Raw genomic sequence first — 60,948 nt, 5'->3', positions numbered from 1 at the left:
GTGTGTGTGTGTGTGTGTATTATGTTTTGATTTGTTTTATGATTTATTCCATTTATTTTAGTTCATCTACACAGCATGAGTATAGTGAAAACGTATTCAATAGGAAAGTATATGTAGATCCATAGAATTGTATGGTATCTAGGGGAGGGAGGGGGGTGGTGGGGAGTAGGTGGGAGGGGAAATCTAAGTTTTTTGGTAATGATTGTAGAACATTAAAAATTAATTAATTAATTACTTTTTGAAAAAGAAAAAGAAATTATCAAGGAAAACTAGATATTCTAGAACCAGAGGGTAAAATAAATATTGAAAGAATCCACCAATCACCTCCTGAAAGAAATCTGAAAAAAGAAACTCCTAGAAATATTGTAGTCAAATTCCAGAGCTCCCAGCTCAAGGAGAAAATGTTGCAATCAGCCAGAAAGGAACAATTTAAGCACTGTAGAAATACAATTAGGATAACACAAGATCTAGGACCTTCTACATTAAGGGATCACAGGGCTTGGAATATGATATTCCAGAGGTCATAGGACCTCTGATTAAAACCAAGAATCACCTACTCAGAAAAAATGATTATAATATTTCAGGGGAAAAAATGGTCATTCAATGAAATAGAGAACTTTCAAGCATTCTTGATGAAAAGACCAGAGCTGAATAGAAAACTTGACTCTCAAGCACAAGAATTAAAGAGAAGCATGAAAAGGTAAACAGGAAAGAGAAATCTTAAGAGACAACTAAAGTTGAACTGTTTAAATTCCTACATGGAAAGATAATATTTATAGCTCTTGAGACTTTTCTCAATATTTGGGTAGTTGGAGGGATTATATACATATAGGCAGAAAGCACAGGGTGAATTGAATAGGAAGTGATGATACCTTAAAAAATAAAATTAAGGGATGAAAGAGGAATATATTGAGAGCAGAAAGCGAGAAATAGAATGAGACAAATTATCTCTCACATAAAAGAGGCAAAAAAAAAAGCTTTTTCAATGGAGTGGAAGGGGGGGAGGTGAGAGGGAAAAAGTGAAGCTTACTCTCATCACATTTGGCTTAAGGAGGGAATAACATGCATACTCAATTTGGTATGCAAATCTATCTTACAGTACAGGAAAGTAGAGGAGAAGGGGATAATCGGGATTTGGGGAGGGATGATAGAAGGGAGAGCAAATGGGAGGAGTGGGTAATTAGAAGTAAACACTTCTGAGGAGGGATAGGGTCAAAAGAGAAAAGAGAACAAATGGAGGGCAGGATCGGATGGAGAGAAATATAGTTAGTCTTTCACAACATGATTTTTATGGAAGTCTTCTACGCATGCATAACATATATTGAATTACTTACCTTCTCAGTGGGGATGCGTGAGGAGGGAGAAAGAGAGAGAAGTTAGAACTCAAAGTTTTAAAAACGAAAGTTAAAAATTGTTTTCACATGCAATTGGGAAATAAGATATATAGGTGGTGAGGTATGGAAATGTATCCCTAGAAGAAAATAGAGGAGTTGGAGATAAGGAAAGGGAGGGATGTGATAGAAGGGAGGGTAGATTAGGGGAAGGGGTAATCAGAATGCACCCAGTCTTGGGGTGGGCAGAGGGGAGAGATGGGGAGAAAATTTGGAACTCAAAATCTTATGGATATGAATGTTGAAAACAAAAAAATAAATAATAATTTAAAGAAAAAGAAAATGGTTTTGATATAACCTTGAATAAAAAAACTAAATTCAATCAATAAAAATTATCCTTTTTTCCTCTTCAGTCATCTAATTTTTGTGTTGTCTTGTCCTCAACAAGCATTTTCCCCCCATATTACTAAATAGTAGCTATTTCAGGGAAAAAATGGTCTTGCTGTTCTTCTAACTTCGAGAACCCTACTGAACATAGCAGAGGAGTCAAAAACAATCCCCTCCCCAGATGCAAGATTCCTCTGAAGGGAGCATTGAGGATTACATAGGTTATTTTGAAGTGATAGTTTTAGGAGGTTTTTTTTGTTTGTTTCTTAACCACAAGTTCCTTTCTTTGCTTTGATGACATCATTTCCTTATGGGCCTGAATGGTCCTTGAAATGCTTGATGTTCCCTTCCTAATAATTACTGCACTATCTCTAATGGATATTGAAGTGTGCTCTTAAAGAACAATAACTTTTAACTATTTAGAGTGATATCCATTTTTTATTCCATTTACCATTTATTTTTATATTGTAATATTCAGATGTCACATTATCTGCAATGATATTTTCATACTATGTGTGTGTGTGTATATATATATATATAAAACTTTAGGAATGGAATGCACTAGAAAAGAAATTGCAATTGCACCCAAATTACAAAGAACACAAACAGACCAAACAGCAGAAAACCTACTGCAGGCCTAACCTCAGGAAGGAGCAAATTAGAATCGTAATGAATCTCAGTATCGATATTTGTCACAGCATTAACTCTAGAAATGCCAAAGTATTTATTTAGAAAGCAGGACCAAATGGAGAATTTCAATATAATAGAGTCCAAAATATCCATTTACACAAACTACCACGTTGTTCTCTTTGCCCTCTCTGTTCTGCTTTCAGTTTTTGGTAAACACTGTAGAGATTTAAATCCTTAGAGTATGTCAGAATAATAATACATCTCAATTTATGGAGGTGGAATGGGGATAGTGTGTTTGCCTGCTACTACTCTCTTTCCAACAAGCTAATTGATTTTTGCAGCATTGACAAGAATAACTGGACATTGGAAGTCCTCTGCATTGGAGACTCAGTAAGGATCACCATGACAAAGTAGGAAACTCATTATGCTACCAGATAAATACCAGTTGGGCAAAAGTTGCAAGTTTTTTATGCCTAAGAAGAAGTAGCAGCAAAACCCAAGCATTCTTCTTCCCTTCAGTCTGAATCAAGCTCAATGGCTGCCTGTTCTCTGGTTTCAAATATTGTAGGTCATCAGACATAGTAAAAATTAGAGAGAACGTTTCCCTTACTAGTCTGTCCATGGTACATGAATGAGTAAGTACTATGTGTTTTGAGAAGTAGCATGGGAACAGTTGTATGCAGGATGATGACAGGAGATGCTCTCTAGTACGCAGCATTAAATAAAAGCCCCTTAGTTCTTCCTAAAAGATTTGCACACACTTAGGTTCTCTTCTTATTTGGAAGCCAAAAAAATCACAGCTTCATCTAGTCACACTCCTGGAGAGGTTTAAAGAAATCAGGTCCAGGAGACCCAAATAATTAGGGCATAATTAGGCTATTTACTACACTATTATGTACAAGTAGAAGCATCAATAACAGACAGATCCAATTCAGTCCATGCAGTCACTTTAACAAAGCATTGAAGATCTAGGTTTCTTGAATGGGGGATATTTTAAAGTCTATTATCAGTTTAAAGCATCAGGAGCAGTGGCATAATATTACCTATTCTTTGTTTTAATTACAGGGTAATGCAAAAACTCCAACACAAAGAGGGAAGGGGAAGGAAGAATATTTCACGGAGATGAAGTCAAAGCTATTGCTTTGCTGAGTCTGGAGGATAAAATTTGTTCAGGGCTCTTTGAGAGATTCTCTTCAATATGTTTTGGGGGGAAGATTCAAAGGAGCTGTCAGCCAGTGTCCAAAACCTCACAGACAATGTGGTTTTCATAAAGACTGAGCAATAAAATTCCTTTCAAACTTCTCCAAAATTTCATATAAATGAGATCTTCTGAGCTGAGAGCTTTGCCAATAACATTTCATGTACATCTTTACCGGTGATGCAATATGCATCAAGATGGTTAGACACATCTGCATGGTCTTTTCTGGTTTCCAATGACAAGACTTCATTAAATGAGGCAAGGAAGGAAAGTCACTAATGGGTGTGTAAATCTACTAGGCAACTGCTTGTCCGTATACATTTGGCTCAAGTTAGGGATGGGATGACGGATAGCATCATTGGGCATGGTGAGGATAGAGGATCTGAGTAAGTGAGCCATTTCCAACTTCCATAGAACCAGTTAGCTTATGTATTGTGGCTAAATCTGTATATGTGTAGCCTGGAAAGCTACCTCAACCAGGGAGGCTGCTAAAATCTCTTGATGAACTTCAGCATAAGAATTCATATTCATTAGAATGACCAGCTTTTCACACTCATAGGTCAGGAATTCTGCTGTTGTTAAAGACAGACAAGGAGTGATAATATATACAATGGGTGGGTCACTGGACAAGTTGAAAAAGAGAGAGACATTATCCACTGAGTTATTTTCTTCAAAGTCTGACTTGAATAACCAAACAGTTTTCATGTTTATACCCATAGCAGCAAATACAATTCCAATATTCTCCTTGGTGTAGTCCATAACATCTTTGGATTTCTTTACCAAACCAGACTGATGACAGATCTGAACTGTGCGTAAGCCAGTAGCAAAAGAGATGGGAATTTTCTGCCCTATAGCCATATTGTTAATATTATTTATCACTGAAATGTCTGTTTGAATCATTTCCTACGGATGGATTCAACAATGAGGGTTGATTGACTGTCCTGTAACATCAAGAAAGTCTTTAGCTAGGAAAACTAGGCCTCTGTCAATAGATCTCCCAGAACCATTGAAAATTCAACCAAGCATAGTCTTAGACATTGGTGTTTGAAGAATATCTCCATAAACTCAGTATGTCTTCTTGGTATCTATACCTGAAGTTCCTTCAAAAGACTGAACTACTGATTTGCTTCCAGTAACCACTATCTCTGTGTCATTACATGGTTAGGTCAAGTGAATAACTTCAGCATATCTGGGAAATTTAATATATCTAAGATTATCAAAGGACCCTTGACTCCCGATACTGTTTTTTATGTGAGGCAGGGCTCAGGGAGGGAGATTTGGTTGATGGCCAGCACCTGCTTCCCTGGTCCCATCACAGATCCCATGCCAAAATTGGGTGACTTGAACAGGTTGGGCATGGCCCCATTTATAATTCCCCTCTTATCTTCTCCATCCCCATGACCCCATGAGTCCCATTGTTCAGGTGCAGATATAGCCAGGAGGTCTCCACTCTGTTTTATCTTCCCAACCTGTTCCTGACTTCTTCCATTATATCTATTTTTTAAAACACACACACACACACACACACACACACACACACACACACACACAGCAATGTCTCGTACTCAATTGCCAGAGAACCAATTAAAGTTGGGAAAATCAGCTGGTCAAAATCTGAGTTAGACTAACGTCAAAAGAAGCACACACATGTGACTGTTGCTGTCACATAATGAAACCATATCAAAATGATTGCTTGTCCCCAGCAATTTGCAAGCCATTGTAGAAAATGTGTTATTCTCATTATTTTAGGACATTCAGGAAACTAAATACTTTTTTGAAAAGCAAAATTTCATCAATTAAAAAGAACCTTAAGGGGTCATAGGATTCATTTCCCTCTCCCAATTCCTCATGCAACCTGTGGGTTTCTAGTATCATCATTCCATTCAGGTGCAAAGTATATACCATGCCCTAAAATATGTCAAATTGTTCAGCAATTTTTTAAAAATAGAAACTGGATTTTTATGACCCCTAGTTCAGGAGGCTGTTCATGAGACCTAAATCTTGGATTAGACATTTTAATTGTGGGTTGACTGGAGTACTGAGGAATCTTGTGGTCTCTGGCTGATCTTCATTTATTGATATTAAATGGGCAACAGGTGGTCCTCTAATGAACCATTCATTACGCCCAAGTAGCTCAATATGCTACTGGAGAACATTCAGAAAGAGACGTAAGAACAATGCTTATTTCCTCCACATCTATCCCTTGTCACTCCTTTAGACATAATGGACTATTCATCAGCTGTTCACAAAGCAGCATAGACAGCATCCCTGGGCAGTCCCAGCGTGGTGTTTGAGCTGCAAAACTTCCTGAGTTTGTCTGAATGTTTGCTCTACTCATGAAGAAGAAAAACACAAACTTGGCCTTCATATTGAATGGATTGGTAGGCAATTTGTGTAATCGCGTGTAGGCAGGAAATACCAACTGCTGTTTCTCATTCTTTTATCTCATTTATTCTAATTAATTTTCTTCAATATGCATTTTCAAATTTGTTTGTCCGCTTCCTGGCTAAGTAACCAGATTACAACCCCTCTGCCAATTAATTGGCTGGATAAGCAAGCCAAGAAGTGGGCAAACATATTAATATTGAAGAACGTTATTTCACATCAGTTCTTCAAAAATGTGATTTGAGAGGCAGCATGGTAATAATGCACAGAGCCATTGGACTTGGATTCAGGAAGTCCAAATCTTTTCTTAAACACTTAACTGTTAGGCTCTGGGCAAATCATTTAATCTCCCTTTACTCCAATACCCTCATCTATATCAATTCAAAAATAGTTAGCAAGTACTTATTACTTGTCAGGCACTATAAAATGAGGATATTGTGCTTGATGTCTCTCCAGCTCTAAATCTATAATCCTTTGTTCAGTAGTACTGGGACTCCTTCCACTGGTGCAGATTGCAACCCCTCTACAACTTCATAGATTTTCTTTAGGATATTCTATAGATGAAAACTTCATTACCAGCCTGGGAAGTGCTACTTCTCATCAGATGGTCATTGAGCCCATACACTAAATTTTTCAGGCCAAAAATGGCCCAGTAGAGTTTGTACTCAGACAGCACAGCTTTTGAGAGCTTAGGGTCTGGTGAGTCATTGTAATAAAACTTCAGTAGAAATTTGAACAAAAAAAACACTAAAAAAAAAGAGTAATTTATCTAATGTTATTTAACACAACTCAATATTTTTTGTGGATATTGTATTTGAGTAGATATGATTAAAAAAATTCTTCTTGCTCTCTCTAGGATTCCTTGATCAGGATGACCATATATTCAGCTACACCAGAAGAACCATCCAATTTCAGAAATGTATATAGGAGAAAAACAAACCACCAAAAAACCCTATGCTTCAATGTATTCCGTAGGAGTCCCCCACAGAGTGGCAAAAAGCCTTTCCCCTTCTTTACCTCTATAACCATAGCTCTCTCTTGGAGACTTAGACTGCTACTTTTTATGTAGCATCTGTACATCCATACTTAGAAATAAAAATAACAGTAAGTGGGGTCATGGAGAATGTATGTCCAATGTGGATTCCACCAAAGGGACAAGTCACCAAAGAAGTTAGTGTTCCTGGGTTAAGCAATACCAAAGGCACCTAGAAAGGTTGGGATAGTGAGGCATATAAAACTATTACAGACTTTAATTGTGTTTGTCCTTCATTGCCTAAGAAGACCATGCCATCAGAGAAATGATGACATGACTTTAAAATGTTTTGATGGAGGAACACTGAGAATGATGTCAGAAGCACTAGGTCTTAAGTCATATTCTTATTTATACTTCCCAGCCCCTGGTATAGTGGCTTGCACATAATAGGCAATGAAATTCAACCTAACAAGCATTTATTAAGTGTTCCTAAGGGGAAGCCATTAAGTTTGTGACTAGGGATGCCACACAAAACAAATAGTTCTTGCTCTCAAGAAATTTACTTTTTACTGGAGGCATAAGATGTAAACAAAAGAGCTTCCCTTGGCAGTTTGAAGAGAAAGAGAGAACTAATAGTTACCAAGCACTTATTAAACACCTGCTGTGTGCCTTGTAGTGAGCCAAGTCAGTCAACAAACATTTATTAATCTCTAATTATGTTCCAAATGCTGGGGGATACAAAGAAAGACAAAAGTGAGCCCTGCTTTCAAGGGGGTATTATTTTAATGAAGAAGACAACATTACAACAGTTTTATATACACATAAGATCTATACAGGGTAAATTAGAGGTAATCTCAGAGAGGGAGCATTAATTAGCATTAAGGGCAGGATTCAGAAAGGCTTCCTGCAGATGGTGGAATTTTAGCTGAGTCTTGAAGGAGGACAGTAGGTGGGAGTGAGGAGAAGAGGAAAAAACATTCCAAAAATGGGGGACAGTCAGTGAGAGGGCACAGAGACAAGAGATGACTTATCTTATGAATGGATTATAGAATAAGAGGAGGAGAGTAATATATAAGAAGACTAGAAAGGGTAGGAAGAGGTCAGGTTATGAACGCCTTTAAAAGACAAACCAAAATGATTTCATATTTGGTTCTGGAATCAATAGGGAGCAACTGAAGTTTATTGAGAAGGGGAGATGACATGGTGAGACCTGAGCTTTAGTAAGATCATGTTGGCAGCTGAATGGAAGAAAGACTATAGTAGGAAAACACTTGTGGCAGGGAGACCAACCAACAGATACTGCAGTAGTTCAGGTGTGAGACAATGAGGGCCTGCATCGCACTGGTGTCAGTATCAGCAGAGCATAAGAAAAGGATTTTATAAAGGTAAGACATACAGGCCTTGGCAACAGATTGGGCATGAGGCATGAGAAAGGATGAGGAATCAAGGATGATACACACCTTGGTTGTGAGTCTGGGTGCCTAGAAGGATGGTAGTACCCTTGGTAGTGACAGGAAGTTAAGAAGGAAAGGTTTGGAGGGAAAAGGTTATGAGTTGAGTTTTTGATGTGTTGAGTTTAAGATGTCTCCAGGATATATATTTTGAGATGTCTTCTAGGCAGTAGGAGATGTGATAATAGGAGTCAGGAGAGAGATTAAGGCTGAATAAATAGATCCAAGAATCATTTGCATAGAGATGGTAATTGAATCCATGGCAGATTAGATCACCAAGCTAAAGAATGTATCAGAGGAAGAGAAGAGAGCTCAAGATAGATCCTTGGGAGACAGACATAATTAGGTGAAATGAATTGGATGAAGATCCAACAAAGGAGACAGGAAAAGAAAGGTTAAACAGTTAGAAGGATCATCAGAATAGATATAGGCTAGCTGTTGTGGATCTAAAGCAAAAAATGAGCCAGTTCCTGTTAGTAAGGAGTTTGTTTTCCATCAGAACCACCGCTAAATGTGTCTAGTGTCCAGCCTACAGTAGGAACTTAATAAATTCTTATCAACTGACCAACTGGGATGGGGGAGAGAGATAATCAAGAAGCATTTGCCTGTAGCAGTTGAAACAGGAACTTAGACTAGAACAAAGTTAGGATCCTAGAATGCAGAGGTGAGTAGGGAGTACTTTCCTGAATGTTTTAAACTAATGAGAATACCACATTTTCTACAATGGCTTGCAGATTGCTTGGGACAAGTAATCATTATGATACAGTTTTGTTATGTGACAGCAAGTCACATGTGTGTGCTTCTTTTGACATTTGCCTAACTCAAACTTTGACCAGCTGGTTTTCTCAACTTTAATTGGATCTCTGGCAATGATTTTTATTACTCTGGCAATTTTAAGAGTTCTAGACATAGCTTTGTATGTGCATGTGTGTTTTTAAAAATGGATATTACTGAGGAAGGGAGGAAGTTGGGAGAAGGCTGGGCAGACAAAACCAAGAGTGGGGAGCTCCTGGCTATATCTATGCCTACACAGTGGGACTCATGGAGATGGAAAAGATAAGATGGTGCCTCAAGAGACTGGAGAATTAAGAATGGGGCCATGCCCAGCCTGTCCAAGTCACCCAAGTCAGGCATAGGGTCTGTGATACGGTCCAGGGAGAAGGCAGGTATAAAGGAAGGAGATGATAAGTTGATCTCAGGAAAAAGCAAGCAGGCCATTGCTACTAGATCAAATATATGAAGGGGAGCAATCTGACAAATAAACCCCTTAGGTTATTAGTTTTTGTTGAATGTCCTAATTGGTTTTACTCTTCATTGGCTATCTATGTAACCATCTGCAAGTTGCTAAATGTTCTTGCTTGGGCCTCAGTTTCCTCATTTATAAAATGGGAGAGTTGGACTGGATAGATTGTAATGTCCCTTCCACTGTAGATCTATGATCTTAAATTGGACTGATTGATCATTAGAGCAATTAATTTTCAATTCTCTCTTTTTCTCTCTGTAGAGTTTGGGGGATAGGAGAGAGAGAGAGAGAAAGAGAGAGAGAGAGAGAGAGAGAGAGAGAGAGAAGATATTCCAGAAGTCTTAGGATACTTTTAAGTGTTAATAGCTTAAATAGCTTAAAAGTGCCTAAGACTTCTGGGACACATTGTATATCTCTCTAACTAGAAATTTATGGATATATGTATACATATTCATATATATTTCTCTACCTCTATCTCTGTATGTATAGATCAATATATGAGCCATATATATATATGTATATATATACATATACACACAAATATGTGCATGTATATGTATCTATAGACATATGTGTGTATATATAGCTATAGATATAGATATAAGAATCTAGGTGTCACAGTGGCCTGGAATGAGGAAGAATCATCTTCCAGAGTTCAAATCTGGTTTTAGACACTTACCAGCTGTGTGATTCTGGGCAAGTCACTTAACCCTGTTTGCTTCGCTTTCTCATCTACAAAAAAATTGGAGAAGAAAACAGCAAACCACTTCAGTATCTTTGCCAAAAAAAATCCAAATGAGTTCACAAAGAGTCAGAAACGACTGACAAAAAACTAAACAACGACAAAATATATACGTGTGTGTATGCGTGCATTTATGTGTGTATACACACATATGTAGAGATATCTACACATATAGATATCTATTTCTCTACTATGTTTGTATATATCTATATGTGTGTATGTATGTTTGTGAGCATGTATGTACACACACACACACACACACACCCCTCTATGTCAAAATCTGTGCCTCAATTAGATAAGGCAGAAAAAGGAAAGCCTCACTCCTTTCATGGGTAATAATAAGGCAAGAAACATTTTTTTCTCAGGTTAATAATCATTTAAGTACCTACTATGTGTCAGGTACTGTACCAAGTGCTGGTAATAACCACAATGTAACAAGGATAACATTTAAGAAACAACTCAAAGTTAACATTTTAACTTTTCTAAAACCTTTCTCTCTCATCGGTGTTTTCAAAGTTAAAATGTGAAATTTTAGATTTTTTTTTAAACGTATCATCTCAGGTTACATTACCCATGAGAAGAATGAAGCTTCCTTTGCTTTTTGACCATATTTGATCGGTGCTCTCAGGAAATAGATTTGCTTTTTCCCCCTCTGTATTTCACCACTTGTTTGAAGAGGAAAGAGCAGAGGTTTTGTAGTTTGAAGTGCAGTTTTGTTATTTGCAACCTGTGTGACCCATGGACTTATTATTTGTGTTGCTTTGGAAAAGTCACTGACATACCCTGGGACTTAGTTTGCTCATCTATCAAACTAGAAGGTTGGATTAGATGGTCCCTGAGGTCCCTTCCAGTTTGAATCTATAAGCCTATGATGGGGCAACTCACTTAACCTCTCACTGCCCCAGGCAACTCTCAGATTAGAAGTATCACTTAAAAAAAAAAAGACCAGAAAACTAGATTTTGTTGTATTTTGTATCAACATTTAGTTTCCAAAAATAATTTAAATTTAATTTCTAAATAAAATCATGGTCTTCCCTTAAGAGATGGACCAGATTCTTTGGTCATAATATCTTCTTGATAAATATAATCAGTGGAAGAGCCCAAATAGAACCTTTGCCCTGTCATCTTAAATTTGAAACATGAGTGGAACCCTTGTCCTTCCAGAGAAGTTGTATAATTTTCCTCATTGGCTCTGGCTCTCCATGACCTTTGTAACACTTGTCTTCTGAGGAATGATATAACATTGTTAACATTGATCTGTTCCTTAGCAAATGTTCCCAGAACTTTCCCTTGAGATCTCATCCTCTTTGAGTGCATTTGACAGGAAAATCTATAGATTGCCTACTATGTATAATAATTACTAAATGTTTTTCTTTATTTGACCATTCTATGTCCTGCACCATTAATCAATCACATAGACAAACAAAAAAGGACCATTTATTCTGGATTTTCTGGGTTTATTCTTCAAATCAGAGTGACAGAAAGGGGGATAAAAGTAAAGAACAGTGAAGAGTAGTAATTTTATTTGAAGATATGAGGGATGCTTGCTTCAGTAGATCAGAAGATACCTTCAATTCTTTTAACTCTGAGTGATCATTTCAGTACAATTCATAAGATGCTAATCTAAGAAACTCAGTACATTGCATCATCTTTAAGCCAATCATTCATCCTTCAAGTCAGTTTCTAGGATAATAACTTTCTAATGCAAGCCAGTGTCTTGTGATTCAAGTTATGACCATAGCTCATCTAGAATCTCCAGAAGTATTGAGTGTTTGATGCTTTAGGAACTTGCTAATTATCGCATGAATTGCTTACAACCACATTCATTTGTCCAAAGTCTAACCTTTTTACCTAGATTATGACATTAAGATCAGATTATTACTTGAAGAGTCTATGAGCTGACATGTGGTCAGGACCAATCAGAAGAACTCTGGTTAAGACAAGAAAATGAAGGTGAATAATTACCAATTTTTCTCAACAAGAAATTAAGTTGCTGAGAAAAAAATGTTCTGAAAAATTTGCATGCAGGGGGGAAGAGCCAAGATGGTTTCTATTCCAAGATGGAGTAGAAAGCCACACATACACTACCTCTTTCCCCACAGCCCATAAAATACCTGGGAAGAAAGACTCTCAACAAATTCTAGAGCAGAAGAAGCCACAGAACAATGGAGTGGAGGAGATTTCCAGCCCAGGGTGACCTGAAAGGCAGATGAGAAAGGTCTGTCACACATGATGCAGAGCAGAGCCCAGCCCAGCCTTGGTCACACTGCATGGTGCCCAGAAGAGGACCCAAGCAGCCCTCAGGGGTGGAATCCCCAGCTGCAGTAGCAGCATTTACAGATTTCTCAACCCACAGGTGCCAAAGGTTAGTGAGAGGGTTTTTTCGGCTGGCCAAGAAGAGAGCAGGGTCTTCCCATAGCTCAGGCATCAGGCAGCGGTGGCGGAGGCCACATCTGGCAGCAGCAGCTCCCACAGCAGGCTGCATCCATTGCTGCATTGTAAAACCCCTGGGGAAACTGAGCAGACGATCCTTACCTCAGCCTTGTGTGTCAGCTCTGCCCCCACCTAATGCTCCTCGGGGAATTGAGCAGCTTCTCTGAATCTCAACCCCCAGGGCTGACTTAATGGAACTGGAGGCCAGGTGGTTGTGGAAAGGAAACTGTACTACTCACAGACTCTGGGCGCAAAAGTTTCTTGTTGTTCCCAGACTAGTGTACATGCTTGATTGTGCCACCTTGGTGGAACTGAGATCTTACAGATCCCCAAAGTATACCCTACTCTTGACAAAGGACCCAAAAGTCAAGTAATTGGTTGGGAAAATGCCCCAAAAAAGGGAAAAAAATAAGACTATAGAAGGTTACTTTCTTGGTGAACAGATATCTTCTCCCATCCTTTCAGGGTGAGGAAGAACAATGCTTACCATCAGGGAAAGACATAAAAGTCAAGCTTTCTGTATCCCAAACATCCAAAATAAATATTCAATGGTCTCAGGCCATGGAAGACCTCAAAAAGGATTTTGAAAATCAAGTAAGAGAGGTGGAGGAAAAATTGGGAAGAGAGATGAGAAAGATGCAAGAAAATCATGAAAAGCAAGTCAACAACATGCTAAAGGAGCCTCAAAAAATGCTGAAGAAAATAACACCTAACAATTGGCAAAAGAGGTTCAAAAAGTCAAGGAGGAGAAGAATGCTTTAAAGCAGAATTAGCCAAATGGAAAAGGAGATTCAAAAGTTCACTGAAGAAAATAGTTCTTTAAAAATTAGAATGGAACAGATGGAGGGGAAAAGGGGGGAGGTGAGAGAGAAAACATGAAACTTACTCTGATCACATTTGACTCAAGAAAAGAATAAAATGCACACACATTTTGTTATGTTTTGTATTGTCCTCTTACAATACAGGAAAGTGGGGGAGAAAGGGTTAAGCAGGGTTGGAGGGGATGACGGAAGAGAGGGCAATGGGAAGAGGGAGCAATTAGAAGTCAACACTCTTGAGGAGGGACAAGGTCAAAAGAGAGAATAAAAGAAATGGGGGGCATGATAAGATGGAGGGAAATATAGTTAGTTTTATACAACATGACTATTGTGGAAGTCATTTGCAAAACTGCAAATATATAGCCTATACTGAATTGCTTGTCTTCCCAATGGGGATGGGTGGGGAGGGAGGAAAGAAGAGAAGTTGGAACTCAAAGTTTTAGGAAGAACTTTTGAGTATTGTTCTTGTATACAACTGGGAAATAAATACAGGTAATGGGGTACAGAAATTTATCTTGCAGGTGGAGCCAAGATGGCAGAGTAGGAAGATGCACATACACTAGCTCTTACCCCACAGCCCATAAAATACTATAAAGAAGAACTCTCAACAAATTCTAGAGCAGCAGAAGCCACAGAACAATAGAGTGGAGGATATTTCTAGCCCAGAGTGACCTGAAAGACCAATGGGAAAGGTCTGTTGCACCAGACATGGAGCAGAACCCAGCCCAGCCTTGGCCATGTGGCACCAAGAGGAGCAGATCTGAGCAGACTTCAGGGATAGAATCTCCAGCGCAGTGCAGGTCCTTCAACCCACAGGTGCTAAAGATCAGTGAGAGGGTCTTTTCGACTGGCTGAGAAGGGAGCAAGGTGTCCCCATAACTTGGGCCTCCTCAGATAGCAGCAGAGGAGGCAGCAGAGGACAGGGGCTCCCAAAGCAGGCAGAAGCCTGCAGCCATTGTTGAAGGTCTCATCTTAAACACCCTGAGAGAACTGAGCCCTGTGTGGTGGCCCTGCCCCCACTTGAGCAGTTGATCTTAATCTCACGCTGAATAGTGTCCCTGCCCCCCCTCAAAGCCCCTGAGGGTTTGGAGCAGCTCATTTGAATCTCAGTCCCCAATGCTGGCTTGGCAGAACTGAAGACAAGGTGGCTGTAGACAAGAAACTCAGAAGTCAAGTAACTGGCTGGGAAAATGCCCAAAAAAGGGAAAAAAATAAGACCATAGAAGGCTACTTGCTTGGGGAACAGGTGTCTCCCCCCATCCTTTCAGATGAGGAAGAACAAGGCATACCATCTGAGGAAGTCAAGACCTCTGCCTCCAGGGCCTCCAAAGGGAATTTGAACTGAGCTCAGGCAATAGAAGAGCTTAAAAAACAAGTTAGCAGCTTACTAAAGGAGAACCAAAAAAAAATGCTGAGGAAAATAACAGCTTTAAAAAGAGGCTAACTCAGTTGGAAAAAGAGGTCCAAAAAACCAACCAGGAGAAGGAGGCTTTAAAAAGCAAACTTAGCCGAATGGAGGAGAAGGTTCAAAAGCTCACCAAACAAAATAATTCGTTGAAAGAGAGAATTGAATTCAGGGAAATGAATGACTATGAGATAAACCAAGTAGTTAGTAAACAAAACCAAAAGTTTGAAAAAATAGAAGATAATGTGGAAACATCTCATTGGAAAAACAACTAACCTGGAAAATAGATCCAGGAGAAACAATTTAAAAATTATGGGACTACCTGAAAGCCAGGATCAAAAAAGAGCCTAGACATTATCTTCCATGAAATCATCAAGGAAAACTGCCCTGATGTTCTAGAATCAGAGGGAAAAATAAATATTGAAAGAATCCACCAATCACCTCCTGAAAAAGATCCAAAAAGAGAAACTCCTAGGAATATTGTGGCCAAATTTCAGAGTTCCCAAACCAAGGAGAAAATGCTTCAAGCAGCTAGAAAGAAACAATTTGAGTATTGTGGAAATACAATCAGGATAAAACAGAATCTGGCAGCTTCAACATTAAGGGATCGAAGGGATTCGAATGGAATATTCCAGAGGTCAAAGGAACTGAGATTGAAACCAAGAATCACCTACTCAGCAAATCTGAGTATAATACTTCAAGGGAATAAATGGTCATTCAATGATACAGAGGACTTTCAATCATTCATATTGAGGAAAAGACCAGATCTGTATAGAAAATCTGACTTTACAGTAAAAGAATCAAGAGAAGCATGAAAAGATAAAAAGAAAAGAAAAATCATAAAAGACTCTCTAAAGCTGAACTGTTTACATTACTACATGGAAAGAAAATATTTATAACTCTTGAATCCTTTCTCAGTTTTTGGGTAGATGGAGAGATTGTACATACACACACACACACACACACATAGACAGGGAGTACAGGGTGTGTTGAATCAGAAGAGATGATATCCACATGAAAAAAATAAAATAAAATAAAAAATTAAGGAGTGAGGGAGGAAAATACTGGGAAGAGAAAGGGAGAAATGGAATGGGGAGGGCTATAACTCATAAAAGAGATAAGAAAAATCTTGTTCAGTGGAGGAGAAAAGGAAGAAGGGGAGAGGGGAAAAATGAAACTACTCTCTCTACATGTGGCTGAAGGAGGGAATAGCATGCTCACTAAATTTGATATGAAAATTTATATCACACCACAGGAAAGTGTGGGGGAGGTGACAACTGGGGTGAGGAAAATAATAGAACGGAGGGCAAATGGAAGAAGGGAGTTACTAGAAATAAACACTTTCGAGAAGGGACAAGGTCAGTTATGGGGGGGGAATGAGAGGGGGATAGAGTAGGACAGAGGGCAATATAATTAGTATTGCTCAATATGATTACTATGGAAGTCTTTTGCAAAACGACACGTATTTAGTCTGTATTGAATTGCTTGCTTTTTCAGTGGGGTTTGGGGGGGAGGGAGAGAAGTTGGAATTCAAAGTATTAGCAATGAATGCTGAGGATTTTTATTGCATATACAGGGAATGGGATATAGAAATTCATCTTGCCCTACAAGAAAAGAGAGAAGATGGGGATAAGGGAAGTGTGGGGTGTGATAGAAGGGAGGGTACATTGAGGGAAGGGGTAATCAGAATGCAAGGTATTAGGAAGCAGGGGGGAGGGAGTGATGGGGAGAAAAATTGGACATGTTACAAAGTGAGGTAAAAGCAATTAGTATTAAAACAATTGACAATTAATTACTGAGAATAAATCAATGACATCTTTAGTGTGGGGAAAAGAATTTTAGTCTAAATTTCCTAGAGGAAGGTAACCTTGGGAAAAATTTGCCATTGATGGAAAAGTTAAGGTTTTAATGGTAAATTTGATTTTATGATTGCTATTTAATCAGGAACTAGAACACGTAAAGAAAGGCATGTAAGCCACTTAACACTTGCCTCAAAAGATGTTCCTTAGCCAAAGTGAAATTATAATCATATCTGAAACCTGGTTATTGGAACTTGCCATTTTTAGATGATATGGGACTATTAAGTGACTGTTCTTCTGAGTCTAAACTCCAGGTATGGACAGAAAGAAAGGCGGTCTGAGCCTCCAATCCATGATGCCAATAAGCTGGTGAGATGCTGGTATGAACTGTAAAAGTTGATCTCATGGGAAGGGTGGGAGAGCAGCTGTTCAGCCTGGGCTGAGGTAGGATTCTCCTGACTCAATCTCGCCACTGACACCTGGCAGACTTTAAGCCTGACTGAATGCAAGGGGACAATCTAATCCTGCCTGGAATTGACATGAAGTTGGGGTGATATTGTTTCCCTGCAATGTCCCTACTCTTGGTGGCAATTTCCTGTCAAAAGTCAAAAGGTTTGTAAGCTTAATACTAGATCTATTAAATTATAGATTATTGGTAGGGGAACATGCGAGGTTAAGTCTAAAATTAAGCTACTAGGCATAGGACTTTAGACCAACAACAATAAGTTAGGGTCCTTTAATTCTTAGTAATACTGTGGAGACAATTAGGTCAAGAGTTTGTGAAGTTAGCAACATAAATATTATTTGTGTCTCAGTTGGTTAATGTTTAAAAAAAAATTCTTTTGTGGTCCATATTGTAAATGCTTTAAAAAGAAGTATCACCTGACCAAAAGTTTGAACTGTTTCATCTGTTATAAACTGTGTTAAAAATGAAAAATAAAATTAAAAAAAAGAAATTTATCTTGCTCTACAGGACAAAAGAGAAGACAGGGATAAGGGAAGGGAAGAATATTAGAAGGGAGGGCAGATTGGTGGTAGGGGTAATTAGAATACTCAACACTTTGGGGTGGGGGGAGGGGAGAGATGGGGAGAAAATTTGGAACTCACAATTTTATGGAAATGAATGTTGAAAACTTAAAATAAATAAAAATTAGCAAAGTAAAAAAAAATTTACGTGACATTTTTCATAGTTTTCCTTACAAAGCATTAGCATAGTGTTAAGAGCAACAAGTATAATTCTTTTTTGCCCAGCAATCAGTCACTTCTGGTAGTATTGTCATTTTTATTATGTAGGCATGACCCAATCATGACCACTGAATATTATTCCAGCTATTTAAATTGTTCTTTATTTCCTTTAGGAGTGCTTTGTAATTCATCTCTGCAAGTATTAAATGTACTTTGTATATTGTTCCAAATATTGTGTGCATTTTGTAGTTATTTTAAAGACTTATCTTTTTATCTTTACCTCTTGGATATTGTTATTATCATATAAAATATTTTTCATTTTATGGTTTTATTTGGAGTGCATTATATTAATGGGTTTATTTTGAGTGCATTGTATGTGCCCAGCACACACTACAAGTAGGTGCTAGGAATACAAGTACAAAAGCTAGGCTCTTCTTGCCCTCTAGCAGCTTACATCATACTAGAGGAACATTTATGTTCAGTCATTTTCAGCTGTGTCCAAATCTTTGTGGCCCTATTTGGACTTATTTTGGCAAAGATACTGGCATGGTTGATCCATTCCTTCTCTAGATACTTTTACAGACTAGGAAATTGAGACAAACAAGGTTAAGTCACTTGTCTGGGATCACACAACTAATAAGTGTCTATGACTGGATATGAACTCAAGATTTCTTGACTTTTTCCACTGTGCCCTCTGGCTATCCTACTAGAGGAATAGAGCATAAGTAAATACAGGTTACATACGAAAGAATTATTCAATGATTTAAGGATGGGGAATCATAAAATGACTCTTGAATGAGGTGGTACTTGAGGTAAGCCATGGAGGGAGGAAAGGATTTCAAGAGACAGAGAAGAGAAAGAACTTCCCAGCATTAGGCACAACATCTTCAGAAGCATGGAGGTGGGGCATAAAATTTACAGAACAGCAAGGAGACCAAATTCAGCCAGGGCACAAAGTTCGTGACAGGGAATAAAGTGTCATAAACCTGAAAATAAAAGGTGGAGCTAGATTGTGACCCACTGTATAAGGACTTTTTACCTCCCATGAAAGACCTTGGATAAAGCACATGGGGAAGGCTACAGCTGCAAACTAGAAGAGTGTAGCCAATTCCTCACCTGTGGATGCAATTTGATGACTCCTACCTGTTCTGAAAATGTTCAGTTTGCCATCCTGCCACAAACTTACACACAGTAGGTGCTGAATAAGTATTTGCTGGCTTCTTATTGATTATATTTGTATCCAAATAAACATAGAAATAAGTATGGTCAAGGGCACCACTATCTTTCACATATTCCAAGCTTAAAATATAAGATCAGTTCTTCACTCTCTTTCCCCTCCCCTACCATGTCAAATATATTGCCAAGTCCTGCTGATTTTGACTTTACTTAGATGCATTCTGGGAAGATGGTGAAATAGGTCACAAATTTCTAGGCTGTCTAGATTTCCTCCACAAACAAGCAGAACATTGCCATGAAATGAGCGTAGAGCAGCAAAAATAAAGCAGCAAAGCAGTTGTCTTCCTAAGACAATATTCACAATCTCTCTTATATATACCCCCTTCTCTGTTCTGACACTATTACCACCCTGGTATAGGCCCTCATCATCTTCTACTCAAGTATAGCAATAACGTTCTGGTTATCCTATCTGACTCCACTCTTCTCCCATTCCAGTCCATCCTCCACTTAGCTGTCAAAGTGATTTTCCTAAAGTATAGATCTGCTCATGTCATCCTTCCCCCCACCCCCATCAGTAAATTCCAGTGACACCCAGTCACTGCAAGTCTCAAATACAAAATGCTTTTCTTGGCTTTTACCATCACAATTGCTTTCCTCCATGTACTCTATGATCCAATGACCTTCTTGATGCTCCTTACACAGATTTCGTCTTTTGGCCCAATGCCCCTTCACTGACTCTCCCCCATATCTTGAATAAGTCCATGTTTCAACTTCTTAACTTTCTTCTGGAAGGTCTCTCCTGGTATTTCTCAATGTTGGTACATTTCCTTTGAGAAAGCCTTTATATTTCTTGTACGTACATAGTTGTTTGAATGTTGTTTTCCCCATTAGACTATAAGTTTCTTGAGGAAAGGGACTATTTTTTCCTTTCTTTGTAATCCCAGCCGTTAGCACAGTATTTGCCACAGAGTATTTAATAAACACTTGCTGACTTGACTTGACAAAATGTGTTCCCAAAGCCAGAGATTTTTGAAATATGAGTGATGTGATACTATGAAAATAAAATCTCTCTCTCTTCCTCTCTTGTTCTCCCCCCTCTCTCTCTCCATATTATATATGTAAAATGAATTAATTTTTCCCTTTCTCTGAAGATATTAGTAAAACTATAGTAGAGACTACAGTAGTGTTCTCTAGATACCTTCTATTTTGGGGGGGGGAAGAGGGAGGCAATTGGAGTTAAGTTAACTGGACTTGCCCAGGGTCACACAGCTAGTAAGTGTCAGGTCAAATTTGAATTCAGGTCCCCCTGATTCCAGAGACAGTGGCCCTATCCACCTAGTGGCCCCCATTTCAGCCTATTGTTTTTTTCAAATCATTTTTACTGAGCCTGTGTCTGAGCGAATTCGAAAAAATAATGCATATGGTTTAAGAGCTGCTTTATTAAATACTTGGCTAAAATCAAAGTGTAGTACATCATCAAAGACTTTAATTCATTAATTGTGTGATGCAAAAAGAAACAAACATGAAATTTGTATCAATTGTTCTTTATGGTTTAGTGGTCCTAATTCTATCCCACTGGCACTTTTTTTCTTCAAGTAAGTCAGTTCTAATCCTGGTATTGGACCTGAGACCTATTGGATGCAGAGGGAGAGAACAGTGATTCTTGGATTATGTTGATATCCACTAGGATCTACTTTACAGGAGTGGGGCATTTGGGAGGGGACACATAACTTCATTAAGATCCTCTAAGTAGTGGGGTTGATATGGTGATGGTAAAGTAGGAACCATATTTGTTTGTTAGAGATTTTGTATTGTTTTGTACTGATGCCAGTTATAGCTCTTGAAACTACAGTTTCATCTTTCTGTCTCTATTTCTCTCCCTGTCTCTGTGTTTCGGTCTCAAGCTTTCTCTCTCTCTCTCTCTCTCTCTCTCTCTCTCTCTCTCTCTCTCTCTCTCTCTCTCTCTCTCTCTCTCTCACACACACACACACACACACACACACACACACACACACACACACACACACACAGTGATTTGAAATTTTTCTTCTCATTTATTATTCTCTCACATTTCAGTAGCACTTTAAATTTACAAAGCACTTTCCTAACTTCTGTTCTGAGGTAGGTATTGCATGTTTTACTGTCTCCATTTTACTGATAGGGAACTGAAACTCAAAGTGGATATGACTAGTTGTGTCACATAGTGCCAGAGAAGGGACTCAAGTCCTGTACTTCAGACCCCATGGCCAGGGTTCTCATATGCCCCTCACTGCCCCGAGGTGCACGCAGAACTCACCAGGGCACCTAGCAATATTGCTTTTTTTTTAACCTATCTATTTAATAAATGGAACCATTACGGATGTCTTTTGGCCTTGGGGCAAATGAAAAAATTACTGAGACACTAAAGGTCCCATGAACTTAGCAAGTTTGGGACACTACATTAGATGGTGTTCTCCATAATCCCTGTACCTTTAAGAAAATATGTCAACCTAAATATGACTAATCAGAGTTAGGTATAAATGCTAAGAAAGTAGAGCCTGATGGGATGGGGGTAGGAGGAAGAAACTCCTTGAGTAAACAATAGGATAATATTTTTGTTTATTAGTAGAACTTGCTTTGCTTCTCTAGTGAGCTTGTTCAAATTATTTTTTATGTTTGTATTAGGCTGATTAACATCAGTTGAAATACTTTTTAAAGGATTGATGTTTCTGCAAATGATCTGTTTGAAAATCTCTGACAAGCAGTTTGAGGTCCTTGCTTCTTTAGGAGGCAACTTTCTTTGGAAGTTTTCTGAACTCAGGGGAATAGGTTCTGATCTAAAGCCACATCTCTGTTTAGATTGGTGGTATTCTGACTTCATCTGTGACCAACAATTTCACTGAGCAGAAGTGGAACAGTGACATCTAGTGCCTGAAATATCACCTCAGTAGTTTTCTCCCAGATCTTTGATTTTCTGAGGTTGTAAATGTTTGAAGAAAAACGAGCCTACGCATAGTTTACTTTTGTTAGATTGGGGCCAAAAGATGTATCTTTTGTTAGTCATGTGATAAATGAAAACACAGAGAGACTGAGTTTGTGGTTAATTAATAATCAATTTATTATATTTATCAAATTGATGATCAGTGGTATCTCTTGTAACCAAAGACAAAACCATGGAGACACTGAATGCTTTAAATACCTTTGGGAAAAAGGGGGTGCCCTTGCCAGGTGAAAATCAACCCTGATTGATGAGCAATTAATGAGGGAGTAGACATTTAGATAAGGAGGTGGGCCAAAAGTCTTCAGCTTCTCCTACTGAGAACTTGACTTGATTATCAGACTCACCTACTTCCAGCAATCTGGACAGATGAATCCGTCTCCAGCCAGACCATTCTGATTGGTTTTCTCCTTCATGAGCTGGGTCACCCTAAACTCTAATGGAGGGGTGTAAGGATATGGGCTTATTCCCAAGAATTCACCTAGAGTAGATTCTGTTTATACTTCAGACTGAAATAAGATCTCCTCGTTGCATGGGGTCTTGTCCAAGACCTAGAAGCTCTTACCCTGAGAATTAAGGTTCTATCAGCCATGCCTTTCAGAGACTGGCTGACTAAGGTTCTATCAGCCATGCCTTTCAGAGACTTAGTGGCTAATTTACAGGTGCTGGTGTCTGAATGAAGAAACAAAAAACCTGGATCCTAATTAATAATGAGTTATTAATATAATAGAAAATAATCATTTCTCAGTTACCTTCAATCTTTCCAAATGCATTTAAGAACTTTATCCCTCTGTCCTTCCCTCTTCTTTCTTACCCAGAACAAACCCTAATACTTAGATTACTACAACGGCATCTCAGTTAATCTCCCAGATTTTTTGTTGTATGCTGAATTTGTCATATAGTCTTCCATCGTCCTTTGGGTCCTGCCGTTTTGATTCATCTGCGATCATGCTGTTTTGCGAGTTGCTGCCATGTAGCATCACATGGTAAATATTTATTGGATCATAATTGAGAACTGGAAAGGTCATATTACGTCATCTGGACCAATTCCCGCATTTTAGAGTTGAAAAAATTGAGACTCGTTTAGATAAAAAGTGATGTACACAACATCACAAGACAGAGTGGCAGAACCAGGACCTGACTTGATATTAAAGAGATGGATTTAGGTCTTTGCTAACAATTTGAGATGAGAGTCTATTATTACATACATATGTATTTTATGGAACAGTTCACTGTTGTTCTAAGAGTGATTAGTTTTATGACTCCAGCGAGGGAACGAGACCTTTTAGAGGGCAATATCAGCTACTCATTCTATCATCTATAGCACTGCCCAGTGTTTAACACTCATTGTTCATCAGTTATTTGATAATTTTGACTTTTAGCATTTAATAATATATTGAACTTGCTTGAGGATAAAAAAAGAATATTGTATAGATCTTCAATGCTAACCTGCAAATGTCTTTCCAGAAAAATAGGGAGGACCTGAAATCTTGTTTGGAAAATTTAAGAACATCAAAAGAAGATACACAGTCATCCACAAAAACAAACAACAAAAAAGGATAGGTATTTAAGGTAGATGAACTTGGGAAATAGTCTCACTGCCCCCTCCTCCAAGTAATAGAATGTTCTTTTCTATAGAAAAGCTATTTAGTTATTCATTCATTAACTCTTGAGATGCAAAATGTGAAAAGTCTTGGGTTGCTCTATCTTTATTCCCATATCCCTACCACCTTCTTGCCCAAGATCATTTGTCATGTATGCCCCTTCATATACAATAGTTGTTTCAGCATCTACTATCACTGTTTGCTTGTAGTTATTTATCCTTCTTATTTTCCCTGGGTTGGTAATAGTACATCATGCTGTTTAATCCTTTCTGCTGTGGTTTTCCAGAAACCTCCAAGATCAAGAGTCAGAAAAGATGGGCAAAGAAGCAGAAAGCCCCAGTGAGAAGTAGGTGCTTCAAGGTCATAATTGCAATATTCTTTGATCCTTAAGTTTGGCTGGGTAACAGGAAGTTTTAAAGCTGTCAGTTGCCTAGGAGAGCTGTCATTTCACAGTTCAAGGGTTCAGTAGCTTCAGTCTTTTAATAATGTATGGGCTGTACAATCATAAGGTTTAAGTATGAGCAAATCTTTGCTGTAATTAAAGTAGGAAGATGTTTCATCCCAGAGTGCTTCACAGTCATTAGGCAGGAATTGTAAAATGCTGACTTTTGGAGAAAGGGGAAATTTCATAAGGGGTTAGGGGGAGAGGTGCAATTGAATGATTGAACTTGACAGATTTAGGTAAAGGATGTATGGGTGGAGCAAGAAGGAAAATAAGAGAAATTGGAGAAAGAATTGGGGCACCAATTGGGCTCCTTAAGACTTCCTGGTTCTTTTCAGCTCCAATCAGTAAGCTCTACTGGGCTTCTGCCTTCAATCTTTGTAGTAAAACTTAGATTGGACAGTCAAGAAAGCCATTTTCAAGGAAATATATAAATTATTTTTAAAACTGTAGGCTTAAAACTCACTGAACATGCTGATCAGGATATGAAATTGTGATAGATTTTTCTATTGAAAATGGCAGGTAACTTTAAAGCTGCTTTTTAGAAACAAATGGATAGTATACAGTGGTTTTAAAGAAAGGAAAAAATGTCAAGACTAGTGAAATTCCACAAAGTTGTATGAGTTGCAGTGGATGTCCTACTAGTTTTAATTGTCTATGTACAGAAGCCATGCAACCTCACAAGAGTTCCTTCTAGAGTTTAGAGGACATGGAGGAAAATGATGTTGAAATATCCACTGGAGCAGGGTGTTAAACTCAAAAAGAATGGATCTCTGACTGCTGGATGATGCCTCTGCAACTAGAAAACAAAATGGAGAGATTTTTTTAAAGAATGTAGGGGTAAATTTTGTTTCATACTTGCCTGTGTATTCTCAAATATGGGGGAGATAGAATCATCAAATTCTAAAAAGTAAAAGGGACTTTGGAGTCCATCCAGACAAAGGGTTTTTGATCTGTGGCCCACTGATCCTCAAGAGGTCTGTGGATAAATTTCAGGGTAGGAGCGGGTCTAGGAACATAATGAGAAAACATATCTTTATTTCAATATAATTGATTTAATTTGTAATTCTATCTATTTTATGCATTTAAATCATTAATCTGACAAGGGATTCATAGCCATCACCAGGATGCCAAAGTCTATACCACAAAAAAGTTTCAAGAACCCTTGATCTAGAACACTGTGCTCATTAAACAGCTGAGGTTCAGAAAAGGAAAAATCTTGCTCAAGATCACTTAGCGACTTAGTAAAAGACCTGGAATTTGAATTCTCCAGTCATCATTCTTGGTCAGTTGACTTTTTAAAAAAAGTACAGCATAGGGAAGATATTGATGAATAACAATTATTTCAAAAATGGTCTGATAGTGGGGGTAGTTAGAGGGTCGAAAACTCAACATGAGTCAACTTTATGATATGGCAAGCAAAGAATCCAATGTCATTTTAGGCTGTATAAGTGAAACACAGTGAACAGAATTAGGCAAGTGACAGACAAACTAGTGTGTGCCCAGATAAAGGTGGCCAGTAAAGTAAGAGGATAGACTGGAGACCATGCTACCAGAAGTCTAGCTGAAGGACCTGGTGATGTTTATCCAGGTGTAGATAAGACATGTAGTAAGCAGGGCATGATAGCTCTCTTTAAGTGTTTGAAGGGCTGTCATGTGTCTTTCTGTTGAATTCAGCCCAATTTTCTAAACTGTAAAGACTTTTTGCATCCTGATGCCATTATGCATTTGTTAACTATCATTCCTAGCTTCATATCATCGGCAAATTTAATAAGTATGACATTTATGTCTTCATCCAAGTCATTATAAGTGTTGGAAAGCATGGGACCAAGGAGAGTGCCCTTCTACAGTCTACTGAACGCTCTCTTACAGGTTGACATTGCGCCAATCACCAGTCTTATTTGGGTCAAATCATTCATTGCTTTCTGAAGCCACATAGCCATGTCTCCTCCATGTTATACTTGGAATACAAATCATGCAGCTCAGACTTCAGGTATCCTCATAGAGGGAGAGATGTCTATGGATGGGAGAAAGTGGCATGGCCTTCCCTTTGGCTACAGAACTGGACTCCCTCAAGTACTGCAAGCTACAGGGGCTGACCAAGAGCTAGGACCTCCAGGCCAGCCTCCGGGAAATAAACTAAAATCATTGAAAGAACACTTTCATCATGAGCTCAAAAAAGAAAAGGAGAGTCAAAATGGCAAGAGTAACATCTCTGCTTCTTCTCATGGGGAGATAGAAATGCTTAAAGGCAATGAAGAAAAATCTGACCAGGAAGCTGGGGTTGTCTTCATCCCTGGGAACAGGTGAAAACAGCCCCCGGAAATAGTGGCTCCAAGCAGGATCAGTCAGAGATGATAAGAAGTGATCATCTTGGGTTACCCAGATAGGAAAAATATCAAAAGGAGAATCTCTTAGACATTGAAGTGTCCACAAAACCATCCAAAGATAACCAAAAGAGCAAGTGGATGATTTGCTCTGAAGAAAATGAAATGGAGGGTGATATACTTTTTAATATCTCTTCAGGAGGAAACGGCCCTCATCATAGGGATGGTTTGTCCAAACCTCAGAAACAGAAAACAATATTTACAACTCCAAATTTTAAGAAGATTCATGAAGTTTGTTTTAAGGGGAAATGGAATCTATTAATCAAACAGATGGAAGTCCTTAACAACTCGGTGAAGGCATTAAAGATATTAGCTAACCTAAAAGGTTAAACCTAAAACTAACCTAACTGGAACTTCCCACAGGAATTCCAAGAAATGGGTGAGCATGAGGACAATAAGCCCAGTTCCTCTTCTACATGGATGCTCTACACAGACATCTCTTGGGACCGCGAATCTTGTGTGAGAAACTGTTCAAACCATCTACCCTCTTAACTAGCAATGAATGTCAGGTTCTCAAAGGCTACTAAAGATAATGAGCATAAACGTTCACTGACCAAGACTCCAGCCAGAAAATCTCCATATATCAGCATGCTTGACACCCAGCCTAAACCAGGCTCCTAGTGAAGAATTAAGGAAAAGGAGGCAGCAAGCCAAGGGTGAACATACTCCAGCTGTTATCCTGTTCAGATTTACAGCTGAGGCAACACAGACTCCAGTCAAAAATAAGAAACTTTGATTTTACAGCCAGTCTTTCCCATCTACTTTGCTGTGAGCCATACAAAGAGAGGCTAAAGCCCTGGGGGGATTCTAAAGAACATATTGCTCTGAATGAGATAAATAATAGAATTGACTTCCACAAAACAAACAAACAACAAAAACCTTACAAACAGCCTCATCTCCAGAGCAGATGAAACACAGCCAAAAAAAAGAAAAGAGAAGAAAGATCGTGTCCTTGGTACTTGAAGAGGACTAGTCATGCTTGGGACTAAACAATCTGCCGAGCACTCGGGAGATATTCTTAATTATGAATATTTTATGCTTCATGTAAATATTTCCATATTGCTTTGTCCTTGTAAATTTCTTCCAATCTGTACTAACTCTGTCCTTATCCTTACTTACAATAGATGTATCTTTGGAACTATCATATTAACCTGCTACTAACTGCCATCAATGAAACAGTGATACTGTCAGCTTACAAATGCTCATTTATAAACTCTGGCAAATTACTTAAAATGGTCTTTCCCTTACTCCTTTTTGTTTAATTAAGTACAGCTTCTTAATCCTTGAACTAGATTTTTCATGTCACGTGTCCTCCTCTAGTCTTAGGGTTTCAAATAGTTTTCATGCATAATCTTTTTCACATTTTAAATGATAGGAGAAAAAAAAAGATAGAGTAGAAGACTCCTCTCCACCTCCAGAGAACTTACCAACTAAAATTACTGAACCCTGGGTAAGCATCCATATAAAAAAGTCAAGGTTCAATATTTTTTTAGACTTTTCCTTAGATAACTGTTCTCCATAAATACATATTCAATGATAGTTTGTTATTAGACTCCATTCTTCACATTTACACCCTGAATAAATTAAGATTAAAGCAAAAGAGATCATGCTCACGTCTTTTTTTAATGATTATTTCTTTAATTTAGTTTTCAAGATGGTTGTGCTCTGCAATCTAGTCTCTTATTCAAAGGATATAAAAGACTTAGAAATGCTTAGAAATATAACCTTCTCTGTTGACTTTCAGAATTTGATACTTGGCACAGTCTTTGTCCAATTAAAATACTGTACCTAAGCTAACCTGCTGAAAGTTTTCTATTTCTCTATAAGATTTTTATAAATCAAATTAAAACTGAATATTCCAAAACAAATCTCATGCAGCTCACATCTCTTTGTCCTAAAGAATGCCTTGAGATGCTTTTTCAGATACCTCGCTGAAATTTAGGTAATTCTGTAAGAGAAAAAAAGGAGGAAATAAGTTTAGTTTGGCATAAATACAGCTATTTATAAATGATCATCATTTGCCTTTTTAATTATTCAAAAGCCATTTTTTTAATATGTTCCAGATTTTTGCTAAGGATCAAAAGAGACAAGTAGTATAGTGAATGGACTCAGGAAGAGGAGTTATACCCTGCCCCAAACACTTACTAGTTATATATGATTCTGGGCAAATCACTTAACTTCTCAAACCTCAGGTTTTCCACCTATAAAATGGGGATAATAATAGCACCTACATCCCAGGGTTATGAGCATATAATGATTAAAATGTGTAAAGTGCTTGGCAAACTTTAAAGCGCTATGTAATGTTAGTTATTTAAAGCTCACTGGCTGCAGTTCAAAGAATCCACAAGCATCTCTTTAAAAAAAAGTATTTGCTTCCAGTTCTGGTACAATTTTCCATGATTTTTTGAGGGTTACTAACTTAGTAAATCATAGTTCCAAATTGTCCTCATATGCTGGGATGAAGTTCATCCAGACCTAGTGATCTGAAATTGACACTCTGTTCTTACAGTCTTCTCTGGATGCCAGGTGATGAAGTGGATAGAGCACCAGGCCTGGCGTTAGGAACACGAGTTCAAATCTGGCCTTAGACTCTTATTAGCTATATGACCCTGTGCAAGTCACTTAACACCTGTTTGTCTCAGTTTTCTCATCTGTAAGATAGGAATATTAATGGCACCTACCTCACAGGATTGTTGTGAGGATCAACTAAGAAAATGGTTGTAAAACACTTGGAACAGTAGCTGGCACATAACAAGCACTGTATAAATGTTAGTTTGTTATTATCATTATCAGTCTTTCTAATTTTTTTACAGTTTCCAAGCTCTAGTATCCAAATGCTATCTAGCTCTCTTCCTTTTTTTGATGTGTATTTTATCTCTTATGTAACTAAAATAATGCTTTATTGATTATTCTTTAGTATTCATTACAAGACCAATGTTGATTTACAGTTGAGAGTTTCCAACACTTTTCTCATAAAATTATCTAGTCTTTTTCATTTGTTTGCAGGTATCTATTATTTTATTTTCTCCATGTGTGTTTAAAACATCTGTGTTGATGAGTTTTTGATCTCTTTGTGCAGAATGAGAGAATCTAGTTCACACTGTAACTGAGTAAGAATTATCTATTACTAGGAACATTTTCTGTACATCAAGTTAAATTTGCTGAGTTTTGCAACTTCTCACCATTGCTCATCATTTTGCTCTCTGGATCTAAGCAGAAGAAATGAAGTAAATTCTCCTTGCTCCTCATGTCCTTGAAGACAGCTTTGGTGTTCCACCAAGTTCTTCTCTTCATTATACTAATCATGTGTGGTTCATTCAACTGACCCTATGTAGCACAATCTTCATCCTTCTGTTTGGGGTACCCTCTAGCTTATCAATACTTTTTTTTTAAATGCAACACATAAACTAAACACAACACTTCAAATGTATTTTGTCCAAACAGCCACACTATGAATCTCTTCATGAAGTCTAGAATTTTATTTGTCTTCATGACTGATATATTGCTTTAGTGCTATGGCACATAACTATTGGTCTTGCTGCCCACTAAAAACCCCAGATCTTCTTCAGATAAACTTCTGCCAAACCACACCTCATCTTCCTCATCTTATATGTGTAAGGTTGATTTTCTTTTTACCTAAGGGTAAGACTTAGTTTATTCCTATTAAATTTGACCTCATTAGATTCAGCCCAGTGTTCTAACCTGTCAATATTTTTAGATACTAATTCTATCATTCAATAAGTTATTTATACCTCTCATTTACATTGCTTGTGAACTGGAAGAATATACAAACACTACTTTTATCCAAGTTATTTTTTGTTAATGTTAAAAAGCACAGGACAAAATATAGGTCTCTGAGATACTCTCTTGGACTATACCTTCTAAATTCATATGAAAATCCTAACAATTAATTTTTTATATTGAAACATTCAGCTAGGTCTAGTTCTACCTAGGAGTAGCATTGCCAAGGCTTCATTTTGTTCCCAGGAGTAGCATGAGAGACTGTCAAATGCTTTTCTAAATTCAGGCTAGATGCACACACACACACACACACACACACACACACACACACATAATTCCCCTGAGAATACCAATCTAATAACTTTCTGAAGAAGGAAAGAAGTTTAGTCTGGCATTTCTTGAACAGATGATAGCTCTTTGAGATCACTGCTTCATTTTCTAGATATTTAATAACTATTTCTTTAATAATAAGGGTGTCTTCCTCCACCTCATTCCACTGTACACACACAATGATGATTAACATAATAATAAGTAGAATTTCTATAGCACTTACTTATGTGCCAGATAGTTTCAATATATAGGAACAGGACGCATCTATGCCCTTTAATTTGCTCTGATGAAAGAGCCACACTCACACGATGAATCTCCTCATGAAGTCTAGGATTTTATTAGCCTTCATGACTTTTATATCACTCTGATGATATGGCACATGACTATTGGTCTTGTTGCCCACTAAAACCACCAAATCTTTTCCAAATGGATTGCTGCCAAACTACACCCCATCTTCCTCATCTTATATGTGTGGAGTCAATTTTTTTATTTTTTAATAGTTTTATTTATTTTTAGATTTTGACATTCATTTCCACAAAATTTTGAGTTCCAATTTTTCTCTCCATCTCTCCCCTCCCTCCACCCCATAATATCTTGCATTCTGATTATCCCTTCCCTCAATGTGTCTTCCCTTCTATCACACCCCACCCTTCCTTTATCCCCATCTTCTCTCTTTTCTTGTAGGGCAAGACAAATTTTTATAACCTATTACCTGTATTTCTTATCTTCTAGTTATATGCAACAACAATTCTCAACATTCGTTTCTAATACTTTGAATTCTAACTTCTCTCCCACCTTCCCTCCCCACCCATCCCCACTGAGAAGGCAAGCAATTCAACACAGGCTATATATGTGTCGTTTTGCAAAAGATTTTCATAATAGTCATGTTGTGTAAGAGTAACTATATTGCCCTCCATCCTACCCTGTTCCCCCTTTTTTCTATTCTCTCATTTGACCTTGTCCCTTTCCAAAAGCGTTTACTTCTAGTTACTCCCTTCTGTCATTCTGCCTCCCTTCTATCATCCCTCTCACCCCACTTGTCCCCTTCTCCCCTACTTTTCAGTAGTGTAAGATGGAATTTTATACCAAATTTAGTGAGAATGCTATTCCCTTCTCAAGCAATATGTGAAGAGAGTAAGTTTCACTTTTCCCCCCTCACCTCCTCCCTTTTCTCCTCCATTGAAAAGATTTTTCTTATCTCTTTTATGAGTGATAGTCTGCCCCATTCCATTTCTCCCTTTCTCCTCCCAATATTTCCCTCTCTCACCACTTAATTTTATTTTATTTTTTATGGATATCATCTCTTCTGATTCAGCTCCATATGTACTCTCTGTCTATATGTCTGTGTGTGTGTGTGTGTGTGTGTGTGTGTGTGTGTGTGTGCATAATCCCTCCACCTACCCAAGAAAAGTCTCGAGCATTACAAATATTATCTTTCCATGTAGGAATGTAAATAGTTCAGCTTTAGAAAGTCCTTTGTGATTTCTCTTTCATGTTTACCTTTTCATGCTTCCCCTGATTCTTGTGTTTGAAAGTCAAATTTTCTATTTAGTTCTGATCTTTTCATCATAAATGTGTAAAAGTCCTCTATATCATTGAATGACCATTTTTTCCCTTGAAGTATTATACTCAGTTTTCCTGGGTAATTGATTCTTGGTTTTAATCCCAGTTCCTTTGACTTCTGGAATACCCTATTCTAAGCCCTTCAGTCCCTTAATGTAGCAGTTGAATATATGTTAAAACTGAATACAAACAATGCATATTTTTGGAGAATGCAATTCTCAAGGTTCACAATGCAGGAGAGATAAATGCATATGCATATGCCACTGGTAAATACATTGCTGTTCTGTTTACCTTGTATGCAGTGTGACAAACAAAATTATACCATGAAACAATCATGGAATGAAAGGTTATAAGCCAAGTTTTGGACTGAAAAACCAGAGTGTGACAATTATGTGGTGGTGACTATTATGTAGTGGAATATGGTATATCCCTAATATGGTGCCTGACATACAGCACTTAATAAATTCTTTCTTATTCATTCATTCTCTTAAGATGCAAGGTAATGTAGATAATAAGTTCTGTACTCATCCATAAAGTCAAAATAATAATACACACCTCACAGGATTATTGTGGGGATAAAACAAATGCTATTTAAATGTTAAAAGTAGTGGTAGTAAGTGAGTTGGGATTTGAGCTCTAGTTTTGTGACTCTAAAGTTAGTATTCTCTCCACTGTCCCATCATGTTCAATGGTATAAGAAGCTGTAATAAGGGCAAGAAAACCAAGAAAAGGTAGATAGAATTTAACAGTTAAAAGCTCATTGATAACTTTTGCAAGAGCAATATAGGAAGTGGAGGGGGGGTCAGAAGTCAGATTGCATTAGATCGACTGGTGAACAGTTGATAAAGATATGTTGGCAATAATTATAGAGTTATCCTTTTTGTTAAGGGCAAAAACTACATAGTTAAGCTGTCCAAACACAGCATTTCATGATTAAATGCTTCACTTATTTATATGAATTGCGCATACAAAGCATCCTTATGCATCCAAGAAAGAGACAACAAATGAGCAAAAGGGAAAAATCATTTGGAGATCATGACTGCATCTCTGTAGGGAGAAGAAGCTGTTACTGAACAAATTCCATTTGGTTTTATGGCTTGAGCTATCTAGAAAATAAGGAAACCATCAGAATGCCTTAATATCTTCTCTCTTTGTAGCTGCTGAGAGTTCTGCAGCTACAGTGGCAGCAGATGCTTTGACACTTTCTTCACTGGACTCCAGGAAATAATGTATTCAAAATCATGGATAGGTACAGAGGTTTGAGTGTTGACATTTCAGAAAAGGTGGTTTTATTTATACTCTAGGAATTTGGCAGTGATATATGAGAGAGATATAAAACAATAGCTTGAGGGGATGGCAGGGGCAAGAGAAAGTTTTCTTAAGAAGTCTTTCCTGGTCCCCCTTAATGGTAGTGCCTTCTCTCTGAGATGACCTCCAAGTTATCCAATACAATATATATCTTGCTGGTATATAATTGCTTCCATGTTGTGACTCTCTCTTTAGATTTTGAGCTCCTAGACCACAGGGACTTCTTTTTAAAATTTCTGTGTATCCCCAGCATTTAGTACAGAGCCTGGCACATAGTAAGTGCTTTGTAAATGTTTGTTCACTTTTTGGTGTAAGGAATGGAAGAGATCTTAGCATATCTGTAGTCTGTTGAGAAAAGTCAGTAGATAAGAGACTGAAAATGACAGAAAGAGACAGAATAATCAGGGAGGGAAAGTTTCCAGAGGAGATAGAAGATATATGTATATATGTATGTATGTATGTGTGTATATATACATACATTTGTATGTATACGTATATATGTATGTGTGTATATGTGTGTATGTATACAGATAGATAATCTATCAATCTATTTATCTCAGAGACTTAAGTAAAGACAGTCTACTTCTTCAGAAACTAGAGCAAAAAAAGAAAAGATGGAGGAAGATTAAGAAGGGTTTTAAGACATGGAGTAGGAGAGATAAAGAGCTTATAATGAACAAATGTCCTTAATTTTATACTCAGACGACCATAGGATCTAGATCTAGAGATGGAAGAGACTGAAGCAATCATCTATTCCTGACTCTTAATTTTAGAAATGAGTAAACTGAAGCCAAGGAAACTTAAGTGACTTGCTCAATGCCACATGTATGCATCAAAAGTAGCATTTGAGCTCAGCTCCTCTGAATTCCAGTGCTCTTACCACTTCACTGTGATGTCTCTGACACATCATTCATTAGAGCAAAACAAGATTTTCCCTGCTTGGAGGGTCCTGTTTCAGCTTCTATTGGAAGAGTATTATACCTTTTATGTAGGTCTAATGGTTTAGTCTTTCTTCCTTCCTTCCTTCCTTCCTTCCTTCCTTCCTTCCTTCCTTCCTTCCTTCCTTCCTTCCTTCCTTCCTTCCTTCTTTCCTTCCTTCTTTCCTTCCTTCCTTCCTTCCTTTCTTCCTTCCTTTAATATGTCATACTCTCCTATTCTTCAACACCTTAAGATAGGTTTCAATTATCTTTTGAATTAATGGGTTCTTTTTTTCTCTCATAGAGGTGAGCAGGAGTTAGCTCTTACTGACTTGGAAGAATTAGTTGTCCAAATTTCAGTGTGAGCCTTTATACCACAGAAATTGGCAAATGCCACAAATCAGGGATGAGTTTATTGTTTTGTTAATTGTCTAGACTTAAGAAAGTGATGGAGAGAAAGTTAAAAATGCAGATTAAACATGAAAGCCTATTGTGCATTTAGAGAGCCAGTCATTAAACATTTCCCAGCTATAAATCACTTCCTTCTTTTGAGGAAAACTTAGTTCTTTGGTATCTTCTGGAGAAGGCAGAAAAGCCCCTTCATTTTATCTAACAGTACATCAATCTGCATTCTGTAGATATGTTCTTGTTATGGCATAGGGCAACCACAATCTAGTCTCTGCAGGTCACTGGAATTATTCCTTACCCTTCATTCTTACTGCAGCTCCATAAGGGTCTCCCTTGTTGCTGCTGTTGTAACCACCTGCCTATTATGGGGATTTTTGAGCAAGGATTTTTCATGGTGGACTTTTTTTTTTTGTCCTTTTCTTGGGTTTCTCCTTTACTCTTAGTCTAGGCTCATTAAAGGTGTAATTGGTATGTTTCTGTCAATATGCCAGTGAAGACAGTAACTCTACTTAATTATTGTTGTAAAGGGATATATTGTGGAAAGCCTCCATATTTGGACTGAGAGGACCTTAGTTCAAATATTAACTCTGTCACTTAATTATCCAGAAGACTTTGGCCAAGTCACTTAATAGCTTGGTCCCATAGTTTTCTCATTGGTGTTGATTTAATAAACGTTTACTAAGTACCCACTACATACAAGGCTGTGTCCCTATTGATGGGGATACAAAGGCAAGAATGAAACTATCTGCCTTCAAGGAGAGTACATTTGATTAGGAGAACATACAATGCATGCAAATCCCCATGGCACAATGAAAACTAATAAGGGACAGAGTACTAACAACTGAGGAGACTCTGACTCCCTTAATTTTTATTTTGTCTATTTTTTTAGTTTGTACCTAGTTTTTCCATATTTTATGATCACTTTTGTTCTCCTCTCATTTTTTTGAAAGCTTCTTAGCAGCCCCAAATCCTCACCACTGACTTTTGGCTGTTTTGTAAGCTATTCTGAGTATTTTTCCAATGCCTAGATTTTTTTTTTTTAATTCTTGGCACACATTTATCTTGTGTTTCAAAGAATTTATTTTAGAAGTGGTTTTTACACCTCTTGTGAATTATTGATTTTTTTAAAAAAACACTCTTGTCTTTCAATTTTTCTCCTGGCTAATGCCTGCCATGTCATAGTTGCCTTTTTTTAACACATCCATAAATACGTGACAAGTTTCCTTAGGAATTCAATCTTTTATTAAGATGTGTAATGTTACTGTATTATAATTGTTATAGCAGAAAAATGATTTCTTTTTCATGAGATAATGTCTCTTTCTAATATTTAGGGGCAATGTCATAAAACTCCGTGTTTGAAGTCATGTCATATTTTCACAACTCTAGGCACATATGATTTATAATACAGTATATTCCAGTATACATTAAACCAATGATGTCAAACTCAAACAGAAAGAGATTCCTGAAAATCACAAATTGGCTTAGAAAACCACAAATTAACATTATACATGTTATATTATATTTGTATTTATTAAATTTTAATGAGTAATCTAAGAGATATTTTGGAATTTCCCTTCTCCTTTAGAGAATTTTTTAATAGCACACACACTGTATGAAGAATGATGAAGTGGAAAGCACTGAATTTGGAGTCAAAGGACCCAAGTTTGATCTCTATGACCTTGGGCAATTCCAACTCTCTGGATCTCAGTTTCTTCACCTATAAAATGATGAGGTTGGACTAAATGGTCTCATAGCTTTATATCTAGATTCTGTGTTCCATCATTGTTCTAAGTTCACCTAGTACAGTACAGTGCTATTCATCAGAATAGCTGAAGCTTCCTTCCAATTTATATATATATCGACTGCTATGCATTAGAACAGCTAGATAGTACAGTAGATACAGCACTAGGCTTCAACTCAAGAAGACTCATCTTCCTGAGTTCAAATCTAGCCTCAGACACTTGCTAACTGTGTGACTCTAAATAAGTCATTTAACCTTATTTGCCTCAGTTTCCTCATCTGTAAAATGAGCTGGAGAAGGAAACGGCAAACCACTCCAACATCTTTGCCAATAAGAGATAGACATGACTGAAATGACTGAACAACAACTGTTACATATAATACTGTTATATGTAAGTGTATAATATGGCATGGATCCATTCAGCCTGGAATCCTTCACTTCCTCAAACCAGCTCACAATTTCTACTCTTCTCTACCTGATCCTGAGAACATCTCAAATCAGGACAGGGAGCCCCAGAGACTTCTTGGTGGACAGGAGCCTATTTGAAAATCAGTTTCAATTTATCTTTGATTGTATAAGTACTACTATAATAATTAAGCATTGAATTACCTACTTCCACCATTGTTCAATGATTTTTTATAGACCGACCTTGTCTTTCCAGCTAGATTTCATGAAAGGGTGTGTTTTTTTCTTTCTTTTTCTTTTTTTTAAGACAAACACTTTATCTTATCTTTCTGTGTTCCTTTCCAACACACATACATACACAGACAGTAGTAAGTCCATAGCAAGTATCCCATGAATATAATCAGATCTTTCGTGAGGATTGGAAATTACTTTAGACAGCATGTAGCCCAAGTTCTTCAAATGTACGATGAGGAAACTGCTTGTTGAGGCATTAATTAGCTGTTCTTTCTCTAAGTTAGGTCACTTGTTTTCAGTGGCCTTTTCTCAGCCAATTTTGCTAATGGTGATAGTTTAGAAAATGCAGAGATTGTTTGGCTCACATAGCATATCACCATGACACCAGTGAGCTGGCTACGTTTTCAGGACACAGGTTAAACTGCCTGTCTTCTTTGAAATGCTGTTGAAGGCATTTATTTACATTGCAGATAATGATAACTATTTCCCAGGCCTTGCTTTTTAAAGAGATCAACCAGATAATGGAAATTATTCACCTTTTGCTTTAGAGCAAAACATTTTCCACACAAATTTCCTACTTTCTCCAGTGCGAAGAATGAGTGTAGGCACACAAGTACTACAGGGTAATAATAGTGGTTATTTTCTTGAGCTATCAAAAAAAGACCTATTTATAAAATAAGGTTGAAAATTATTGATGAAACCTTGCAGAATATTTTCATCTGCCAAATGATTTGTCCATGGTCCTATAATTAGTAGGAGGTAGAATTCTAATGCAGCCCAAGCCTTCTGACTGTAAGCCTACATCCTAATGAGTGGCCTAAGGGACTAGCCAGGAGCAAGGAGCTAGTTTTCTCTCTTTCCCTGCCTCTAACATCAATGTACCTAGCAGGTGATGGACTCCCTAATCCTCCACCCTCTAGGATAGTAACCCCTCAGGACAGGTTGAATAAGCACTTCAATTTACACTTAACCCAAGAACTTCATTTAGCATAAAATGTCCATATTGTCCCTCTGATACTTGTGATTTCCCAGTGTCTGAAAGTGCTGTAGATAGAAAACAGAATGACCACCTATTTTGAACCAACATATATAAAGATCAGGATAAATAAATCTTTTCTCATTGCATTCAGGTCTAAATCTGAAAGGAGATTGTTAAAACTCCAGAGGGAAAGGAAAATATTAATTTATAATGGTATAAATCCATATTAAATAACAGGGTATACTTTTCCTAGTGCCCTGACCTTTTCCACTGATAAGAGCTCAGGTCCTGGCTCTATCCAAACAGGACATGCTTATAAAATATATCAAGTTTTCCATGATTTTTAGAAAGCTGCCACCTCTGCCCTTGAGTTCTAACCTTTTGTGGGTGACAGCAGTTCTATCCAATTAGGATCATTTTAAATAATACCATCACTGGTCTGCTATATTTATAAGAACATGGCATAACAGAGTCAACCACACAGGCATGACTAAATAAGTAAAAGTAATACAATTAGAATATATTAAAATAATAAATAGCTAACATGAAGGTTACTTATACAAAGTCTTTTTCAGAGCTAGGATGCCTCCATAATCTACAGATACTTCTCAGAATCAGGAGTTTCCAGACACAGTTCTATACCGAGGCTCAGTTGCTTTTACCAAGAATAAGAATGTCTCAAATACTGAATTTAGGAACTATTTCAATAGCTTTCCTACTCATGGACTATCACTCATCAACTTTCCCATTTGTGACCACTTTGAGAGTCATAGTTAAGTTAGCTATGGAACTCAGGTAATTGATCTATCTCAGAATTTTCCTCACCTTCAGTTTGATCTCTTCGGTCTACCTAGGTCTCCCTAGATCACTACTTTTCAGTTCATAATCTTCTTCTACATCAGTGAGTGAAATGGTGTGGGGTGGCAGGGGAAAGTTTGTCTCATGGCTACCATGCTTGTCCGTTGTCAAGAAGGAACTGAATACTATTATTCCCATATTCCCTTCAATAAAGGAATCTCACAGTTATCTTCAGATCTCTTCATATCCTCCCTTGGTGTTTAGAGAACATATATTTCATCCTTCTGATCCACATCCTTAATTATGATAGAGAAGAGGGCTGGACCAAGAGCGCTACATATACAATGTTTTTAATTACCTGAAATATAACAGAAAGAGTATTGGATCTTCAGTAGGCAATCCTGGATTCAAATTTCCTTTCTTCCACTCATTTGCTAAATGACCTCTTTGGTCCTCAGTTTTCTCTTTTGAAAAATGAAGGAAATCTACTTTACAGCTTTAAATCTTGTGCTATTCTGAACTAGGTATCTATGATTGTCAGATAGAAAAACTAAAGAACATAAAAAATACATACCATTCTCAATGTCAAATTGCAAAAAGCATTTGTTACTGAACTGAGCACACATCTCATGTAGAGAGAGCATTGTGCAAGCTTAAGTTTAGTTCATATATCATAGATTTAGAGTAGTAAGAGATATCAGAAGTCAGGTAGTCCAATCTCCCCATTTTACAGATGAAAAAGTCAAGGATCAGATAGAGGGGATGGTTTATTAAAAGTCACATATGTAATAAAAGATAGAGCCTGGATTTGCACCTATTTTGAATTCAACATTCTCTCCACTCTGCTACGATGTATACAGAACATACTTCTAAAAATATTTTCTAAAACCTTACTGTTATATATTAATACAAGCATCTAAACTTGCTTGGAGTTATTTTCATTGAAATCAAGTAATTTAAATGCATATAGTATCATGTTTTCATGTATCTTTAGATCCCTATCAGAATTCTTTATCTAAAGATAAATTCTTTATCTATGACTTACCAGTAAGTGGTAGAACTGTGCTCCAGTCTGAGTTTATGACTTCAAAGCTGGCATCTGTGACTCGATAGCTCCTTGACACATGCATAAAGACAAGAAATAACTTGGCCAGTTGAAATGAGAAATCCAAAAAAAGGCTCTAACCCCAAACAACCCTTCCTCTATCAATCAGCAGTATGAAAATGTCAATTGTGTAAAGTTTTTTCTGAAGACGTAATTTCTTGAATATTGGTGACCAGCTGCAATAAGATCTCATTCATTACTCTTTCAAAATTCCGCTGATTTTATGGAACTGCCAAAGGCTAATAATTTTAGGGAGCAGAACAGCTCATTTTTCAGAAAAAGAAATTATAGCCAAAAATATATGTCCTGAATTGGCTAGATAACAAGGCAGGAAATGCAGTGTTTCCTAATCTGAATTTTGGAGTATTTAGCTGTGCTCAATTTTCCTGAAGTAGCTGGCCTGCTCTTGACAGCAACTAAGAAACCAATAGAACTGCCTGAGATAATTATATGGCATGCACTGCTCTACTTCATATACAGTCATTAAGTCTATTATAGATTCCTATTTGTGATGCTAGAGGTTAAGGGGTTTCATGGAGATTTCCATTTAAATCCTTATCCTTATGGGATTAGAATTCAGACATAAAAATGTGCTCCCAGGATGAAACTTGATACACAAGGTCTTGGCCTGGGTGCAAATGTTTTTTATTTTTTTTCATAAATATCATTACAAAATGCCTTTGTAAAGTAAAAATTACATTTATTGGGTCATATCTGGCGGTTTAAGGCTTTTTGATGGCTATCCTCTCATTCTCAATTCCTCATTCTGAAAGCCCTACACAGGGACATTCAAGAAGACTTGAGAGAAGGACAGAGGTAAAGACAGAGATTGAGTAAGTATGCCTGATTACAGTGTTGTCATCAATTTGACATTGTAAAATTAATTTTTACATTAAAAAGTTAATTACACTGCATTAATTTCCCCCAAAAAAGTTTCAGATGACTAATTGCAATGTGTTAACTTACTCTTTTATGGTATAGTGGAAATAGCTTTCAACTTAGAATGAATGGTGAATAAGAATTAAATGTTTACTAGCTACTAATCTCAGGATATAAATAGAAAACAGATACACTCCATTATCCCCAGAGGCTTACATTATTTTAGGGGAGAAGACACATACAAGAGGGCTCAGTGGCAGGGTAGATTAAAAAGGCTCCATTGATCCTTAAGATGTAATACTAGGTAATTGGCAAGGTGAAGGAGTCTTTAGGATGCAATGCCAAGGGGTCCAGAGTGCCTATCATCAGGGCACAGGTATCTTAGAAAGAAGTGGGAGGACAGATTGTAAGGTCTAGTGGCCACCATCTTCCTGGAAGAATTGTAGCTGGTGGCTCTCTGATCTTCCAAATGAGGTGAGCAGCTATATGACATATGACTTCTAGAAAAGGGGTGGTGGCCCTCAAAATGGAGGTGGGCGCTCTGAGTTACTTCTTATGGGGGTATAGATGAAAAGTGGAGAATAAGGAGAACTCTTTTCCACTATAGCACAGAAGAGGAAATTAGTCATCTGAAACATTTGGGGGAAATTGATGCAATGATATTAACTTCTCATTGTAAAAATAAATTTTACAATGTCAAACTGATGACAACATTTTCACATCTGATGTGAATTGAGTATCAACAATGATATTAACTTCTCATTGTAAAAATAAATTTTACAATGTCAAACTGATGACAACATTTTCACATCTGATGTGAATTGAGTATCAACGTCTGGGATAGGAGAGGGGAAAGTCCTGGCTCCCTAAAGCTCTTGCTCCCGTTAGATAGTCGGGCTACCAGATTGGGATCTGGACTTGGAGTCAGTAGGCCTGGGTTGAATTTTACTGGAGATGACCTTAGGTAAGTCAAATAGCACCTCTGAGTTGCAGGTTCCTCATCTGTGAAATGAGTTTGAATACAATGGCTCACAATACCCATAACACCATTAGTTTGAGGAAAGTGCTTTATAAACTACTTATAAAGTGCCACATAAGCATAAAGTATTGTGATTAACAGTCGAAGAGCCACTTTTTTATGGCATCTAGGGTACATTTCCATAATGCAACAAGGCTGAAATCCTTTTTTTTTACATGTAATTCAAATGTAGATGACATACATAGTACATGAAGCTCATGAACTATACCTCATTATTTCTTAATGAGAACAGAGGATCCTAAATATAAAGCTAGAAGGCACCTCAGAGACTATTTAGTAGAACCTTTGATTTTATAGATGACAAAGATGTCATCTAGAAAGATTAAGTCATTTGTCCATAGTCACCCAGGTAATAAAAGTTAGAGGCAGGATTTTAACCAGGGTCCTCTTACTGTAGAGTAAATGATCTTTTCCACTGTAACATGTTGCTTCCTAATGGAGAACATTGCTGGCTATGATTAAATTATTATGATTAAATTGGTGTATGGTGACTCCCTCTACTTACCCAGGTTGCAACCCCTGAATATATTAATGCATGGCACTTGATGAGTTGTTGCAGCCAAAAATAAATTTGTCAACTTGTGGCCAACTTTTGGCTGATGAGCCTCTCCAAACTTAGTCTTACTGGTTTTGAGACAAGTACATAGTCCATTATCTCTCGAAACCTTGGTAAATCTTTCTTACCTTGCATAGAGTAAGGGCAGGGATACAGGGAATGGATCAATATTTCTGGTGAATAAACTTCTCTTACCAATGCGGGTTGACTCCTTCTCTAAGTTAATTTCAGAGAGCTGCCTAAAGTATTGAGATATTAAATGACTTGTGTAGGATACATGGGGAAGGTGGGTATCACAGTGGATAGAATGCTGGTCCTGGAGTCAGGAAGACTCATCTTCCTGAGTTCAAATCTAGTCCCAGACACTTACTAGACGTGTGACCCTGGGCAAGTCACTTACCCCTGTTTGCCTCAGTTTCTTTATCTGTAAAATGAGTTGGAAAAGGAAATGGCAAACTATTCCAGTATCTCTTTCAAGAAAACTGCAAATAGGGTAACAAAGAGTCAAATTTGACTGAAAAAAAAATGACTCAACAGCAGCAACACACAACCAATATATGTCAGAGGTTGTACCTGGAAGGTCTTTCTGGCTCCAAGGCTGGCTCTCTAACCACTACTCAATGCTGCCTTTTATCATACTTTCCAAATACTTTGGTCTAGGTTTTAGAGCAGGCATTATCTATAGCATCCAGCTTTGGGTCAAAAGCTTTTAATCCTTATCATGAGATTCTTTTTTTAATATTTTATTTCTCTTTTTTATCAGTTTATTTGTTTTCAGCTTTCTACAATCACTTCCATAAGTCTTAGATTTTTCTCCCCGTCTCTCCCCAAGAGTGCATGCAATCTTCTATGGGTACGAGATTCTTTAAGAAGAAATAAATGTGTGCAATCCATACACAGGCAAGGAATCTAGGAGACTGGGTATGTGGTGGGATCTTCCTGAGTATATCATCTCCAATATTAGAGAATTTGAGTTAATTCCAGGTTTTCAATAAGTTCATTCAGGTCTTACATGGCAGAGCTCAGGTACCATCTCTTTTTCTCCTTCTTCATACTTGCCAGTGTTCTTCAGTCTCCTAAAATACTTTGAACTTATTTATGTATTTGTCACATTCAATTAGTAAATATTTTTAAGTGTCCACTATGTGCCAGGCACTAGAATGCCTTCTCCCTGAGAGTAGACACAGATTTATTTTTGTACCCTCAGTATCTAGTTCAGTGCCTGGAATATGATATTAGAGCTTAATAAATTTTGGCTTTTGAATTTTGAATGTCTGAATTAAATTGAGTTCCAAGTGGGCTCTCTGACAATCCATAAGTTCATAATCATCGGCCAACCTGTTAGGATACCTTTTTTTTCTCATAGCTTTGGCAAATCAGATATTAAAACTGGCCTCAGTGAACAGTCTTCACAAATGACAAATAAGCATTCTGTGTAATTGTTATATTTCTAAACTTTGGTAAAGTGATGTGAATGGCACATGGGCTCCCAAGCTCATCTGGTGGATCCATACGAGCATCTGTTGTGCCCCTCCTCACAGAATTGCTTGCCAGCCTCTAGTCCCAAATTACCCATATCATCTAGGCCAATGATCTCAATAAAATTAGTCTGATGAGAGTCAAGAGATTTAGAGAAAATCTACTGATATCTACTGGCTTGGTTTTATTTGTTCAAGAACAGATAAAAACTACAGTGTATTAACTATGGTCTCTCCCTCACTCTTCCCTATTAATTCTTGGAGTTTTGTATAACAATGTGGGTCAAAAGGAGATCTGACCAATTTAACACTGAAATCTACTTAAAAATATTTGTGTGTGTGATTGTGTAAGTTGACTCTTTCCTATGTAATAAAATATAAAACACACAGAGTAGCTTGTTTAAAAAGAAAACGCAAGATATTATCATCAGTTTCCTTGCTTTCATACTTCAAGGCCTTGGATTAATTTATTATTCAGTGGTAAAAAATTTAATCTGAAAGACACTTTACTCTTGAGAATCAATGAGATTTAAGAAATAGAAAGAAATCATGTCTCACCAAGCCTGCTTTATTTCTTTAATAGTTAGAATGCACTCTGAATAATTTTGTCATCATGTGATAAGGGAATGTTGAAGTACAAGGACATCAGAGATCATCTATTCCATTCCTTTCATTTACAGAAGAGGAAATGGAGGCCCAGAAAAGTGGAGACATTTGTCTGACGTTATTCAGCTGGTGAATATAGATTCAAGATTTCATGTCAGGTTTTTTTGATTCCAGACTTAATGCTCTTTGCACTATATTACAGATAAGTTATTATAATCAGACAGGCTTCCCACTAATTGATTTTATGTAGTAAAAGAGTAGTAAAGATTATAGAAGTGAACTAATCATTAATCAGTTGAATGCCATTCCACATAATTAGAAACCACAAGAGCAAAGTCTGACTGGCCAAGGAGACTGCAAAAGTGGCAGTGCTATGTTGTTTCATGAAATAATCTATTCAGTGCCCTCTAAACTGCGTCCGCAGGACCCCTCTGACCTCTGCCCCTTTCCCTCCAGTCACATGGGAAGCACCTACCTTCAGGCCCTCACCACTTCTTAAGTACTGTAATAGCCTGGCAACTTTAATTCTTGCTCCCAGGCTCTCCCCTGCCCAGTCTGTTTCCCCCCTTCTAAAGGCTACTACCTTGATATTCCTAAAGCACAATTTAACCATGTCAATCCCCTGTTCAAGAAGCTGGACTAGCTCCCTCTTGCCTCTAGAATCAAATACAACTTCCACCGTTCCGCATTTAAGCCCTTCACAATCTGGCTCCAACCCACTTTTGCAGGCTTTTTGGATGCATTACTCTCTTCCATGCACTCAGAGTTCCAGCCAGGCTAGCTTACGTACTAGTGCTCATACCTGGCATCCCATCATTACCTTGGTGAGACAGGCCCTCATGTCCAGAATGATTTCCCTCCTCACTTCTAGTTATTGCAGTCCCTATATCCTTTCCAAATTTATTTCCTTCTATCTATAAATATTCCAGATCACCACAAATTGCTACTATTTTTCCTCTGGAATTGACCTTGTATCATCATTGATTATCATTGTATGCACTTTGTTTTTTACCTACGTACATGTTAATTAACTCCCTGCCAATTATAAGCTCCCTGAGGACTGGGACTCTTAGTTTCATCTTTGTATCATCAGCACCTAACACAATGCCTGGCACGCAGTAGGTGCTTAATAAGATTTTTGGACTGAATTGAATGATTGGCACATTTCTGTAACTGACTGCATAGCTTGTCTAATGGCATAGAGGATGGTCCTTTTGAACAGTCTGGCACAGTAGAAAGAGCTTTAGCTCAGGAGACAGAGGACCTGGATTCGAATCCTTCCTCTTGGTACTTACTACCTGTGTGTCCATGAACTAGTCACTCAACCTCTCTGAGTTTAAGTTTCCTCATCTGTACAATGAAAGAGTTTGGACAAAACTGGCCTCTGAGTTCCCTTATAGTTCTAGAGTTATCATTCTGTGACTTGAGAATAGCATTTTCAAAATAGAAAATCAAAATTCCATTCAAATATAGATTGGTTTTGTTCCTGAAAAGTGTTTTACTTCTTCTTAAACACATGGGACCAGCCTGTCTTCAGACTTTCTATTCATTAAAAAAAAAAAAATTGCAAGGCTTCGCCTACAAGAATCTCCAATTATAAATTCTTAAAATAAATACTAAATACTATACTGTAATACATAGCTAAGTAAGGAGTGCCTCTCTTTATTGTATATAAAATTAACACAGGAATAACTTCTTTGGACCTCAGTTTCCTCATCTGTAAAATGGATGGAATTAGACCAGATAACTTCTAAGGTCCCATCTAGCTTTAAGTCTATACTTTTCTGATGTATCCAACATTACAAAGAAAAATATTGTATTCCTAGACCTGTCAGCAGAAATAAATATATTTAAAATAACATATTACTCAGCAGTAAATGATATCATTCAGTCTTCACTGAGTTCATATTTTAAACTTAGAATCTTATCTTTTTCACAATTGCATTATCCAACCAGATCTATTTAAATTTATTGTGTAAACTATCATTATACCTGTCAAGACAACTTCAAAAAATAGCCCAATTCTTAAAAGCATTTTCTGTAAATAAATCCATGTCTGTTACTTAGAATTTTATTCATACTTACAGAAGGGGTTAAATACTGCTTCTTTTTACACTTATTTTTATCCATGTAAGTATCATTTAGACACTAATGCTGAATAAATTTAACCCACAGTCAATTTAAACTTTGTGTCATGATTGCTAGAAGAGATGGACATAAGTAGGATACCAGAATAAATCTAGTACAAAAAACAAAAAAAGACCTTAAAAAACCCTACCTCAAAACTATCCCCTATAAAAGAAAGCCTCACTCTAATGAACGGAAAAAATTACTCTGGTTTTGAGGACTTCACAAGGTAGAACATTAGTAAATGATTAATTCTTACCAGAAGCAAAAAAATGACCATTTTATTTTATTCACCGAAGCTACAAGTAAACTATTTCAGCTGCTGGACCTCTGTAGACCCATAGTAGATCTTGGGCCATTTTTTTGAAAGTCACTGCTCTAGATATATAGCTAATGCTTAATCTCTCTCTTTTTGATGCTTATTCAATTTAATATCACGTTAACTCCCTAGACTAGTACCCAGAGGGGAAGAGAATCATTTGAATTTTAAAATATTAAGTAATTAGGATAACCAGCAAAATACTAAGTAGTCTCTGGTATTTCCAGAAGGATAAACAAAATTCAGAGATCTTAGATTCAGGGTTGGTAAGCAGTTTGGAGGATATTTAGTCCATGTTTCCATGTAATGCTCGAATCTGCTCTACAGCAACCCCAAAGGTCTGCCATTTGGTTAGCCTCTGCTTAATAGTATCACGTAGTAGTGCCCTCACTACTCCACAAGGCGACTCATTCAGTTTCCAGACTACTATAATTGTGAGAAAATTCTTTATATTGAGCTCTAATCTCCAGCCCTGTAGATTCCCTCCATTGCTTCCAGGTCTGCTCTCTGAAACTACAAGGATGAATTTAATCCCTCTTCAAATATCTGAAGACAAAGATCATGTTGTCCTTATGTCAAATCTTTTCCACATTAAACATTCCTAGGAGAGAATATTACATGGAAGAAACATTTTTCTATAATATAATTTTGTCTTTTAACTCAACAAAAACATCTAGACTAATCATTTCAACTTTTTTTTATTGATTGACAGGTGTTTTGTGAGCCATCCCACTAACAATCTTGGTTTACAGATAAGAAGTATTATGTTAACTAACTCATTTAGTTTCAATATCCAACTGATGACAGAACTGAGATCTGGTCTGAGATTTAGGCCTGAATCCATATAATCTGTGGGATGAAAGAGTATCTCTGCCCCAAAATATTTCCCCCCACATGCCTCCTGAAGTCCATTCTTCTGGGGGTAATTGTGTCCTATGGGCCTTGGTTAAAATTCAAGTATTTTATCTTGCCTTGCAGACACCCTGAACATCTCAGCATCTATTAGTACATTAACACCAAAGAATTTATCAACCAGGCCCTAAGGAAATGGAACAAAGGACAAAGAAAATGTTGATATAGGAAAAGGAAAAAAAAAAGATGGAGTCAAAACCTGGAAGGGCAGGTCCAGGTTGGAGGCGTATTAATTTTGTCACAGAGGTAATATGCAAACTCACTGAGGAGAAAGGGTGGTGGTTGAGGAGACCTTTGATGAAAAGGACCAATGGACAAGGAAACCAAATTTTGATTTACGAGGCTAAAGACTAACCCTGCTTGTCTCACTTCAGTTCTCATTTAAATGACTCATTTCAGGTCACTTTGAACCAAAATAATGACAAGTTTACACAGGACTTCTTTTGTAAATTAGGTTGTGCCCTACCTATGCATGCTGCTATGTCTCTCCTTATCATAAGATCACAGAATTTAGAGCAAGGAGAGGACATCGGATACTAAATGTTTTAGAATAAATGGCTGAGTGCCTATGTTAGAAAATCTATATTTTTGGAGTCAGGAAGACTTGTTTTCCTGAGTTCAAATCTGGCCTTGGCCATTACTAGCTGTGTGACCCTGGACAAATTACTCAACCCCATTTGCCTCAGTTTCTCCATCTGTAAAATGAGCTAGAGAAGGAAATGGCAAACAGAGCCAGAAGGGACCTTAGCACCCATCTAGTCCAATCCTTTCATTTTAAAGACAAAGAAAGTCAGGCCAGGAGAGATGGAGTGAGCTGCCTAAAGTCATACAGACAGTCAGTGACAGAGCCAATATTTGAGTCAGGGGCCTCCCACCTAAGATGCAGTGCTTTTTCTAATGGCCTTCACTATCTCCTATATTGAGGGTAGACTAACATCTGTAAAATCATCAGTTTAATGTAATTCAATTAAACAAATGTTGTCCACCATGCACAGAGCATTACTACACAGAATGCAAAATTCTCCATTAAAATGACAATTCCCTGACATAGATCATTTCATTTTTTCTTTAGCTTTGTATCTTTAACACCTAACGCAAGGCCTTTCTTGCGTAAAATAGGAACTTAATACATGTTTATTTAGCTGTTAAATCCACACCCTTAAACACAAGAACTAATATTTATGATTTTTAAGATTTCTTCCAATTCCAAAGAGTAACTTCTCACCAAATAGTTCCAATAACATCGCTTTTAAGGAAGCTGGTAAAGTCTTAATCTTTTTGAGTAATCTTTCTATTAAAATTATCCTTCCATTTTCAACTGGTACATAGTTTATATAACAAATTAGGCACTAGGGGGCAGTACTGCACTGCATTAGAATTAAATAGGACCAGAAAACAATCCATCCAAGTTATTAGTGTACTTTTTGGGGGAGGTGAAAGGTTCAGATGGTGGGACAGGGAGACGGTGGGGAAAAAAAGAAGGGAAATGAGCAGAACAGCTTTTTTGGGAACAGAAATGAAAGACAGCAAATAAAGACCTTCAAGATGAAAGAAAGATGGGAGATATTTTATTATTAAGGCTGGCTTTTAAGAAGGATTTAATAACAGTTGGTTTTAAAACCTGTTAATTATGAATTGAAAGGCTCCCCAGCAACCCATTCTGCAGTACTTTAAGCAGGGCTTGCACTTAGAAATTTAGCTCAATTTCTCAATAGTATTGCGCGCTGCCAAAAAGATGAGTGCATTTACTTTTGAACATTTTCTAAAATATGTATTGTTTTGACCTACAGGGTTAAAATGTCAAGAACTTATTTTTAGCTTTAATACATGTATAATTTGCAAGCACTTTAAAAATGCAAATAGGAATCTATGCATTTTTAAACATGTTTAGTCTTTCATTTCGTATCTTAAAATACAATACTTCTGACACTTGTACAAAATGAAGAGATGAATAGATACATTACAGTAATTTATTTCTATGACAATACTATTTTAAAATCACAAGACCTTTATGGTAAACATTATACCTGAAAGAAGGACAGGTAATCAAATTAAATTTGTTAGACAATTATTTCTTTTGAAACAGATAAAATCAGATAGAAATGGAAAAAGATGGCTTGAAAAATAAATCGTTTGCTGTTTTTTTTTTTTTTTTTCCAGAAACACTGACTAGTACTTTTCTAAAGGTAAGCTATGAGTATTCTATTTGTTCTTGGGCATTTCTCAACAGGAGTGACTAGGAACCTAAACCTATGTTCATTTCATTTGTACATTTCACTCATTATATTACTATACCTTAACTTGATGTAGTTAAAAATACATACATTTTTTAAAAAAATCATAGATAAATGGTTGAACTATATTTGAATTAGACAACAGTGAAATTAGTGACAGAATTAGGCTTCCTCCTCCCCACCGATTTTGCTTCACAGGTGTATTTTCCCTCTGATAATAGACCGAGGGAAAGAATAAGTAGAGGTGTGGAATTCAAAATTTTTTTCTGTTGATCCGATCAATAACTATGAGACTTAAGAAGTTTGCATTGACATACTCTAGAAATTTCTGTACCTCAGGCTTTTGCCTAAGGCAAGGTTTCCAATTTCTCTATCATAAAGTCTTAAGAATCAGTACTTACTTTTCTGCTCCTTACTGGTTTTTTTCTTAAGAATGAAGGAAAAAAGAGGGGCGGGGGGATCTTGAAAGTTTTTCCAGAGATACTTTGAATTCCCTGGAATTTTAAGAGGACACCAAATGTCCTATTTTACACTGTGGAACTAAAGCATGCCTTGTTTGAATGTTATATTTAATGATTCTGTTAGCAAAGAGCTGAATAGGTATTCCCCGTTTTGTATATACACAGCGACACAGAGTAGATCTGCAAGAAGAATTCACTTAACAGAATTGAAAAGTCCAGTTTTATTAGTTAAAAAAAAGAGAGGGAAAATTTATTTTCTATTTTTTATGTTTAAAAAATGTGAGATAATAGATCCTAAATTCTGTATTTTATCAGATTAAGTAACTTGAGACCCAGAGACGTAAGCAACATGTCCAAGGTCACGTAGCTCTTAAGTAGCAGAACTGAGATTTGAACCTGCATCCTGGGGTTCGGGATCCTGTGCTTGTTGTCCTGCCCCATGCTGCCACTCAATGACTGAGGCTTAAGTGTAAAACTAAAAGGGGAAGCAGTTCAGTGCTGGGGATTTAAAATAGAAAGCCTAATAACAGTAACTGAAATTTCTTTCAATAGCCTGCCAGGGGCCACAATGGATAGCATGAGTAGACTTGGAGCCAGGAAGATCCGAGTTCATATTCTGCTTCAACACTTCCTAATTATGTAAATGATCTATAAAATGGGGCTAATAATTTTATCGATCAAATGAGATAACATATGTGAAGCACTTTGCAAACTTGAAAGAGCTAAATAAGCTATGTGGGAGCACTTTACATATATTATCTTCTATGGGCTTGACAGCATTGTGAAGTGACTACATTATGAATTGCTTGCCTTCTCAGTGGAGATGGGGAGGGAGGGAGGGAAGAAGAGAAGTTGGAATTCAAAGTATTAGAAATGAATGTTGAGAATTATTATTGCATATAAGTGGGAAATAAGAAATACAGGTAATGGGGTATAGAAATTTATCTTGCCCTACAAGAAAAGAGAGAAGAAGGGGATAACGGAAGGGTGGGGTGTGATAGAAGGGAGGGTACATTGAGGGAAGGGGTAATCAGAGTGCAAGGTATTATGGGGTGTGGGAGGGGAGAGATTTGGAGAAGAATTGGAACTCAAAATTTTGTGGAAATGAATGTCCAAATCTAAAACTAAATATATAAATTTAAAAAAATAAAAAGAATAATATAAGAAAAAATGATTCTTCCAATAAGTAATAAAATAATAAAAACACAAATTAAAACAACTCCAGGATTTTACCTCATACTCAAAAGACTGGTAAATATCACAAAAGATGGAAACAGTCAATGTTGGAGGGACTGTGTAAAGACAGGCACACTACTACACTCTTGATGGAGCTGTGAAGTAGTATAACCATTCTGGAAAGCTATTTAGGATTAATCTAAGAAAATGACAAAATATTCATATATTTTGACTCAGAGATCTATAGGGGTTAGGCATATGTACCCCAAAGAGGCTGAAGACAGAAAGTAAGGTCCCATACACATCAGAAAATTTCATGGCAACACTTTTTGTGGTAGCAAAAACTGGAAACAAAGTAGATGTCCATTATTTAGGGAACGGCTAATCAAAATCTTGCTGCCTAAATAGTATAAAATATTATTGTGTCATAAGAAATAATACAGATAAAGAATTCAGGGAGTCATGGGAAAACTTACATGAACTTATATGGAGTTGAGTAAGTGGAATCAATACAACAATATACACCTATTCCATATATATTCTATGACACCTCTTCTCTCTAGTTATCTTAGTCCTACCCTTTCTTCAATCCCCAGCTCCAATCTCATCTACATTTAAAGACTTTCAGGTCACCCCAATTCACAGTGACCTCTCTTTCCTCTGAAAACTTATTTTTTTATACCACTAACCTGATATTGAGGACAAGCCGTTTTACATTGTTTCTTATATTTTTTACTGTATATTCTGGTTCCCTAATTGGTCTTTCCTTGAGAGCAAAGGCCCATCTCTTGGATTTCTTACATGTACACATAGTAGATGCTCAACAAATGTTTTCGATAATGTTCTTCATTACTCATTCATTCAACATCTATTAATTCATTTGCTCAATCAAAAGAAATGTATTAAGTCCCTACCTTGTACAAGTCAGTGTCCTAGGTGCTAGGGCTGATACAGAGGTAAATAAGACAGTGTCACATCAAGGATGATGCTTTACCTAATGGTAATTTGGAACACCTCCCCTGTGACATAGTGGAAAAAAATATTTACATGCTAACTTGTTATTTTATTATGTTGTTCATTACTGACTCTGTTAAGGCATAAGAAGCCCTTACTTGCATTAATCTCATTTGGCCCTTAACATGATTCTTTGAAGTAAGTTTATTATTATCCTCATTGTGTAGAGAAAAACTATAACTTAGTCAAGGTAAGTGACATGTAAAGAGGCACAGAGCTAGGTTAAGTGTCTGAGGCAGAATTCAAATCCAGATCTTTCTTACTCCAAACCACTTTGCTGCACTTAGAATCATATTATGTCATAATGTTCCAGTGAAAATGCTATCAAATTTTTATGGTCATTGTTATGATTACAGTCTTATTATTTTAACCTATGGATTGTAGATATCACCTCATCTTGTGAGTATACTTAACAGTAATAATATTACAAATTTAATTAAAATTAAAAAGCTACATACTCCTCAACTAAATGGATCTCCTTTTCATGAATAAGACAAAAGCTCTGTAGAATATGCACCAATGAAGTAATATGAAAATTAGATTACAATGCAAACGAGTTGGCTAGGTTATTATTTTGAGGTTTTGCTCTGTTTTTTTAGTCCAAGCAAACGTATGAAACTATACATTCATGTGACTAGGATGGACTTCCAGTTAAAAAAAAGGAACATTTTTTAGTAGCAAGTCTCAGAGTTAACAGCAAATGCACTTTAAACATTTAAGCTGACTGTTACCAAATAAACTCAATGTTGACGATGGTGCTTTTCCATGTAGTGGGAGGCTAATCTGTTTAATGTCATGGAGTGGAACAGAAGACACAGCCTTGAAATTTACATTTGTTTTATAAATAGTGGCAGCAGAGATTCCCACTGATATTACAAGCCTCATGTTTCATTTTTCTGTTGGTTTTTTAATGAAGAAGCAGGCAAATTGATAAGCCAACAGGCAGAGAAGAAGCCACTCAAACAGACAAGGAGACAAGTATAAAGACAGATATCTTTCTGTGATCCATTTATCCAAAAAATAAGCAACTTTTATGTTTGTTTAATCAACATAATATTCATTTTAGTTGTAATTTCCCCAAGCACATAAATATTTCTGTCTAGTGAAAGCTGAGACATTTTACTTTCCTCAGATGCTCTACAATAATCCCATTGTAAAACAAGAAAAGAAAAGAAAAAGATTTATTGTCAAGCCAAAGTAGTTTCAGCACATAGTCATTTTCAGCAATCCATTGAATCAGAGCATCTAAACAGCTTTCGTCTCTCCCTCTGGTTCAGATTAAGTTGTTTATTAGAAATTTTGTACATTATTAGAAAAAGGAAGAAAATTGTAGCCCTTTATTTTAAAGATTGCTGTAATAAAAATTTAGATTATCCAAATTTATCAAGTATGTTGTACAAGGCAGTAACCTCAGCTATTTCTTTTTAAGACTGCAGGATAGTCACTGAATTTTGCGTACTTTACTGTCATAAATAAACAGTCTGCTTGCAAGATACAACCACAGGGTGGAAAAACCATAACATCAAATAGTGATTTGTCCAAAATAGTACACAGAAGATAAGATATCGGATGGGTTATGTGTTCCATTTTAGCATAATTACATTTTGGAAATTATTTAGAAATTGTTTCAAATGGGATTAAACAATTCAACAGTATTGGGAGAAGTGTTAACATAAATTACACAGAGTGGATGTCAACAACATGCCATGTTCTAGAATCCTAAGTAATTGTTTGGACCATAATCCTCTATGTCAGAATATATCTCGTCAGTAATTCTCTTTCTTTCTAACTTTGTACTTAAATATATACATGCATTTTAACATACAATAGCACAAATTCAAATTTGTAAACAAGCTGTAATAAGCATTAGGGCCAATTTCACAGACTGAATTGATGGAAATTACTAGGAGAATCTTCAGAATAGCACCAGTGGGAATATAGTTCTATAGGGAGGGAAGGGGTGTGAGAAAAAGATGACAACATTTAAGAGAGAGAACAGCAGACTTTTCATAGTGGTGATTTTCTTAAAAAATAATTTGAACAAATTATCTCAGTGTCTATATCACTCCCAAGCTATCAACAAGGCATCAGGACCCAGCAGTCATGCTTATAAAAAGATGGGGAATTGGTAGGGATAACAGAGATGAAAATAATTATTATTAGAGGGGCTGCAGGAAGATAGCTACTGTGAAATGTTAGGAAGCAATTTGGTATTATGCTGGACAAAAAGAAAGGCTAGTTGTTCATAGTCTTTGCCCCAGAGATCTATATCCTTCCATTGCTAGACATATGCAAAAAGGAGGCCTAAGTTGAAAAGAATGATACAATATGAGCCAAAATTTGCATAGCAGTACTTGTATGTGTGTGTGTGTGTGTGTGTGTGTGTGTGTGTGCGTGTGCATGGCCCCAACAAGCTGGAAATAAAGTACATAACCATCAATTGTGGTAGACAAATATAATATGAAATATTATTCTGCCAGGAGAAATACAAACATGAAGAATTTGGAGAAAAATGGAAAGATTTACATATACTGATGCAGAGTGAAAAAAAAGGAGAACAAGCAAAACAACTTTCAAGTCTATGACAGCAGAGACAGAAACAGAAACAAAGAGAACCCCAGGACATGTAAGTATAATAACCAAGTTTCTTCTTGGAAAAAAGCTGAGAAAATGTATCTGTCACCCTCTATTGAAAAGGCAAAAAGTTGTCGCTGTGGAATATAGAATTGAAGCCAAATGTTTCTTGTTGGTTTGTCTGTTTTTTAATGGGGGAGGGTGATCCAAATGCATTAAGTGCAAGATTCTTGAAGGTAGGGTATACATTTTTTTTTGGCTTTTGTTTCTCTGATGCCAACTACAGCACTTTACACACAGAAGATAATTAATTTTTGTTAGACTACTATAGAAGAAAGAGGGCTGGATTTGAAGTTGGAAGTCATGACATCAAATCCTGGTTCTGAAATTTACTCCCTGTGTGATCTTGGACAAATTACTTAACCTCTCTGGGCCTCAGTTTCTCTTCTACAAAAATGAGAGAGAGGTGGGTTGGAAGACCTCTAATGTTCCCTCTAGTTTTAAATCTTGATAACTATGAATTAATTTTGTTGGATTGTTGTTGAATAAATTTTTGTGTGAGGGAGAAGTCTGCCTGGTGGAGTTAAATCATGAGATAGGCAACATGGTGAGGTGAAAGAAACTGCATGATGATCTTCCTTCTGCCCCTAACCCACTTAGGTGTGTTACTTAGGATCTCTGTGTCTCTGTTTCCTTATCTGTAAAACTAGAATCATAATGTGCCCTACCTACTTCACAGGATTGTTGTGAAGGTCAAATGAGAGAAAAATGTGAAATAATTCTATAAACTACTATTTCGATGTAACAAGATATTTTTATCTGCACAAGGCTAAAAGACTGAGATAATTCAATGACCTACCAACATGACCATACTTCATGGCAAGTATTATAGAAATGTAGTTTTTCTGAAGCATTTTAACCAACCAGTAAAACTGGATCAATAAAGTGGTTGTCATAACTAATGGTGCTTATACAAATAAAGAACACTCATACTTCAACCTGCACTACAAGTTGACTCAAGAATACTTACTGAAATGATATTTTCACATTTTCCAGCAAACATGTCAAGTAAATGTATATATATGTACATATAAAAGTACATATACATATTTATGTATGTATTCTGATTAAAACGTTCAAAATTGAAAAAATTGAATTTTATAGCTTTCTTCTCTAAAAAATGTAGATATAAAATTATAGAAATATAAAAAATACTTTTATCTACTTAATTACTAATTAATTAATTACATATATCTAATTAAGAATTTAACATAAACATAAGTTTTTAAAATGAAGTGTAAATTACTTATACCTAATGTTTTCAGTATAAACACAAATACCAAAATAGTGACTATTTTAACCAAACACATGCTTTCGGAAAAAAAAGAGGGCCGAAATTGAAAGGAAGAGATCAATTAAGATAATAAAATGTTTATACTCAAAAGAACCTAACAGATTATTTTGTTTCCTCATCAGCAGGATGGATAAAGGCATAGGGATGTAAGATTTCTAAGTTACTTTCCATAGGAGCCAGTAAGGTCCAATGGAAAATATGAGTCAGAAAGCCTGAATTCACGCTCTGGCTCAGCTACTTCTATGAGAACTGGAACAAGTCATACCCTCTGTGCGTGTCAATTTTTTCATCTATAACCTGAAGGGAATTAGAATAGATGGTTCCAGAGAGAAGAAAAGCAGTGACATAGTTATTCGGTAATATAATCTGACCTTGGGAAGGGCATTTTTCTAATGGATCTCCCATTGTTAGTTCTTAGGGCCAATTCTTTAGTTTCCCCCTTACAGGTCCTAGCATAGTTTGTGATCTATAGTTGTGTACTTGTGGATTGCTTGTGTGCTACAGTAAGCGTCCCCAGAGGCCATTCTATTGGATGTTATTATTGAGAATCTTAATATAGACACTGAGAGTTTACTTATCAAATTTGTGAATGATGAATCTGAATTGTTAAAACCCTGGAAAACAGAAATACAATTAAAATGACCTTTATTAATGAAAAGAGAGGAACAGAGGAAAGTTGGTCCTACAAAAGCAGTATAATACATAATGGAAAAGAACACATGGATGTGTATTTGGAAATAAGATACCACCACTACAGAGACAGCACCAGAAAAGACTCCGCAGGCACAGGTATTGCCAAACAAAAACAAAAACAAAAACCTGAGAACATATTTGGGGAAGAGCTGGCTATGAGGTAAATAATGAGTTTGAGTTAATAAAGAAGTATTTTTAAAAGTTCTTTAATAGGAATATGCCAGTCAAGGGCTGAGAAGCAAGTCTGCTATGCTTTTCATTAATTAGTAAAACACCTAGGTCAGAGGGTCTTTACTTTTTCTGTGTCATGGTCCCTTTTGGCAGTCTGATGAAACCTATGAACCCCTTTCTTGGAATCATGTTTTTAAATGCATGAAATAAAAGGAAACCGCTTCCACTGACTTAAAAAGAAACAGGTTCATAGCACCCACCTCAAGAACCACTTCTCTATTCCAAGTCTTGCCTGTGCCCATTTCTGATTATAGCACAGGGAAAAAAAAAGATATGGTGAAACTTGGTGAGTTACAGAAAATGATAAAGTTCTCAAAAATGTCTTCTCTGAGAAAAGATGAAGAATTAGGATAGTTTAACATAGAGAAGAGAAAATTGAAGGGGGCAGTAGTAATTTTCAGAGATGTAGTGGGAAAGAAGGTCTAGCAGGGAAGCTAGCAGAGTACTTTAGAAATGATTTTTTTGAATTAAATTGAAGTTTCACAGAATGTGAGAGTTGGAAGGAACTTTAGCAACCATCTGGTCCAGGGGTGGGGAAACTACAGTCCTGAGACCACATGTGGCCCTCTCTAGGTCCTCAAGTGCAGCCCTAATTCAGTCAATAGGCAGTACTTGAGGAACTAGAAGACCACATGTGGCTGTGGGACCTCAGGTTCTCCATCTCTAAATTCTGGTCCAAACCATATGCTAAAGGAATATACCCTACAGCATACTCAACAAGTGGTTATCCAGCATTTGGGTTCTATTTCTAATTCTACCACTCATTACATGAATTTGAACAAATTCTTTAACCTCTTTTGATGAGTTTCCTCATCTATAAATTGAAACAGTCGTGTCAACCTTATTGACCGCCAAGAGTCATTCTTAGAAAAGTGCTTGGTGAACTTTTTAATAAGGGCTATATAATCATGAGGCTGCTAGATGGTGTAGTGGATAAAGTGCTGGGCCTGGAATCAGTAAGACTAATCTTCCTGAGTTCAAATCTGCCTCAAAAACTAGCTACGTGACCCTGGGCAAGTCATTTAACCCTGTTTGGCTCAGTTTCCTCATATGCAAAATGGACTGGAGTAGGAAATAACAAACCCCTGTAGTGGCTCTGCCAAGAGACCAGGAAGAGTCCAACATGATTGATAAAAGAACTGAACATATAAATGTACTCTTATTATTTACAAACATTTGGTGCTTAAACAATATTTGCTGGAATTGAATTGTGTTAAATTAAATTGCCTGTAAACCAGGAATCTGGGGTCTTTTCTCAGTTCCCTGATTTTGGGAGACCCATTTGACTTTTCTAGGTTTAGCAAAGTGATCTTTCCTTCTTCCTGTTAACTTAATACTTATTAAGTGCTTTATAAGTGCTCATTGATTGATATCAATCCTGACTGTTTTTGTACTTTCTTTTTTTAGTGGCTCACTGATTTTTTTTTTTTTTTTGGTAGAGTAGTGCTCTGGTCACTGTTCATCACAATACCTTAAGTCCATGAGTTGTTGGGCAAAAGCATTTCGTCATCACCTTGTGGCCAACTTTCTATTAATGAGCCTCTCCAGATTTAAGTAGATGGGTACAGATAACAGACACAGAGTTTATCACTAAGCCTCTATTTGAAGTTTGATAGGCCCTGCTAGAGTGTGTACTTCATTGGCATCCCTTTCCCCACTGGTGTGGTCCTTTCCTGACAGGGCCATTTTGAGTCACCTCCACACCCAGTGGACCACTGTACTCAGGAAGAGAGCCTTGGGCAGAGGAAGTATTTAATAAATATTTGTTGAATACATGAACACAAGCTTAAATTTTCAGTGACTACAGTGGAGATTCCTTAAACTGGTGAATCTTATGACCTTTTCAGAATAATGCTTTTAAATGCGTAAAATAAAAAGAAAAAAAGTGATATAAAGAAAACCAGTTAAATTGTAATATAGTTATCAAAATACTGAAGAAAAAAGTATTTTTACAGACTCTACATTCAGATCCCCAGCCTACAGAATAAAGTCCACTCCATAGCCCTATAATTAAAACCCACCACATGGAATCTTTCCCTGCATAATCCAATTTATTTCCCTAATCATAGTGACAATTCACATTTATATAGCTTGGTTTACAATAATACTCTCCTCACAATAGCCCTGATTTGATACATGAGGTAAATTTTATCCTTACTTAAAAGAGGTTCTTGACTTTTTATATGTGTGTCATGGATACCTGTGGGAGTTTGGTGAAATCTGTGGGACTTCTTCCTAGAATAATATTTTTAAATATTTGAAGGAAATATCAAATTTCAGTTAAAGTTTAGGGAAAATAAAGATAAATTTACTTTTTCCCATCTAAGTTCACTGACACGTGGAAATCTATCTGTGGATCCTTTGGATGTCCATGAATCCTAGGCTAAGAGCCCTTGTTTTTTATGAATCTTTTCTTACAGACAAATCTCTTCACTGTCCTCTACATATTTCACTTTATTAACTCTATACCTTTGTTCACAGAAATGAATTCTTTAATTTTTTTTCTTTATTTTTAAAGACCAGATCTATCTTGTCCAGTTTGGAAGTTCAGTGGTCACTCACAAGCCTAATCCTATTGCTAAAAGCATGAGAGTTTTGACCTGTTCTATTTGCAAACTGGGTCACTTTGCCATCCTTTAGGCATCATGGTAGCCTCTCTGTTCCTGGAACTTACCATGTTGATGCCAGTCTTACTACGGAAACGTAACTGACTTAAGTCACTGTAGTTCATAGCTCCCGAGTTCAAGCGATTCATCAATCTCAGCCTTCTTGGGAACAGGAATTGTCAATCAATTAGTCAGGAAATATTTATTGAGGGCCTACTATGTGCTAGACACTGTACTTCGTACTGGGAATACGAAGAGAGGAAAATTTTGTCTTTGTCCTCAAGGAGCTTCCAATGTAATGGGGGAAACCATAAACAAACATATACAAACCAGCTATATACAGGATAAATAGGAGGTAATATACAGTGCTGGAATAAAGAAGAATTAGAAAAAGTTGCCTGTACAAGGTAGGATTTTAGTTTGTACTTGAAGGAAATCAGGAAGGGAGGCCAGGAAATAGAGCTGAGGAAGGAGAACTTTCTAGATATTAGGGATAGTTGGAGAAAGACAGAATGAATTGTTTAATAAATCCATGGGTTGAAAAGTATGGGATATGTATGTATGTATGTGTGTGTGTGTGTGTGTGTGTGTGTG

General features: G+C 37.0%; 2 pseudogenes; one reads left to right on the top strand and one right to left on the bottom strand.

Annotated features, from left to right (window-relative positions):
• Positions 1-3,482: 3,482 nt before the first annotated feature.
• Positions 3,483-26,122, bottom strand: LOC140512379 (V-type proton ATPase subunit B, brain isoform-like; annotated as a pseudogene).
• Positions 26,123-26,202: 80 nt separating this feature from the next.
• LOC140512378 (nucleolar and spindle-associated protein 1-like) lies at positions 26,203-27,727 on the top strand (annotated as a pseudogene).
• Positions 27,728-60,948: the final 33,221 nt, after the last annotated feature.

The sequence above is a fragment of the Notamacropus eugenii genome, chromosome 6, assembly GCF_028372415.1.
Source record: "Notamacropus eugenii isolate mMacEug1 chromosome 6, mMacEug1.pri_v2, whole genome shotgun sequence".
In the NCBI taxonomy this organism is placed as follows: domain Eukaryota; kingdom Metazoa; phylum Chordata; class Mammalia; order Diprotodontia; family Macropodidae; genus Notamacropus; species Notamacropus eugenii.
The sequence above is the reverse complement of the archived record's forward strand: the minus strand, read 5'-3'. Positions and strand labels throughout refer to the sequence as shown.